This window comes from Dromiciops gliroides, chromosome 2 (genome assembly GCF_019393635.1).
Source record: "Dromiciops gliroides isolate mDroGli1 chromosome 2, mDroGli1.pri, whole genome shotgun sequence".
Lineage (NCBI taxonomy): Eukaryota > Metazoa > Chordata > Mammalia > Microbiotheria > Microbiotheriidae > Dromiciops > Dromiciops gliroides.
Genome location: NC_057862.1, coordinates 68,383,892 through 68,455,980, shown reverse-complemented (window position 1 = coordinate 68,455,980; position 72,089 = coordinate 68,383,892). Strand labels below are relative to the sequence as shown.

The following is a 72,089-nucleotide window of genomic DNA, read 5'->3' as shown; positions in this document are numbered from 1 at the left end:
CTGGAAAGTTTCATAGGGCTGGGTGGGAGGGGGACTTTAGGAGCTGTCAATCAGTGCTGTGTTTAAACCATGACCCCTCCCCTCCCCACATTAACTGAAAGGACATTGTAATTAGTAGCAATTGCTACCTTTATATACCTGGATTAGATGAGTTTTCTAAGGTGATAGTTTGCTAACTTTGCAATACTAACCCTAAATATGGCAAATAAGTTAGTTGTTGGGCACATAGGAACTTCTTGGCATATAGGTAGGTTAGTTAATTGTCAAACATGATGTCACTTCTGTCAGCTAGGGCCTAGCAATAGGCCAATTGTAATGAAACAAGGTAGTATAAATGCAAGGAGTGCTGGATTAGGGTTTTAATCATGGCACTGCTACCTGTTAATCATGTGGCCTCAGGTAAATTACTCTCTGACCTCAGTTTCCTCATATGTAAAATGAGAGGGATTTGGACTAGCTGCTTCTAATGTTACTTTCAGGTAGGAATTCAATGTCAGTTTAAAACTCACTTATTTTTCTGCAGGTCTCTGTTGTGCATGGATACTTCTTTGAGCAAGATCCTGGGAAATATCCCCAAAGATATCAAGAAACTTCGAATAGAAAACTCTCACTTAACTGAACTGCCTTATGGATCCTTTTCCAACAACAGTGCCTTGGAATTCCTTTGGCTTAACTTTAATAACATCACAGTGATTGACCCAGGAGCCCTGGAGCATCTGAGAGATTTGAAAGAGCTGAGGCTGCAGGGGAACAAGTTGTGTACGGTACCATGGTCAGCATTCCAAGCTACTCCAGTTCTAAACATCCTTGATCTCAAACACAACAGACTTGATGCTCTACCCAAGCAAGCACTTCAATATTTGATTAACCTTACCTACTTAGACTTGTCCTTTAATGAACTTGTGGTGGTGTCTGAGGATGTCTTCATCCAGTGGCCCATGTACCAGAAAAGCCAGCAATTCATCAGTAGGGCTGAAGGCATTTCTAATGTGGTGCTGGCTTTGCACAATAATCCATGGATGTGTGACTGCCATCTAAAGGGGCTTGTCCAATTTTTCAAATTCATCAGACCTCCTGTCATACTAATGAACTCCTACCTAATGTGCCGGGGCCCTTTGTCAAAGGCAGGGCAATTTTTCTATGAAGTAGAGCTCAGTAGCTGCATGGAGCCAAAGACCTCAACTCCTAATTCTAACATCACTATCCAAGTGGGGCTAAACACCACTCTGAGTTGCTTGGCACAGGCCAGCCCCTTACCAAACATTATGTGGAATTATCCACTGAAGAAGTTGAGGGAATTTGATGGTAAGCCATAGTACTCCATAATTCTTTTTCTCAGGGGCAAGGGAAGGTTCCGCCTAGCTCTGTAGATGTTTGAAGTAATATGAAGTGTGGTGATTGCCTGATGGATAATTAGGGCTTAGGCTTGAATTTAGGTGCAGGAAGTGATTATCTAAGAAATTTACAGTTATGGAATGGAACAAGGTTTATTAAAGGCAGTGTCAAAGCAGAAGTCTCATTAGCAGTGAGTCCTTTTCACTGTGGGGTTGGGGCAGGAGGATAGTTAAAGTAGTAAAGTAAAAGATAGTTAAAGTAATGTTATGAAACTTATTTCTACCCCCACCTCCTTCTGTAATTAGTTACTACAGAGTGGAAGAATATAGGTGAACCTGTAATGCTGGGCTTAGGGCTTTATCATTATTGCAAAATGAAAACTTCCTTGTTCAAAACATCTGCAGGAAAGAAGCCCAGGCTAAGTGAGATATGACTTTCCATCTTTGGTGAAACAGCCAGGGGATGGGGGAATCTGATTCCTGAGAAACAAAAACTGAAGCAGAAGAGCAAAATGTAAACTCTACATGCAGTACATGTCTACTACATAGAAGGTAAATGGAATTACTAATTCCATTGCACTACAACATTCACATATTTTGAGCAGATTCTCAGCCTAGTAATACAATTATTGATCTTTAAACTCAGAAACTAGTTTCAAATGGTATAGAAAAAGAGTTTACTTTAGAGTGATCACAGATATGTGTTAAGAGCTAAGACTGCATCAGGCTTGCAGAGGACAAAGTTCTGGACATGGAGTCAAGAAGCTTCAAATTCAAATTCTACCATATTAAATACTTTGATCACCACAGACAGATCATTTAATCTTTCTGAGCTAGAAAATGATACCAACAGTAGTGACTACCTTACAAAGTTATTGTGAGGATCAAATGAAATTTTATACACACACATAGTTTTACATATAAATGTGCCTTTTCCTTCTCCTCCTTCTTTTTTCTTTTCTGCCTTATCCTCCTTTTGGATTGTTTTCCTCTTTCTTTCCTCCTTGTCCCTTATTTCTTCCCATATAATCTTTGCAAAGTTTCCAGACTACTATTTTTTGTCATCAATACTATTGAATGGATGTACAAAAAATTTATTAGGACATATATATGTAAATATACATTATATACACTAAAATGTATACATGTAAACACACACTAGATTAATTATATACCATATACATATAAGGTACAAATAAAGTTGTACATAAAAAACACTAGGTTTCATGAAAAGCCAGAGTCTTCATGGCTCCAAAGGATTCTGGCCTCTGTTGTCGATTTGACAGATTTGTGCAGATAATTTTTCATGCCCACACATCCAATGGATCCAGAAACAGTACATCCTTGGCCTGTTGCTATATGGCACCTAGAACATCTGAGTGAAATACGCAAAATTCAGTCAGTCCTTCATGTTTGGTCTACATAATACCAGATATGGTTGGAAACATATTAATGCTTGATTTTTCTCACTTTGTATCCTCATGTTAGGCAGGTAGAGACTTATCTTAGGATTGTGTGTTAATTAATCAAGTAACAAACATTTATTCATTGTTTATAGAATAAAACAAGACAATCCCTTTGGGACAATTTGAGGGTCAAATAAGATAAAGGATATAAAGCACTTTGTAAACCTTCAATACAATATAAATGCTAGTTACTGTTCTTGTTGTTATTAGTCTACATTCACTACTTTCCTTGATCCTTCTATGGTACTCCTACTGAGATCAAGTAATATTGATGGAACAGTAAAGGGTATACTGGTAAATCTTTAAGACCTGAGGCTCTCTGGGAAAAAGGATGAATACATTTTTAAAAAGTCTAATCTTCATTATTAATATTTTCTTAAGTCTAGACAATAAAAACCAATATATGAAGCCTTGCTTTGTATATGATTTTGGAGTTGTAAGTGCTCACACTGAAAATTTAACAGTGGAACTCTGGAAAAGCTGGTTAGACCTAGTTCCAGTGTACTCCCGCAGTTCCTGCTCTCAAGAAGTTACCTTCTATGTGGGGAGACAACACGTACCCATATAAATATGGGAAAAATAACATAAGTAAAAGGCAATTTTGGGGTGGGGATGGTGCTGGCAGCCAGTTGGGGGATCTGGAAAGGTTTCATAGAATAGAAGGTGGTGTTTGAGCTTAATTTAGAAGGAAACTAAGCATTTAAAGAATTAAGCTAAGGGGCAGCTAGGTGGCACAGTGGATAGAGCACCGGCCCTGGAGTCAGGAGTACCTGAGTTCAAATCCGGCCTCAGACACTTAACACTTACTAGCTGTGTGACCTTGGGCAAGTCACTTAACCCCAATTGCCTCACTAAAAAAAAAAAGAATTAAGCTAAAGAATGAGGAAGCTGGAGTATCTACAAAACAGGAATTCATGGTTCACCATAGTCTTCTTTGGGAAAACCTGGTTAAATATGTTTAGATCCTCAGGATTTTGAAATATTTATAGAAATCAGGAACATTTCTTTAGCTAATATAGGTAGTGCCTATGCTTTTCCTAGCCTCTAGATAACTTACATCCAATTGGATGGCATGGCATTAAAATAGCACCATATCTCATAACCCAGTACAATTGCCTATCATTTTAGGGATGGGTTGAGTTCAGAGCTCTCTCAGCATCATTGCACTCATCAATGAAGTTTGCACTCAAAGTTTTGAAATGACTAATCTTGTTTTTTTATACTCAGTGTCTACTTCTCCAATTGGGGAAGACTCTATTCAGTCTGAGTTGGTGATACCTTCAGCCCATCTGACAGACAGTGGCAACTATACTTGTGTGGCTACCAACTCCATGGGCAGCAGCTCTATTCCCATTTCCCTTCATGTTCAGCCTCCTCAGGCTATGCCCACTTCCTCTTCCTCTTTGGCCTCTTTGGAGGAACATTCCTATATTTACATGAGGATTACCCAGCAAACTGTTTATGGGATTGTGCTAGAGTGGTATGCAATGACAGACAACCCTTCAGAGACCTGGTTTACACTCTACTTTGGAATATTTGAAGCTGTCAAGAAAGAAATTGTCTCTATTGGCCCTGGGATCAACACCTACTGGGTGAATGACCTGCTCCCAGCCACAAAATATGAGGCATGCATCAGCCTACAGAGCCAGCCACCCCGCAAGGATCAGTGCATTGTCTTCATAACGGGCAATGACATCAGTGAACTGGAGAAGAGGGAGAAGATAATCCACATCATTGTTGTGGTATGTGCATTGGGCCTGGCAGTACCAGTAGGCATGTATGTCTGTGCCTCAGAGGCCCATTTTGGTTGCCTGGGCCACTGTTTGGGTCACTGTCCTCAGAGGAGGAATGCCTCAAGATGCCCCAACACCATCATTGAGAGCAGAGATGCCATGTTCAACAACCTGACAACTGGCATTGAAGAGAGCTTCTGTCTTGGGGAGATCCAAGATGATCAGAGGTGGAAAAATGGGAAGGAGGGATCATCCAACAAATCCCAACAGAGAGTCAAATAGTGTTCATCTTTTCTAGCTAGACTAACTCCCAAGGCAGGTTGACTTGGAACCTGTCAGTTAAACTGCAGGATTGGGGAAATAAAAGTCATATTCCTATGAGCTTAATGGTGTCCCTTTGGCCTGGGAATATTGCTGAACCAATGGAAGGTGAGCATGGTTCCGCTTCTAACTGTAAGCCCAGTATTCTCAGGAATATTGTTGATACAGCAAGCTTTGGTATCTCATTGATGGAGGTATTACCACCACCACAGACTGTAACCCATCCATGCCTTTTCATCCTAAGTGACTCTTGTCCATTTGTCTTCATACATTCTCTGTTGGGGTCCACTCATTGTGTGTCTTTTAGTATAAAGTGGATACCAATATCTTCTTTCTAAGTACAGCAGGAAGCTTACCTGTATATGATACAAACAGCCTGGGTGCCATTCTCTAATGAGTGAGAATATCCCTCAGAACAATACCTAACTGCCCTCCAGGCATAGCCTATTTAGAGGTCTTTGTGGACGCCTGTGGTCTTCACACCAGCACATCCCTTGTAATGTTTCTATTAGAAAGAAGGTTTCTCAACTTATGTGATAGAAACCAACTACTATTAGTTTCACTAATGGGCTTTGTATTGGGGTGGGGGGAGGTTGGTTCTTTTATGTAGTGCTCTTGTGAAATGCAATCACTTGTTAATGCCATCCTGTAAATAATCCCATTTGTAATGTCATCCTGTATACATATAGGACACTTTTGTAAGCATAGTGACACTTTCACTGCTGAGGGAGTTGTGAATGTTTACAATTATTTGGGAAGGCAATGTTGTGATGAACATTTTAAGATTTTAAATATTTTGGAGCTTATGGCTTCTTTACATGATCACTTTTTATCTTGTTTATCCAAATTTAGTATTAAAAATAAAAATGTTGACTGAAGGAAATTGAAGATGGTGGAAATAATTATGCAAATAAAGCACACCGGTCCTTGACAGGCAATGATGACTGTGGTAAGATAAAGAAACCGGGGCAGCTAGGTGGCACAGTGGATAAAGCACCAGCCCTGGATTCAGGAGAACCTGAGTTCAAATCTGACCTCAGACATTTGACACTTACTAGCTGTGTGACCCTGGGCAAGTCACTTAACCCTAATTGCCTCACCAAAAAAAAAAAAAAAAAAGAAACCTTGTTTTTGCCCCATGTGGTGGTACGTGGCTATAATCTCTGCTACCAGGAAGACAGAACTCATAGTTCTGAGCTGCAGAGGGTTAAACAGATTGGATACCCACACCAAGTTTGGTATCAATATGGTGAGCTCCTGAAAGTGGGAGACCACCAGGTTGCCTAAGGAGGAGCAAACTAGCCCAGGTTGGAATTGGAAAAGATCAAAACTCCAGTGATGGATCAGGACAAATGATGGCCTCTCTGCTTCTAGTCTTGGTGAGATAGTGAGACCTATCGTTTAACAGAAAGAAATCTTAATTTAAAAACATATGTAGGTACTCCTATTTAGTGATAGGATCATAAGCATAACTATAATTTATGAATTTAGGCTTCAAGGTCAATCTGAGTCAGCAGTGTGTCATTTAGAAGCCAAAAAAGATAATTCAATCTTTGCTTGCATCAAGAACAGAATAAGAAGGTGATGATTTTGCTATACCCTCATCAGACCATTTCTAGACTATTATATTCAGTCCTGGGAGCTATGTTTGAGACAGGATATTGATAAACTGGAGAGCATCCAAAGAAAGAACCAGGATGACAAAAGGCTAAATGAGTATTGTTTGAAAGAAATGGGGAGGCTTTGCTTGTGAAAGAGAAGACTTAGTAGTGACATGTTGGCTTTCTTCAAGTTTTTCAAGAGCTGTCATGTAGAAAAAGAATTAGATTTGTTCTGTTTGATCATGGAGGGCAGAACTAGAAGCAAGTTTGGGAGTTGCTGAGAGACAGGTTTTGACTTGATTTTAGGAGAAACTTTCTTCCAACTAGAGCCATCTCATGGTGAATGTGCAGTCTTTGGGGGGCAGTGAGTTCCCCCTTTAATGGAAGTTTTTGAACAAAGGCTGGATGATTGCTTATTGGGGATTCTGTGGAAATGATTCTTATTCAGATATTGGGGGAGGAATCATATGGAATCTGAGGACCTTTGCAACTCTGAATATTTCATGCTTCTATTTAGTTTGTCAATTCTTGTTCTCATTTATGATATCGATCCAAAGTTAGTCTTAAAGGTTAATGTTAAAAGTCTTAAAGTTAATCTATATTTATGTGGATATGGTTATATACATTTCTGTACACATATACACAATAAATATGCATATACACATGAAATATCATTTTACTACAGAATATCTGCCCAAAGATAAAGTCATATACTATTCAAGTGAGTTGAACACATTCACAGATAAGATGACCATTGATGATGTCTATGTAAATGTCTATTCACCTAGATTTAGAGACTTGAGTATCTATAATTGTGCTTGCTTCTTCAAGAATACATTTTTCTTATCAAGGATTCATTAAAGACTATATACAATCAATGGTTTTCATTTGTATATTTGTTGGATTTTTGCTTTTTAAGAAGAAAATATTATAATGAAAAATGCCTTCATTATCTAAGGATGCTCAAAAACATATATATAAGATTTACAAATGTAAAGTACTATGGAGATCATATGGTCTAACCACCTCATTTTACAATTGTGGAAATTGAAGCCCAAAGAGGTACAAGGACTTGCCCATGGTTACACACGTAGTAAAAGACTGAGCTAGGAAGTTAATCCAGATCTTTTGTCTCCAAGTACATTTCTTGTTCTGCTATACCATGCTGCTCCACAATGTACATAGTCACATATGTTTACATCTATGTTCTCCTCTCCTCTCCTCTCCTCTCCTCTCCTCTCCTCTCCTCTCCTCTCCTCTCCTCTCCTCTCCTCTCCTCTCCTCTCCTCTCCTCTCCTCTCCTCTCCTCTCCTCTCTCCCCCAACACTATTGTTTTTAGCTGTCATGGAGATTGAGCAGCTTTGGTGCTGCCCCTCTTCTCTTCATAAAGAGATGGAAGAAAGGTTGGCTGGAGCATGGAGGAGGTCTAGGCCAATCATGTCTTTATTCTTCTCTAGGCTGCACTGCTGAGTCATCTCCATAGAACTTTCTCTACCATGTCTCCTTGCTGGGAACCTTTACAACCCCCACACCTTTACAATTCCCTTTTATGTTTTGCTTTCTCCCATTAGAATGTAAGCTCCTGGAGGGCAAGGACTATCTTTCTTTCTACTATTTTTATTCTCAGGGCTTGATAGTGTGTTTGGCACATAGTCAGACCCTTAATAAATGTTTTTTGATTGATTATTGATGGGCAGGAAAGGGTGGGTCAGACGCTGTTAGATGTCAGACTTTAGGATCTTTTTGGTCAGTGTTTGGGGTACCCAACACTACTTTGTAAGGAAAAAAATATGTACATATACATACATGTATATATATGTGTGTGTGTATATATATATGTATATTTACATGTACAACAAACACACATATATGAAATGACATAGGCCTATTTCCGACCTTAAAATAAAACATTTTCACAAATATAAATCAATAATTCTGGTGGCCAATCAGTCAATAAACTTTTGTTAAGCACCCCTTATGGGTTAAGCTCTGGGTATACAAATACAAATAAAACCAAAAACAAAGACAGCTTCTGCCATCTAGGAGCTTACAATCTAATAGGGGAAGACAAAATAAGTGTAGCTGTTGGGGAATGGGGGCGGGGAACTGTACTGAGCCCTATCTTTAAATAGAGACCCTGGAGTCCATGGCCCTGCCTTCCTGTCAGAGGGTCTAATCAGAGGAGCAGAAGGAATGGAGGAGATATGTGTGTTGGGGGAGGGGTAACTTTTTTTTAATCTAAGATTAACATTCTCATTTTTTATATATTTCAATGTGTTTTTTTCCCTTTGTAACAATTACAACTCCAGGAGCATACATTCTGGCTATAAAGATAGACTCTGTCCCCTTGCTAAATACATGCACAATCAGAGACTCCTGCTTGGTCACTTGGCTGCTGTAACAGGGAACTACTGTCAAAGATGATTGGCAACTGCATCAGGATGCCTTACCTCCTCAGGGCAAAGGGCAAAGCCCTTTCCTCTATTTCAGAGAACTCTCTGTGGGAACTCAACCAATGAAAGCTCTTCCTTGGACTTTCACTGAGGAGGAGAGGGGATCTCTCTCTTCCCCATCTGTCTCCCCTTCTCACTTGAATTCCTGGGTGATTCAGTTATCAGTCATTTTTGACATAGCATCATGGGGACCAACTCTGACCTACCAACCACAACTATATTGGCAGCATGTCCTTTAGCAAGGGAGCAGAGGCTGTACCCATTATCAGGGAGCCAGAGGACATGTTCCATGGCCGTGGACCATTAACATATTTTGTATGTTTTATTGATGCTATTTTAAAACCTGCTTGTCACTTCCCAATGATGCCTCCTCCCCAACAGAATCCTTAATTTTTAGTGTTTTTTTTAGAAGCATGTTTTTTTTTTAAACTCAGTTAACCACAACTCTGGGAAATCTAGCTGTTTTGCCCGTATGGTCACATCCCACAGCAGCTTCCTGAATTACAGATAAAATATCTAGGGACAAATAGCCACCAAAGAATTAGCCACACAAACCAATATCTATAAATTAGCCACATATTTCCTATAAGAACACAAGACTATCTGATTGTTCTTGCCATGCACTTTGAGCCACCTCACCTAACTTGGTTGTTGACTATTATGTGGTATTTGGCCCCTGGTAGACAGGGAGTTTTGTGTTAAGGCTGAACATGATGAATTTAGTGTGAGAGAAATAAATAAATAAATAAATAAATAAAAGAATTTCCACTGTCACCACCTGACTTCACTACAAGAGCCAGTTCCCAACAATTATTATCCCCTCAAACCTTAGCTGTTAGAGACAGTGCCATCTAAGCCTCTGGGCTTAGCTCTCTCAAACATTTGTTTTCTAATGCAAATCATATCATGGCTATTTAAATATAAATGCTTAAATGTCCAGTGTTCTCTTTCTCTCAGGGTTTCAGGATATTGTATTCCCAAGGACAGATTTGCAGAGTGGATTTGTCTGATTGAGAATCTATTACTTTATTCTCTCATGTCTCTGGCTGTTGCTTGTTATTGTTTCAGTAGTTGTTTGTTTCCGGGGTTCAGAATGATAGCTATGGCTTGGTGCTGTGGTAGGAAGGAATCATATTTACATTCTTTTTGACTGAGATTTGTTGAAGTCCCATAAGGCCCAGGCTATAGATGATGATTCACCCACAGAGTTTTGATCTATGATGGACTTGGCTGTGTTCCAAGAACTAGATATTTACAGGAGCAATTGCCATATCTCAGAGTTGGCAGAAACATATCAACTAGTTCAACCTACACCTGAACATGATTTCCGCACTTCCACCTCTCCCACTGCCTTTGCCCAACCAAGAAGTGGTTACCCAACTTCAGAATGAAGACCTATAATGACAGAGAACTCAATTCTTTCTGAGGTAGCTCATTTCACTTTTAGCTGGGGCAGCTAGGTGGTACAGTGGATAGAGCACTGGTCCTGAAATTGGGAAGACATGATTACAAATCTCACCTCAAACATTTACTAGGTTGTGTTACCCTGGATGAGTCACTTACCCCCAATTGCCTTAAATATCTGGGACCATCTTCAGTCATCCTGATGTATATTTTGCCACTGGACCTAGATGGTTCTGGAGGAGGGAGTGAAGTTGGTAACCTTGCACAGCCCTTCCTCATTTAAACCCAATTCACTGTAAGTAACCACATCACCTCCCAATGTCACAGTCCTCTTCAAGAATGAAGGACCAAGGGGCAGCTAGGTGGCACAGTGGATAAAGCACCGGCCCTAGAGTCAGGAGTACCTGAGTTTAAATCCGGCCTCAGACACTTAACACTTACTAGCTGTGTGACCCTGGGCAAGTCACTTAACCCCAATTGCCTTACCAAAAAACAAAACAAAACAAAACAAAAAAAGAATGAAGGACCAACAACAACAATTCCACTTTCAGACAGTTCAAATTGTTAACAAGTTTTTCTTTGCCTAACCCTACCTAACCTTCCTCTCTGAGACTTTCATTCCATTACTCCTAGTTCTGTTCTTTGGGGCCAAGCAGAACATGAAAGGCCTTCAATTAAATGAGGAAAAATCTTATATCATTTCTATGTCTTGTCTTCCCCAGGACAGATATCCCTAATTCTTTCAATTTATTCTTGTATGGCTGTAATGGAATTTATTAATTTGGTCATTGACAATGCTATGCTAAGGTATAGTAAAAATACAGCAATTCAAACAGTTAAAGAAGAGAATCCAGCTTTCCAGACTAGAGTCCAGAATCCAGCTTTCCAGACCAGCGTCCAGAATCCAGTTTTTCCAGACCAGAATCCAGACCAGAGTCCAGAATCCAGTTTTCCAGACCAGAATCCAGTTTCCTCCTGATGACATCTTACCACTTCAAGAAGACAAGAGAACTCAGAGACTTTATATGAACTGTTTTGTTTTGTTAGTTTTTACTATCTCCTTTCTGTTATAATATACACTATCTGTAACATGTACTCTCTGCAGAGGCTCTCCCTTTGCAAGACTAATGTCAAAGCGTCGGTTCATGAGGACAAAAAAATCGCCCCTCTGAACAAAACTTTCCTCTCTTCCTTTTCTATATTGTTGTTCACATATTATTAGTTAGCAATAGTTATTATATTCTTTTTACTGTTCCGTCAAGGAAACATTTTGTTTCTTGAGGAACAAAAGGGGGGAATGTGGTAAAAAGTTTTAACAGTCGGTTAGCGATAATGGAGAGACGCCAGTTTTTTTAAGGACCACCCTTTCGGGGAGGAGACCAGCGGCATGAGCTACGCACTCCAGTCCGCCTGCTGAGCACTCCACTTCCGGGGTGCGAGCTTAAAAGGCAAGGAGAGAACGGAAGTGGGAGCTCTTTCCTGCTCTGCTGGTCCCCTGGCTGTACTGCACAGACAGATGCTGACTGGAGTTTGACTCGGCCCGGCTCGCGGTTAGCAGCATGTGCTTGACTCGGTCTCTCTCTCTCTCCCCAGAGGTGGCCTTGGGCTTTTTGGTGAGTTTTATACGGAATATAGACTAAGCTTAGACTTAAGACGATTTGTTTTGTATTTCTACTTTCCTATCCCTCTAATCAACATCACCTGGTAACTACCACACAATAAAGCTCTAACTAGAAAACCAGAAGCTTCTTCCATTTACTAGTCTGGGAGATAAATTAAGGGAAAGGTTAAAGAGGGGAGATTTATGATCTAATATCCAATTTTAAATCTCACATAGCATATTCTCTAATCATCTCACCAACCTGGGTTACTCTCTTATGGAAACTCTACACTTTGTGTCTTTCAAAAAAAATATGGTGCTCCAACTAATACATTATTGGTGGAGCTGTGAATTGGTCCAACTATTCTAGAGAGCAATCTGGAATTATTTGAAGAGTGATGATAATACTCATACCCCTTTGACCCAGAGGTTCTTCTAAGCTAAGCATATATTTCAAGGAAGTAAATGACAAAAAGAAAGACCCTATCAATATATTTTTTAAAAGCTTATGATAGCACTTTTTATAATAGTAAAGAACTAGAAACAACTGATATCCACTGAATAGAGAGCAGTTAAATAAACTTTGGCACATGACCATAATGGAACATTATTATGCTATAAGAAATGATGAATATGATAAATACAAAGAAGCATTGGAAGATTTACATGAATTGATACAAAGTAAAATAAGGAGAACCAGAAAAAATATACAAACTATAAATAGGAAAAATAACAATAACAATCAAAACTGAATCCTGCAAAATTTTAGCGACCGAGCTTAATACCAAAGAAGTGATATGAGGTCTCTCCTCCAACTTCTTTGAAGAAACGGGTAATGTAGGTATGAAACATAACAACAGACTTTTGAAATATGTTCATTAGTTCTGTTGAATTCCCCATCCCTCCCTCTTTTTGTTCTTTATTATAGCTGGGAGTAGAGGAACGGGGGAGGGGGGAGGGGGAGAGTGGATCATAGGGAAACATAGGCATTGTAAAAACAAAATATATCCCAAAACTTACTTTAACATATGGTGCCCTGAATTGAAAAAAATACTTCAGATGTGGCCTGCTCTGGCAGAATATAGCAAAAAAAAAATCATTATAGATACCATTTCCTTCTTAATGCAACATAGGAAAGCACTAGCTTTTTTGGCTGCCTTGTTGCTTAGTTGACTCATTGAGCTTGTAGTAACTAAAATCCTCAGATCTTTATTACATGCCACACCCACCTGTTATCTATGAAGCTGTTTTCTGGAAATCAAGTGTTACAGGCATAAGTCCAAAGGAATTTACTATATTAATATTTTCACTTCATTTTCAAGGTGCCTGAGCCTGGGAAGCAATGACTCAATGGAAAAAAGTTCCCAGGTCTAAAATCCCACATGGAGAAATAATGCTTAGAAATAATATTTCATCATGAGGAAGAGTTAGAGATTCCCAGTTAGCACTAAAAAATGTAGCTCATTTCCCACTTGCTCTGGAATTATCATGGATTCCTAGGTTGAATGAAGAAGCTAATTTGGTTGATCAGTGTACTGCTAAGTGTAATCAATCTGTTCAAGATATTTGGCAACTGCTAGGATCATCTAAACTCAATCTTTGCACCTTCCTAGAAGATCAGGACAAAAAGAATTTGATTTTGTTTCAAATGAAATATTTAATTAATACTAAAACAATTGGTAAAGAAATAGAAAAATAATATCACATACTTCTCAGGGGATAGCTGTCTGATCTCAGTAATGTAGTGTTGATTAAAGTCACAGAGGTTAGTGAGTAAAAGTTCTGTGATCGAAATTCACTGACAATATATATGATGGACCTATGACCCAACAGCATAATTGGTTCATGTCTTGCCAGAAGACATGAACATTGAAGGACTTGGTCCTCTTGATGATCATCTTCTTTGGGAAGGGTATACGGTTATCCCTTCCACATCATGCCTTTCGCAATTATGGTTTTGATATATTGTGTGTTGGCATAAAAAATTAAATGGGAATTTGGGGGGAGTTTTGAGGAAGCCACAGGTGACACAAGAAGGCCAGCAGACAACACAGAAAAAGTTTAGAAACTCAGAAATGCATAAAATACATGTATGGTGTTGTATAAGATCAATATATTTTATCTTTTAATGCCCTAATAAGTCAGACTTCTTCTCTGCTATGAAGGGAGAGCCCCAATTTTTTACCCAGATTTTCCAGATCACAGGGATATTGAGCTCCTAATTCTGTGATGTGCAAGGGGTAACTGTAGTTGCAGAAAACTTCTTGCTTCTTGTTAGTTCCTATTGAGTGACCCTGGACATCCAAACCTCTTAAATTCACCAGGTTATCTCCAAGGGTGGAAATATACATCTCAGATCATTATTCAATCACTGATGCTCAGGGGAAGAAATGAAAACCAGAAGATGAAATCACAGACTTGAGGTAGAGTCTTGGGCTTATCTAGGCTAGCCATGTGATCTAATTTCCATGTGTGAGCAGCTACCTTTACTGTTGGGGGGTTGGGATAAAGGGGAACAACAAATCCTCTCCCCTCATGAGAAGTTCAAAGGAGAGCTCTTAGAGTCTCAAGCCACATGGACAGGAGAGAGGTAGAAGAGAGCAAGAGCAGGAATTGTCTCTTCTGTTAAAATCTATTGAATGGGCAGCTCTTTGTGGCTTATCTTATTTTGACATAGCCTTCTCCCCTTGCTACCATCAGGAGACCAAATGAGTGTAGTATCATATCAAAGTGCCAAATCCTTTAGGACTGAGAACATATATATGTTCCCAGAAGAAGTTTCCCCTGCATATCCATCTCCATACATGCTCCATAGAGAAATCTGACCTGTTTTACACATTTAACCTTAATTCAATTCAGCCCATCATTCTAGATCCTTATTGGATCTGAGCTTTGTCATCTAACAAAATGGCTATTCCTTCAAGCTCTGTATCATCTGCAAATTTGGCAAATTTGTGCCACCTATGTTTTCATCCAAGTTATTTGTAAAATGTTGACTTGCACAAAGTCAAGGACAGATCACTGGAGTGGTCCACTAAGGACCTCACTTCAAGTTCGCAGTGACTTATATGTGATTATTCCTTGTTCCCAATCAGTCAATCAATTCCAGATCCTTCTAACTGTGCTATCATCTAGGTTATTATCTTGCTACCTTATCTAGAAGGATAGAACTGTTGTTGTCTCAGTCACATCTGACTTTCTGTGACCCCATTTGGAGTTTTCTTGGCAAAGATACTGGACTAGTTTGTCATCTTGTCCTCCAGCTCATTTTATAGATGAGGAAACTAAGGCTAACAGGGTTAAGTGATTCATCCAGGGTCACAGAGCTAGTAAATATCTGAGGCCAGATTTGAACTCAGGAAGATGAGCCTTCCTGTCTCCAGGTCTGGCACTCTATTCACTGTACCACCTGGCTGCCCTATAGCATGAATGATATTGTCAAACACTTTGCTGATATCTAAAATATATAAATATGAAATATTCCTTATTTCCTCCAACCATTCCTTTAATCACAACTTGGCATGACAACAATCACATTCCTTTTGATCACCCTCTGGATGATCTCACCCTCTGGGCTAGTCAATCATTTCACCAGGTGTTCTCGGATCAAAGAACAAGCACTGGACAAAGTGGGGGGAGTCCTGCAATGAATCAAACTTGTCACATGCTTGCTGTTCCCTCATTGTCAGGGCTGAACAGAACAGGCTACAGATCGGTGAGTCAGGAATTAAATCAATTTTTCTTTTCAGAGTGAGGAAAAAGACTTGCAAGCACGGAGGAGCTATAGACACGTGTCCTGGGGCCCCCAGCCCTAGGTGAAGAGGCCTGAGGTAGTGTAGGGAGCTCTCAACACTTATACTAGTGGCTGCCCAGTGAGCTTTTTTGTCTGTTTTGTCTACTGACCACTCCTGTACCTGACATTTAGTAAATGCTTAATGAATTTTTGTTGGCTGATTTTTTTCTCTTTTTTTCTTTTTGAAGACTACAATTCTTATTAAGGCAGTCTAAGAAATGATTGGTTGCTCTGTTGTCATCAAAAAGAGAGCGTGTTGGCAGATGCTTGGACAGTTGAAGTCTCCCATCACTATGACATCATACCTCTATGCCAAAATTGCAGTCTGTTTCCTAAACTCAAATAAGTCCTTCCATCTGTGTGGTTTGTAATATATGGCTACCATTGTACCCACTGCTAGGGAGCAATTAACCACCACTAATAGGCTCTTTTCTCCCCTCTGACCATTACTGGATAACCTCTTTTGTGATGTTACTTGTGCATCTATAGCATAATTCCTTGAAACACAGGAAATTGCTTCTTCAGAGAGAACAGACTGACCACTTCTCAAAAAACCTCATACCTATAACATTGCTCCAGATGTCTGAGGCTGCTTCTTCCCTTCTTCTCTGTATCACCTCTAATAGCCCCATACCTCCAGGGCTTGGTTGTGACAATCAAATAAGATAATCTTTGTAAAGCATTTAGCAGTGTTTGGCATATAGGAGGCATTTTAAAAAATCCTTCCTTCCCTCTTTCCTTTCCTCCCTCCCTCCTTTTCCTCCTTCATTCCCTTCCTCCTTCTCTCCTTCTTGCCTGCCTTCCTGCCTTGTTATTTTTACTATTTTCTTCTTCCCCTACCCCTCCCCCGCACCCCGAACCAGGAGTATTACCTCTATTCCATGTCCCTTCAAGGAACATGATGTTTCCTAAGAACAGGGACCACATCAAAACATTCTTCTGGCCTTTTTACTTTCTCCTTTAGTAGGGAAACCAGCCTATACTTTGTATAAACATAGCTGTTATTTGGTGCTGGCAGAAATACAACATAACCTGCTCTCTGCTAATCACTGCGAAATTCCCCCTTACCTCCATACTGGTTAGAAACAAGATCCTCAATTCCCTGTCATTCTTGGTCAAGGCTTTTGAGCATAGCTAACATAGCAGGCTACCTGGGAAAACTGGGGAGTCACTGAGACTCAGGAGTGAGGCTGGGCTTGGGCTTCCTCCATCTTTCTGCCACTAGGTGGAGCAATAGATAGAGCACTGATTGTAGTCTTGACTTGAGTTCAAATATGGCCTCAGACTCTTAGTTGTTCGATCATGGGTAAGTCATTTAAGCTTAGCTTCCTCAACTCTAAAATGGGGATAATTATAGCCCCGAGGGTTGTTGTGAGGATCTGGCACAGAGTAGGTGCTATATACATGCATATTCTCTTCCCTCTTCCTTTTAGAGGTGATGCAGTGGATAGAGCATTATGCCTGGAACCAGGAAGACCTGAGTTAAAATCCAGCCTCAGATGCTTAATAGCTGTGTGACCCAAGGCAAGTCACTTAATTTCTGCTTTTGGTTTCTGTGAGAATTAAATGAGATAACATTTGTAAAGTGCTTAGCACAGTGCCTGGTACGTCCTAAGCATCATAAAAATGTTTCCTTCCTTTCTTCCTTAAAGCTTGCTTAGCTGCTTTAATTCATAAGAAACAGATTTTTTTTTTTGGGGGGGGGCAAAGTACCAGTACAAATAGAAGCTATTCTCAGATGTTATCTGTGGCAAGTTAATAAGTCATAATAATGATACATTGAATTTCTATAGTGCTGTAAGGCTTACAAAGCACTTTAAATATATATATTTTTTTCATTTTGTCATCATACAACCTTATAGAGTAGGCTCCATTGTTATCCCCATAAAGATGAAGAAACCAAGGTTGAGAGATTGGCCCAGGGTCACAGAGCCAATAAATGTCAGAGGCAGGGTTTGATTTTAGCTCTTTCTGACTCCAGGTCCAAGCTGCCTAAGAAGACATATAGTTTTCAACCACTTTTCCCCTCCTTTTTTCTTTTCTCTTTGCTTATTAAACTTCAGGTGTTTTTTTTTTATTGACTCACTGTCTTTTGGGGTAGAGAGGGTGGGTGAAAGAATGAAAGACCAAGATCAGAAGGTACCTATGGTAAAAAAAAAAAACCAAAAAAACAAACCCATGGCTTTGATTTAATTTAATAATTATAAAAAAAAATGAAATACAATACAACTGGTAGGAATGGTAATGTTCAATGAAAAAAAAGTCCCCAAACATCCATGGTATAGAACAAAACTACCCCACCCTAATATTTGTTGGACTTTCATCCTATTCTTCTGGTTTGTTTCATTTAATCTGCTGATCCTTTCTCTGTTCCCAAATTGTTAGCTATAATTATTAACCTTAAATAATGGCAGTGCCATGCATTTGAAGAAAAACCCAACATGGAGCCCAGATATAAGGTGGCATGGAACACATTGTATAAACACATTCACCCAAAGAAAAGTTATGTGCAAGTCAAATTTTAAAAGATAAAATCATCTGAAATGGCATAGGTGCTGACTACCAATGTAAGCAAGTAATTCCCTTCCATTTCTCTTTTTATGTGTTCCTGGTTTTCTTTAGAATGAATTTGCTTAAAGCAGGTCCCACCTATATAGGCTATGGATACCCTCCTTTTCTATCTCTTAGAGAAGGATTGTCAAAATCTTAAGCTATACACCCAAGCTGAGTTTTATATGTAGTGTTGTGGAAAAAGCCAAGACCTAAGAGACCTGAATTCTTTCTTGTGTTGCATCTGCCACTAACTAGAGTTGTGTGACTGAAGAAATGGCTTCATATCTTTAGGACTCAATTTCCTCATAAATAGAATGAAGCTATTGAACGAGATGATTTTCAAGGCCCATTCTTCCTCTAACATTCTATAATTCTGTGGATATGGCTATCTGAAAGCAAGGGAGAAAGGGTATCTAAGAGGATTATTCCATCACTTGTTTTCTTATTTCTAAAATTTCTTTTGTTTCTCTGGCTGTTCCCTTGTATAACACTGACATAAGTGACTGGCTGAGTAGCAGTGTTGCTTGGGCAAGAGAGTGACCCTATTGAGAAAAAAAATTGACTTCACACAAACATTGTGACTCTGCGGCAAACTCACGAGAGACAGGGGACACTGAATACTTTGTGGGACAACTGTGTTCTTATGAACAAGTCTTAATAATAACAATCATTCTCATTTATATGATACTTTCAAGTTTACAAAGCACTTTCCTCACAGAAGCCCTGTGAGATAGGTAATGCAAAGTACACCCCTCTTTTGCAGATGAGAACATTAAGGTTCAGAGGATAACTACCTTGCTTAGTGTAACACAGGCAGTAATAGACTCAGGGCTCAAACCCAGGTCTTTTAACTCTCAGACCACTGTTTTTGCCCCCTTATATTTGCAGAATGCCTTGTAGCATTCCAAGCCTGTTCCCATTCATTAGTAACTCAACTGAGCCTCACAATTCTGTGAGTTAGGCAGGGCAGAATTTACTGACCTCTTTTAGTAAATTCATTGAAACACAGAGCAGTTAAGTGATTTGCCCAAGGTTACACAACAGAATCAAGAACATCCACCAGAATATTAGCAGAATCAGGACTAGAATCTGGGTCCCCTAAGGCTTAGTTCATCCTGTTTCTACTATACCTTGCTGCCTCTTCTTGGAACTACCACCCCAGGGTAGTTCCATTGACCGAGGAGAGGCTTAGAATACTTATGGGTATGTATGGGGATGCAGTATTTGCAGCTGTGTATGGTTCAGTCTGATGAATTGGAACTTGGGCAACATTTGTAGTTCCCATTTCATCCCCAGGCACTAATGTGCCATTCCCCCAGTGGGCTGCTTCCACCAATGGGAAAAATTGGCTAATGTTTTCTTTGTTGCAAACCCTTCAGGTATAGAGGATAAAAATATAACCTATCAATTTTTCACCTTAAAGACCTAGACAACAGCCTTTCCCCTTTTCCTTTAATTGTATGGTTTAATGAGCATTTTCAGCTCACCTTTGACTTCCCTTTGACTGTGTCTCTTTTCCTAACAGCTCTCAAAATACCTCCTTTGAAGTTGCTTTACTTAAGTCAAGACAGAAGATTATTACTACCCTCTCTCACCCCTTTATCAAGAAACTTCTAGCATTTGGAAGTTAGTTTTGTGATAACAGCCTGGATCAGCATTACATTATAGATGTCTCATCACATCTGGCAGGAGTCCTGTTCATAAACTGAGGTTCCGTTGGGTCAGGCTGCTCAGAAATAATGGCCAAATGAACTGAAGTTTTTCCAGGGATGGGGGTAGGTACAAGAAGATCTGTAAAGCCCCATTCAATGGCAGCTCAAACACCAGTCAGCAAACACTTTGTTACAGTTGGACATTGGGTAAAGTTTCAGGGGAGAGAAGTAAGTGCATATGGTCAGACTATGATCTAGTGATTAGCACCTACATTCTAGGTCACTGCAGAAACGATTCCCACTGCAAAACGGAAAAGGAGATTGGCAGAGAATCCATGCAAATGAGCAGTAAATACTTGCACAAAAAATGAGTGACTAACATCTGAATTGCTTCTGCCCGATTCTAAGTCATCAGGGCCTTGAGAGTGGTTACAGTAGATTTCTTAGAAGTAAGGTTTGTTGTCCGCAGCCTTCTTTTCAAATTTCTGTTTGAGCTCAGAAACAAGGGCTGATTGGACAGGTCTATCCAAGGCCTTTTGCTTCATTGGCTTACGAATATGCTTGGGAGTCAGTGAGCCTGAGACTGTGGGCACTGTCCACTCTGAGGGACTGATCTTGGGGATGGTGATGGGTGGAGGGGGCAAGGCTGGTGCGGTGGGAGGTGGGGAGAACATCAGGCTGTTGTTATTATGATTGTCATTGGGCAGTTCGTCCTTGACTGCAAACTTGTCTCCTGCATGAGACCTCTTGAATTTGATCCACTCTGCCCTGATGGAGCGGGATGGCGGGCTTGGCCTCTTTCGGATCACCCGCCGGATTGGTAAAATCTTGTTGGACTTCTTGTTGCGCCAGAACATGGCCGTGGAGATGAAGACAGTAATGACGACCATGATGGCTATGACTCCAGCCAGCACGCCTATGGCCTTCATGGGGTTGTCTTTGGTTTGCATCAGAAATGCAGCCATGGGCCCTCTACTCAGGGTCTGTCAAGGAGCAGAAACAAAACACAGTATATCAATGGTTACCTCCACCTATGGAAGCTGGGTAGGAAATTGTAGTAGTTTCACTTACCTAAACTCTTGGCCATGCCAGAGAGAGTCAGATGTGATGGATAGACACACATTTATAAACATGCTATAGACTGTTCAAATATTATTTCCATTTTAGAAATACAAAAGTTGAAATTTAGAGAAGTAAAATGATTTTATTACCATCACACAGTCATTAATTAACAGAACCAGGAATTGAACCCAGACCTCCTGGTTCTAAACCTAGGGTTCTTTCCATAGAACTATGCTGCTTATTTGCTTAGAGAGATAGGAACACAGGAGCAGCTAGGTGGCGCAGTGGATTCTTCCTGGATTCAGGAGGACCTGAGTTCAAATCCAGCCTCAGACACTTAACACTTACTAGCCGTGTGACCCTGGGCAAGTCACTTAACCCCAATTGCCTCACCAAAAAAGAGAGAGAGAGAGAGAGAGAGAGAGAGAGAGAGAGAGAGAGAGAGAGAGACAGGAACAGGATCTGTAATTTGAATGATATCAGGAAGTCATAAGTGATGGAACTTCTCTCCCAGGGCAGTCTTAAAGAGCTGATTAGAGCATTAAGAAGTCAGGTGACTGGGGGGCAGCTAGATGGCACAGTGGTTAAAGCACCGGCCCTGGATTCAGGAGTACCTGAGTTCAAATCTGACCTCAGACACTTGATACTTACTAGCTGTGTGACCCTGGGCAAGTCACTTAACCCCAACTGCCTCACCAAAAAAAAAAAAAAGAAGAAGAAGTCAGGTGACTGGTTGAGTCATGTGGCCAACATGGATCAGAAATGCGACTTGAATCCAAGTTATCCAGGCTTTGGTGTTGGCTCTGCATCCACTATGTCATGTTGCCCTTTTCTCTTCATGTGATGTATTGTTATATACCTTTTTATGCAGGTGTTTTACTCCCCACTTATGCTATTTGATCCTATAAGACAGAGACTATCCCTTACACACAGCTGCATCCCAGAGTCTAACACTATGCCTTTGCACAGTAAAAGCTCAATAAATGATGGCTGTTGAGGAGAAGGAGGCACCTTGACCTTTGCCAGAGCCATTAGGTTAGCTTGTGTTGCAAAAAAAAAAAAAATACACCAACTTCAGCACCCCACAGCAAGGAAATCAGAACTTGATTTAGGATGATATGTTCAGCTTTGCCTTAGGCTACAGGCATGGTCAGATACATTAATAATGAACTCAGCCCTTAATGAAAAGAACTTTTCCCTTAATGAAAAGAAACTCTCAGTTTCTTTGGCTTACTTTTGAATTAACTTGGAAATGCATGAAAAATGAATCTAGTTGTTGCTGGATAGACCGAGTACTGGAAACCAATCTTTTTTTTTTAAGGGCAGCTAATAATTGCTGACATTTAAATGGAACTTTACAGCTGAGAGCAAGTCCTCTATACATGGATCATCTCCAGCACAGTGCAATGGATAGAACTGGCATCAAAGCCGAGAAAACTGGGGTTCAAGGTCTGCCTCTGACACTATGTGAGCCCAAGCAAGTCATTGAATGTCAATGCCGTAGGTGACTTGCTAAGACTAGAGGTGGCAGAGAAGGTAGCCAGCCTGAAATGAAAGGTGGCGTTTCCTTACTTGGGAGTTCCTTATATTATTGAAACCACAGATTCAATTTCTATCCCTATATTGTACTTTATTATGACCTCCATGGGCCATGACAAATGGAATGGGGTATAACATTGAAGTAACCTTGTTTTCTCTTTTACAGACAGAACCAAGCTCTAGGGAGAGAGGCACTGGGTTGGGGGAATAGGAGCTTGAATTCCACAGGGAACAAACTAGAAATAGCACTTGTATGGAGTATATTTTTGTTTGTGGGGCAATGAGGGTTAAGTGACTTGCCCAGGGTAACACAGCTAATAAGTGTCAAGTGTCTGAGTCCACATTTGAACTCAGGGCCTCCTGAATCCAGGGCAGGTGCTTTATCCACCATACCACCTAGCTGCCCCCTAAATGGAGTATGTTAATGACAAAGGAACACATGATTCACTCTTTAACCGAACATATGGAGGAGGACCCTAGAGAGGGAGGCCTGGGCAATTGTTTAGATTTGGGAGTAAGGACACAGGCAGGCTCATGTTCCCTGGATCTCAGAATTGGAGGCCTGTACCTCTCCAAGAATCCTGTCCACTACACATCTGGGAGTGAGATGGTTATGAGTTTCCCTTTTCCTCCCCAAGCGTCCTTCTTGCTCTTTTTGGCCTGCCTTGCTCACCTCATCCAGGATGTCAATCTTTAGCACAGCTGTGGTGCTGAAGGATGGGGAACCCCGGTCCTTGGCCTGGACCAGCACAGACCAGGTGCAGTCTCTGTTCTTGGTGATGTTGTGTATGATGTCCAGTGAGTGAACAAAGGCCTTCAGCCGGATCTCACCCGTGCTCTCATTGATGTCAAACACATTGGCAGGTTCTGCCTGCATGATGGAATAGTCTACAACATTGTTTGGCTCTTCTGCATCATGGTCTGTTGCCTGCACATGAAGAAAGAGGAATGAGACTTTGGGAACTCAAATATTCCCTAAGCAATGATCCTGTAAGGGGGCCAGATGAAACACAAATGATGGACTTCCTTGGTCTGTGGAAGGTAGCAGAGAACAGAAGAGGCATTCAACAGGCCTGGATTTACATGCAGGTAGAGTAGTTAATGGCTTACATTGTGCAATTTAAGGAATTCTAGGGAAACCATCTCTCTTTCTTTCTTTCTTTCTTTTTTTTTTGGTGAGGCAATTGGGGTTAAGTGACTTGCCCAGGGTCACACAACTAGTAAATGTCAAGTGTCTGAGGCCAGATTTGAACTCAGGTCCTCCTGAATCCAGGGCCAGTGCTCTATCCACTGCACCACCTAGCTGCTCCATTTTTCTTTCTTTCTTTCTTTCTTTCTTTCTTTCTTTCTTTCTTTCTTTCTTTCTTTCTTTCTTTCTTTCTTTCTTTCTTTCTTTCTTTCTTTTTTTTAGGGGGGGAACCATCTCTCCATGAAACAAAGGCATCTCCTTCACTGTTTATGAAGTTTTTCATTTTAAAAAAGTGGTATATAGTTCTATCCATAAGAAATTCATTTGAGGGGCAGCTAGGTGTCACAGTGGATAGAGTACCAGCCCTGGATTCAGGAGTACCTGAGTTCAAATCTGGCCTCAGACCCTTGACACTTACTAGCTGTGTGAACCTGGGTAAGTCACTTAACCCCAATTGCCTCACCAAAAAAAAAAAAAAAAAAAAAAAAGAAAGAAAAGAAAAGAAAAGAAATTCATTTGAGTTAGCACGAGGTTAACCCCAGGAAGATAAAGGGAGATCATGATCCAGTGTAAATAAGTATAGTCAGGTTGATTTCTCCCTAATTGTTGACTGAGAACAGATGCACTGTGGGAATGAAAATATTTTATATCATGGAGTGCTTTAGGGAGAAGGGAGGCTTGGATGAATGGCTACAGTGAAGGGTTTTGGGTAGGGTGTGGTTATTGAGCACCTGGTAATGGGGGTGAGAGAACTAGGAAGCAGCAAGGAAGCAAGGAAACAGAAAGAAAAATGAGAGAAGTCCAAAGACCCCTTCACTTCACCCATTTCTCATTTCTTTCAAGGTCAGGCGCTGGTGTTTAAAAAGTAGCTATTTACTTCATTGGGGAAGGTAGTTTGGGTTATAGTTCCTATGGAGGATGCAGTCTTTGAGTGATTTCATGTCTTAGATGATAGTGTATGCACGTGTTAGTGCGTGCATGGGTGTGTGTGCGTGTTTGTAATAGAATCTAGCAATGGTTTTTGGTTTCATGACAGTAATCATGTTCTGCTCAAGTGCTATATATTAATTTTTGTAAACAAAGTGAATTAAAATGACTTGCTTGATGAATTTGGAGAGAATCTCATGCCTTGAGTCATGATACTAAAAGGCAAAGAAATCAACTGGAGAGGCTGTGTCTACTTGTCAGCGCCAAGTAGGGGTTGTTGCCAGAGAGGCGAGCTCTTTTAGTTTCAAGTTTGGCATGTTAGAAATCACAGAATTTCCTTTTCATTATAAAGGTGTTTGGATGCAATTGAAGATATTAAGAAGGCCCTCCAAATATGATGGATCTGAGAGCCTAGGTTTGTTTTTTCCCAATAGATTCTGTGTCCTGGTTGTTGGTGTGTGTACTCTCATTCTATAAAATCAGCTCAGGACCAGAGAAGTTTCACCAAAGCTTTTGGACGTAGAGAAAGAAGCCAAGTGAATTTAGATGATTGGATTTGCCACAATGCGGCATAGTACAAATAGCACTGAACTGAGTGTCCAGCAGCCCAGCTTCTGGTTTGCCTCCTCCGTTAACTTGTTGTATGACCTTAAGGAAGCCACATTTCAGTTTCCTCAGGTGTAGATTCTGGAAAGCAATCTGGCATTTGGGGCCCGAAGTCACTAACCTGCGCAGAAACTTGACCCAGCTATACTACGCCTAAGTCTATGTGCCAGAGAGATCAAAAGAAAGAGGAAAAGGACCCATATGAACAAAAAGATTTCTAGCAGCTCTTTTTGTAGCAACCCTGAATTGTAAACAAAGCAGGTGGTTGCCTGGAGGTGAATGGCTATAATTGTGGTATATGACTATAATGGATTATTGTGTCACAAGAAATGAAAAAATGTACAGTGTTAGAGGGAACTGGGTATTCTTCTATTAACCAGTAATACAGCACGAAGTGACAAAAACTAGGAGAATAATTTATACAATAACAACATTAAGGAGAAAAACAACTTTGAACTGATCAATACAACCATGAATCATGAGTTCAGAGGATTAAGGATGAATCATGCCACCAACTTCCTGTCAGAGAAGTGATGGACTTAACGTTCAGGATATGACATACATTTTTGCATGTGACCCATGTGGGGATTTGTTTTGCTAGACTATGCATATTTATTGTGAGAGTTTTCCTTTTTTTAAAAAAAATTGTTCAGTTGAAGGGAGGTATAGTGAAAAGGAAACCTTTTTATAAACATTTTTCAAAAGGCAAATGAAAGAAAAAAAGGTGTGAGGATTGGCCAATTGATCTTCTAGGTACTTTTTCATTCTTAATATTCTGATTTTGTGGTTTCCTTATTTCCCCTGGAGTCAGTGGTTTGCAAGGCATGGAGTCTGTTCATACCATTTAGGGAATGGGACCCTCCCCTAAAAAGTCAGCCTAGCGACCCACCTCAATTTTTACTGGGGTTCCTAGGACCATTGTCTTCTCCTGAATGTTTTCGTCAAACTCTGGGGAGTGGTCATTGACATCGAGCACTGTGACAAACACTTCGGCAAGGCTGTATTTGCCCTCTGTGTCTTCTGCCTTCACATAGAAGTTGTACTTTGAGGTGGCCTCAGCATCCAGGGCAGCCCAGGGCTGAGTATAGATGATTCCTGAAGATGGGTGGATCAGGAATCTGGGAGGGTCAGAAGACACACATAGATTCATGTAGATGAGAAGCCAACAAGGCAAGAAATTATGATATGGACCAGTCCAATCTTCTCTGACAGTCAACTCATATTCTTCTCAAGTTTCCCCAGGGGAACAGAGAGGCTGAAACATTAATGGTTTTCCCTCTCTTGGAATACAATTCCCCCATGTTAGCAAGACGTTCAATCCCCCAGACTTGAATTCTCCAGTTGGTAATTCATCAACTGGTAAGACTCGTAAACAATCTCTTGTTTATGGGAAAGCTAGTAAAGTCTGTCCATGCATTGGTCAATCAATAAGCACTTATTAAACCTTTACTATGTTCCAGGCACCAAATGCTAGGGATACAAAGGAAGGCAAAACAAGAAGTTTGCTTAAATGAGCTCCCATTCTAATGGAGGAAAAAGTATGCAAATAACTATGTGTATATACAATATATACAGTGTAAGCTGGTTCTCTAGCTCTCCCCAAAGGGAGAGGAGGCTAGTTAAAAAAATTATGAACTAGGGGCACCTAGGTGGCACAGTGGATAAAGCACCAGCCCTGGATTCAGGAGGACCTGAGTTCAAATCCGGCCTCAGACACTTGACACTTATTAGCTGTGTGATCCTGGACAAGTCACTTAACCCTCATTGCCCCACAAAAAACAAACAAAAAAATTATGAACTAGCAGGTCAGGAAGGTACAGGTTGTAATTGACACCAAACCATATCACACTTACTTCCTTAATAACTCATTGTGTCACTTGAAAAAAGTATATATGTATATATATATATATGTATATGTATATGTATATGTATGTGTGTGTGTGTGTGTGTGTGTGTGTGTGAGAGAGAGAGAGAGAGAGAGAGAGAGAGAGAGAGAGAGAGAGAGAGAAAGAGAGAGAATTTTGAGAGGCATCTTGGGAGAGTAGATAGAGAACAGTCTTAGAATCAGAAAACCCATGTTCATGTTTTGCTTCTGATTCTGGGCTATGTGACCCTGGGTAAATCACTTGACTTCTCAGTTTCCCAGGCAAGTCCCTAAGACTTTATGTTGCAATTCCTGGTTCAGAGGATGTGCCCAATACGTGTTCATTGACTGACTTATTGAGTATTGCAGAGCAGGTGCCTATCTGCATTGGCAGAGGATATTTTCTCATTGGAAGTGTTCCAGATCCATGAAATCCCAGGTTGGAGGGAAAAAACCCAATAAGCCTCCATTAAAAGAAGTTGCAATAGTCCTATTGGACGGTACCTTGCCCAGGCCATATTTGTAACCCTACAATCAGTCCTGAGATCCAAATTTTCAGTGGAACATCATTGATAAATTGGAGTATACCCAGAGGAGGAGAATCAGTACTGATGGAGGGAAAACATGACATGATAATTGTACAAGAACGTGGGGGACATTTAGCCTGGAAAAGAGAAGACTTACAGAGATGTGATAAGTGTCCTGAATTGGCATGTACAAAAGGGAGCTGCTCCAGAGAGGAGAATGAGGACAATGGAAGGAAGTTACAGGGAGGTAGATTTTGGCTCAGGATGAGTAAGTACTAACAATTCAGAGCAGTGGTAGAGGCTCCCTTACAAAGTGGTGAGTTCTCTGTCTCTGAAAGTGTTCAAGACAAGATTGAAAGATCACAGCTGTGTGGTTTTAAGTTACAACTTCTTTGTGCTCCCTTCCCTGTAAAATCAGGGAGCTAGCAGCTGAAGCCTTTCAGATTTAAAATTCTATGGCTGTGGTGTGAAAAGGACCTTTGCATTTGGGAAGAGGTTGGATCAGTGACTCTGCAAGGCCAAAGGATTTAGAACTGGAAGTCATTTTAGGGATCATATAGTCTATGCTTCATTTTACAGAAGAAACTGAGACCCTGAAAGGGTAAGTGACTTACTTGTGAAAGGTCACAACCTTTGTTGTTTTTCAGTCATTTCAGTCATGTCTGACTCTTTGTGACCCAACCTGGGGTTTTCTTGACAGATACTGGAGTGGTTTGTGATTTTCTTCTCCAGATCATTTTGCTGAAGAGGAAACTGAGGCAAACAGGGTGAAGTGACTTGCCCAAGGTCACACACCTAGTAAATACTTGAGGCTAGATTTGAACTTGGTTTTCTTGACTCCATTGCCCAGTGCTCTATCCACTAGCTGCCCCTTGTTATGTTCTACCCTTAGAGAAACCAAACAGTTAATATCATCATAGTAGCTAACATTTATTTATAGCACTTTAATATTTTGCAGAGTGCTTTTTAGCATTCAAAGTTAGGTGTAACTATTATCCCCATTTTATGGATTGGAAAACTGAGGCTGAGTACAGTTAAATAACTTGTCCAGGGTCACACAGCTAGTAAGTGTCTGAGGCTGGATTTGAACTCAGATCTTCCTGACTCTGGGTCCAACACTCTACTACATCACCTGGCTGCCTCAAATACCTATTATTTATTATACCACAACCTTTCATGCCCATTCCATGTTTTGGTTTGCGAAGGACTCATGGCATAGGGCTCAGTGGAAGGAATCTTTCTCTTCTCATCAAATGAAAGCAGCCACCAATGTAAAATAAATGTACTAAATAGCAGCAAAGCAAGAGAAAGACATGATATGAATGAGGAGGCTAGAATAATAAACCCAGGCAAAGGGTCCCATCATTTTATTTTATTTTAATTTATTTATTTTAGTGAGGCAATTGGGGTTAAGTGACTTGCCCAGGGTCACACAGCTAGTAAGTGTTAAGTGTCTGAGGCTGGATTTGAACTCAGGTACTCCTGACTCCAGGGCTGGTGCTCTATCTACTGCACCACCTAGCTTCCCCAGGTCCCATCATTTTAAATGGCATTGTGGGCTGGTTAGCTATTGACTGCTGGGCATGTGGAATCAAGTGCCTGAGATGATTATTTCTACAGGTTCTCTTTTCAAAATGGATAAAGCACAGCCTAGAGTCAGGAAGACCTGACCTCAAACCCAACCTCAGACACTTACTAGCTATGTAATCTTGGGCAAGGGATTTAACCCATGCCTACCTCAGTTTTCCCAATTGTAAAATGGGGATAATAATAGCACCTACCTCCCAGGATTGTTGGGAGGATCAAATGAGATACTATTTGTGAAGTGCTTAGCACAGTGACTGGAATACTTGTTTAAAATGCTTATTTCCTTCCTTCCCCAAGCTCCAGAATGTAGGAAATTCTAATCAGGCACCACCAGACTCCTCCTGGAAGCCCAAGAGTTTACTTATATTTATAGATGAAGCACTTTTGGAAGGGTAGAAGCCAGAATAAATTGTACAGGCAGCAGATGTTTAATTATGTGGTTTGTTAAGCTTTTGGTCTCTAACAATTCTCCCTGCTTTTGATTGCTGTGTGAGAGGAGCAAGCAGCTCCTGGTCCGTCTTCATAAAAAGAAGGCAGTTTCTGCATTCCTAGTTATCCAGAAATCTTATCAAGACTCCTTCTGTCTCAGATTTTTATCTGTAAAATGGGAATAATGTCATTTGTACTACTTATCAGGGTTATTGCGAGGAGAACATGTTCTAAATTGTAAACGCTAAATTTTAATATAAATTTTTGTTTGTTTATGGGACAATGAGGGTTAAGTGACTTGCCCAGGGTCACACAGCTAGTCAATGACAAGTGTCTGAAGCCAGTTTTGAACTGAGGTCCTTTATCCACTGCGCCACCAGCTGCCCCCCTTAAATTTTAATATAAATGTAAGTGGTCATTGATCTTTTACCTACATACCTCTCCACTCTCCCCTACCCTGTGTTCCTTTTCTATCCAGCTCCTCACAGCCCATGCCAAGGGCACTGACCCTTCCTATACCAGTCTCCCCACCTCCTCCCACTATGCTGATGACATGTGACACTGTGATAAATCTTCTTGATTCGGTGTCCAGGTCTGCAGTTATACTTACAGTTCTGCTCCTGCTCCATAAATGGAGTATTTGACTTCACCCCATAGTCCTGAGTCTGGATCCATTGCCTAGAAAAGTGAGTCAGAGAGAGCTCAGACACTTGGAAATGTCAAATTTGAGAGATAGACGGAAGCTCACCGGTCACCTAGTCCAACCTTTACCCAGAATTAATTCCCATCATAACGTCCTGACAAGTAGTTATCAGATATGTCCATAGGCATCAAGATCTTTTGTGCCTCATCCGGGTACACCATCCCCTGCACCCGCATAGAAAGGTTAGTATCTTAGCTTCCCTATACTTGGCAGTTGGACATCCTCTCCACCGCCTCACAAGGGGATTTTGGAGTCTACTTAACTGGGGAAACTGTCCTGAGACCAGTGGTTTTCCTCCCAACAGAGGAACCAGTGGGTTTAGGATCTGAGCAGAATAGAAAGTAGACTGGGAGAAGGGAAGACATGGCTCCCCAATGGGTCTTTGTGAATTTGGATTAAAGTCCAGGATCTCTTGATCCCATAAAAAGGATGATTTAAAAATGTTCCTTTGCCCTCATCCCCATGTATCCTACCATGACATTTAAAAAGACAAACTTCATTGTTGGGAAACTTAAGGAAAAAACCCAGGCAGAAGACAACCACCATTGTTCTTGACTCTCTCCCTCTTGAGTTGTCACCTATTGGTTGGAGCCCTTCCTAGAGTTCTGAGGTAGATCCCTCATGCTTGATGTTTTCCTTTAAGCTGAAGGGCAGTGCCTGTGCTAGCTGAGGGCAGAAAAGATACTGACAAATAAACAAGGATAGGACTAGGACACTGGAAGAAGGGGGAGTATATGGCTCCGCATGTGGGGACTGATGGTGGCTTTGGAGGTGTTGCCTCTTCACATTTCCTAACTCAAGCATCCTTTGCTTTCCTTTTCCTGTGGCACCTGGGGATCCTGGCAGAAAATAAGTATGAGAAAGCCTCTTCCAGTTATCCCTCATCACAATGCCCTCTAAAGCCCCAATCCAGTTTCTCAGATGGAGAAGCCAAGCTCCCAAGAAACACCAAATCCCAGACCCCACTTTTATCACCTCCCCATCCTGGACAATAAACTCATCTCCCTCATGGATTCATCACAAACACCTCACCTTTCAGTAATAGTCCTACCACCCCCCCACATACCATCATGCTCTAGTTCCTCAGGCTTATTCCCAACTCACTGTGACGGCCACCACATTAGACCCCCCTGGAGAATTCTCCGGGATCCGGGCAATGTAGTAGTCAGAGGAAAACTTGGGAACATTGTCATTGGTATCCAGAAGGTGGATCATGATGTCTGCTGTGGAGCTGAATTTCTCTGGAGTGTTCACTTCCACAGCCAGAAGCTGGCAAGGGAAGAAGAAGGAGGTTGGGGGCATTAGGGCAATGTTGCCAAATGACAAACACAGCCTGGGAATGAAGATTGAGGCAGCTGTAGAACAAACTTGGCCTTGCTGCTCCCACCTCATACAGGGGTTGGTAACTTAAGGCATGTATGCCAAAGATGGCATGGCAGATGACTATAAGTAGCATGGTCAGGTAGCTCTAGGCAAATCATGAAATTGGAGAGGCTTGTTTATTTTGTCTTTCTACCTCTGTTAATAACACCCATTTCTTTCCCTAGGTACCCTGACCCTCCCCAAGTGATTCTCTAGTACCCCATCCTAGCAGTCTCTGCTGGATCAACAAGCAATTTAATCTCTGCTCTGGTGTTAATTGATCATCTGCTGCTTCTCTTCTCCTACTATCTCTTTGCTTCCCTGGGAACCTGAAATCTGAGGGAGTATTCCACTTTAGAATCATGGGATTTAGTTCTGGAAAGGAGCCTTCTGGTCCAACTTCCTAAACTAAGTTCAAGCACAGTGAAGTGACTTTCATGTAGTTTTCACAGTTACTAAGCAATGGAGCCTAGATTTGAACTCAGGTCCTCTGATTCCTTTACACAGCAGGGAGATTCCTCAAAACATACCAGTATTTCCTGGGGAATAGAGGAATAATCTTATAAGTGGTTACCACAGCCCTGCTCTCCCTTCTTTGAAGGAAATTGCCACATGCCATCCCCTCAGAAAGGAATGGAAAAATGGAGCAATAACATTCCAGCTGTGACAAATTACCAGCCCTCGATTGTACAGAAAGGATGGATGAAGAGACTTAGGACAGGTTGGGATCATGGGGCACTTGCCCAGCCCTTGGGAAGGGATGGGGCATCAGGACTTAGTGGGTGGGATCTGCTGGGAAAGAGAAAGGAAGGGCCCATTCTCCCCACCCCCAGCCTGGCTCCTCCCCTCTTGACTGATAGAGTTCCCTCCGGCCCCAACGGCCAGAACCTGGAAACTTGCATGGTACCTTAAAGGATAAGAACTTGAACTTCTCAAAGTCAATGGCAGCTGAATTTTCCACGATGATGGTGACCTGAGCTTCATTCAAGACGGTCTGGGGAACTACCCGGAAGATACCCCCAGCTCCCACAAGCCTCAGGTTGAACTTGGCATTTGCTCCCTGGGAAAGAAAGGTAGAAAAGAGAGGTACCAGGATCAAGGGAATAGAGAGTAGGGGTGGAGGGTTGGGGAGAGATGAAAAGATACAACAAAAACCATGGACTCATTCGCTTCTCAAATTGTTGTTTTTTAAAACTACATTTCACACACTTCATTGAATATCAGCTCTGGAAGGGACCTTACTGACAATCTAGATGAACTCCATTATTTAAGGATGGGGAAACTGAGGCTTAGCACCCAGTTAGCAAGAATAATTAATTCATATAGAAAGAAATTGAATGGCCCAGTTTCTCTCTTCTGTATCCCAACTCAAACCTCTCCTCCCCTAACATAGGTAGTGGCTGCCTAGGATTTCTCCTGCAGTCACACGTTTCTCCCAGAAGACAGAGGGTGTTCTGACCTACCTGATCAGAATCATTAACTGTGATCTTGAGACCCCGAAGGATCTCTCCCTCAGATGGATGCTCATACATCGTCAGCTCAAATGTATTCTGGAGTCCATTCTCGCCATAGAATGTTGGGGGATGGTTGTTGAGGTCAACTACTCTGATGGTCACAGTAGTTGAAGCCTGAGCTGCTGAGGACCGACCTCTGGGACCGACCTCTGACACCTATAGGAGGGAACATTGGGGGTTCAGGGCTGCAGAGCTAGGTCTAGCTCACTCCAGACCTTCAACACGCACACGCATACACATAAACAAATAAAAGTACATTTGCTGCATCTTCACATTCCATCCAGTTATCTAGCTCTCCACCCTGCCATCTGCTGCTTCTTTCTCCCTGTACCAGGACTTTCCATGCCAGGCCTGGTCTTCTGCACCTTGACCTCTGCAGTTTGGACCTCCAGAATCTATGGTCCCAGTACCTGGAGAAGTTAAACCCCTCATCTTTCGAGCACTCTCTCTCCTGGACCAAACCCATTTGATGGATGACTAAGTGTTAGGTAAACTAGCCCTGTGAGCCCACTATGGCCAATGGCCCGGCCCCAGACACCAGATCATGTTTCATCTTCACACGTCCAACCATCTAGCCATCTACTTACCAGCCCTTGATGTCCTTGCTCTAATTAAATCAACAGTATGGTATCATTACTTCTGGAAAGGATGTGGCATTTGACTGCCCTGTATATCAACTGACCATCCCTGTCACTTACCAGACCCAAACTTCCTCTCCTGGCTTCCATTCCCATATATATGTTGGCTTCCCCATTAGACAGTAAGCTCCTTGAGGACAAATATGGTCACTCCTCTTAATTGTATCCTCAGGGCTTAGCAAAGGGTCTGACACACATTAAGAACTTAATACATACAACGCACATATTTGGAATGAATTATTCCAGATCCCTGAATATACAGACACCCACAAACATCAGGATATAGTTTGTGGTAGTGGAGATGGGTCCAAATTTGTAGTCAGAGGACTTAAATGAGAATCCTGACTCTGCCATTTACTAGCTGTTTGAGCTTGGGAAAGTTGCTTATATTTATGATGCTATAAGTCACACGGGGGGCAGCTGGGTGGCACAGTGGATAAAGTACTGGTCTTGGATTCAGGAGGATGTGAGTTCAAATCTGACCTCAGACACTTGACACTTACTAGCTGTGTGACTTTGGGCAAGTCACTTAACCCCAACTGCCTCACCAAAAAATATGATTAAGTCACACAAATACTTCTCTCCCAACAACCCTCCTCCCACCCCCAAATACACAAAAATATACACAGAGCTCCCTGACTGATCTTATATATAGGCAGAGTAAATAGTAGTATATGTGGTATGATTTTTAATAAAACCTTAAAAGCTCCTCTCCCCCTTAAAAAAAAAAAAACTCTTGCCCACAAAACCTAACTAATATCTGAAATTCTAGCTATAATAGGAATTAGAATATTTCATGTATAGTTTCTCCCCACCCCCCAGCCCACCCCAGGCAAAACACAGGTCTCCCTTGGGAAGCATAACAGCTTGTGCCTTATCAATCATTTATTTACACTGAAGTGAACAAGATTCTTTCTTGATAGCCAGTATTCATATCAAAGGGTGTGGGGCATAAAGAGGAAGATTTTAGGGAGTTTCTGGGAAACAGGGATAGGAAGCTAGAGGCACAGAGATGTTAGTCCATGTGCCTTGGGTTGCTTTCCTACAGTAGGTTGGCAAATTCCCCCAAAGCAAGGCTTTTGAGTGGGGCCAGACTTTCTGGGATTCATGGGAACCTTGTAATATTATAATAGGTAGGTAACAGGCAAGGGCAGGACTCCCTGTTGCTGTTCCCCACCCATTCCTGGAAAAGGTGTGCCCCTCCCTGAATCCCTGAACAAAGGTTGGTACTTGGCAAAATTATGACCCTTGTTAAGCTAGCCTTCAGGACCCCCAAGAGACCCTTCCTTGTGCCCTTTCCTCCTTCCTGGTTTTTCCCCAAGTGTTCAGTTCCATTTGCTTGCCTAGCCCTTCCTATCTAAGGGGAAAGTCATCTATTAGTGGTATAATGGAAAGAACCTTTTCTCTGCTAATTTCTAGCGGGGGTAAGGGATAACCAGTAAATGGGGACAAGGTTGAGTAGCTTGTGAACTGTAGGCAAGCGACTTCCTTCTCATTCGGCCTCAATTCCCTTATCTATAAAAGCACTATAAAAATACTTGTGCTGTCTCTTTCCAGTTTTGTGAAGAATTCTTTCACAAAGACTATGTAAATAGGAGCCATTATGATTATTAAACTTATTTGCTTAGGGGAGTGAGGTACTTAATGTTACCTGCAAAACCAACTGCACCCAAAGGAAAGAATCTCTAACTGTGGAATTTCATATATTTGTGATAAGTGGGGAAAATGTTCTATGCCCCTGAGATTCCATAAGTGATGAGCCATTTTGTCTTCCTACAGGGTCAACCCTTCTGTAAATTCCTTAGAGTCATCAGAACCCGTGTTCCGGCCCATAAACAGAAATTCAATCCAAGTGATCAGTAGGTTCCTGGTGAGCTTCTCCCAGTTCTTACCTGTACTCTCAGCTCATACATCTCTTTCTTGAGTTGGCTGGGGGACACTGTGACAGAGATGCCTCCTGTGGTTTCATTGATTCTGAAGGCTTCATCACTCCCTGTTTCAAAACAAGATGAACTGTAGTTCCAGCCACAAGGGGGAGCAGATACTAGACCAAGAATAAACCCAAGTACTCTCCTCAGGATGGGACTCCAGGGTCCCACATCTATAGACTGGTCTCCTATAAGGTTAAGGTTTTTTAATATGGCAATGCCTGTACTTTTGTGCGTGGCTCAGATGTATAATATTTACTATAGGGGGTCTGTAGCAGCTTGTGGGCCAAAGGAAACAAAATATAGATAGAAACCCTGAGACATCGGGGTGAAGGCAGAAACTATGGTGTCTGAAGTATTTGGACTATCATCATCTTCCTCCTTGTGAGGAAAAAGTGTGTGTATGAAAAGAGTCGCTGTGATTGTGTGTGTTGTATGCATGGATGAGAATGTTGACTGTGATACCAAGTAGTCAGCTGGCTGCCTTGGAGTAACTCTTCCTTCCTTCCCATCATATCCATTACTTATGAGATATGGACTTCAAGTATACCAAACTTTCTGTGGTACCCACTAATGACATCTTGCAACAGGAGAACTTTGGGAATTCAAAGTTAGAATCCATCAACTGCTTTTTTAAAAACAACAACAAAACTCTTGGAGTTTTAAGCTCAGTGGCTTAATTCTCAATGTCCTGCTGGTGTTTACAGCCTTGATCATTGACTTCTTTCTTGAGCTATTGCTTATCATTGGTAGTTTTCATGTTCCTGACTCTTGGCCTGGTCCTGGGTAAAGACCCAGACGAGTTGTGGATAGTATATGATTGGGGGTGGGGAGGAGAGCATAGAACAGTATAGTTTATGTGTTTGTGTGAGTGCAGAGAGGAGAATTTGGGGGGTACAAGTTGATGTCTTTTTGTGTGTCTACGGGAAGGCTCATGTGCTTGTGTTGTGTATGAGAGTATGAGTGTTACATTGTTGGTGTAAGAGGAATCTTTGGATGTGTAAATGGGTGTATGTGCATACTTATGGACACAGAATAGAATGGAAGCTATTTGAGGACAGGGACCATTTTATTTATTTATTTTTATAGCCCTAGGATCCATCATATAATGGATACTTAATAAATGTTTGTTGGTTTGTATTGGCTTAAAGGCCAGTGGGTGTGGTTTGTGTGAGATTATGAGATTATTATAAGGGGCAGCTAGATGGCGCAGTGGATAGAGCACCAGCCCTGGAGTCAGGAGGACCTGAGTTCAAATCCAACCTCAGATACTTGACACTTACTAGCTGTGTGACCCTGGGCAAGTCACTTAACCCCAATTGCCTCACAAAAACAAACAAAAAAGGGAAAAAAAAGAGATTATTATACAATAACAGTGTAAGAGGAATTTGGGGATGTGAGTGTCTGTGTGTATGAATGTGAAAAGAGAGTAGAATGTAAGGTCTTTGAATGCAGCCAACTATTTCTTTGTCTTTGTTTCCCCAGCTCTTAGCACTGTGCCTATCACATAGTAAGTACTTAATAAATAAATGCTTGTTGCTTGAGTATGAAGTAGCTTTTTGTTATCTTTATACAGAATTGAGAATAAAAATATTTGATAATAAAGGCCATGAGCAGTTTGATGCTCCATAGAATAGTGTAGCTTTTGTCCTTAACATCTTGGATACCAGTTCTATAATTAGATGGCTGGGGCCCAAAGAGATTATGAATCAAAGGTAGGGAGACCAGGCTGCTAGGGATCCTTTCTTCAAACATCTCCCAGAGCTCACCATTCACAAGGCTATAGAGTACCATGTTAGGGTTACCCCGATCACCATCTACAGCAACCACCGTCAGGATCTCTGAACCCTGGAAGAAAACAGAGAGCAGCTACATGAAGACAAGAGGAGAGATTCCTGAACTTCACAATACAGGGCAGCCCTGAACAGGCATTCCCAGAGCATCCCAGATCAGGAGAAGGAACAGCCTCATCCCTTGTTCTTTGTCACAGCCCAAATTCAGGGAATATGAATTCTTATCTTGCTCACCACTTACCATGAAAGCCATTTCTGTCATTGCAGCACTGGAAGCATCTTTGACTTCTCCTACTCATCCATTGTCATCGAACTGTAGAATCTCAGATGGGAATTCATTTCCCTTCTGACCTTAACCTGAAGCATGAATTCCTCTATGAAATTACTAAAAAGTCCATCCTCTTATTGAATATCTCCTGGACCAGAACACTTCTGAGGTTGACCATTCCAGTTTGGGGCAGCTCTAATTGTTAGAGAAGTGGTTTTTTGTTTTTGTTTTTTTAAAATATATTGAAGCAAAAACAGCTTCTTTGTAACTTTCACTCTTTGAGCTGCTTCTGCATTCTGGGTCCAAATAAAATCAGTCTAATCATCTAAAACTCATCTAATCCTTTCACATAGCAAACATTTAAATATTTTAAGACAAATTTCATATTTCTCCTTAGTTTTCTTCTCTAGGTTAAACAAATTTCTTTCTCTTTCTTTTCTTTCCTTTCCCTTTCCTTTCCTTCCCTTCCCTTCTTTTCTCTTTCTTTTCCTTCCTTCCCCTTCCCTCCTCCTATCCATTTTTCTGTTTAAGAACTATTCACCATTCATTTTTATACAGCACAGAACAGGATCTTGGGAGAATGAGGAATAAAGATAGATCCATTTTGTTGGGATAATCATAGAATTATAGAATTAGAAAGTACCTTAGAGACAATCTAATTTAGCACTCTCATTTTATAAAATAAGATACTGAGGCTCAGAGAGAGTGACTTAACCAAGGTCACATAGCTAGGTAGTAGCACTCAGAACTTCAGACTCCCAATCCTGTGCTCTATCTAACCAACTCTCAAGGAAGTTATAAGAATAGGATGCAGTGTGGTCACAACACAGTAGAGGATAAAGTTATTCAAAAAGAATGATGAATGTCTTAACTGCTTGCATGAGTGGCCAAAGAGGCTTAAAGGGGAACTAAAGACAAGCCTGAATTCTTGCCAAATTTTCCAGAGTCAAGTATCCCCTCCAAAAGATAGTTTCACTCACTGGATTGGAATCCTCATAGACATAGCCATAATATGGCGTGCCAACAAAGACAGGGTCTGTGTCCTGGGCATCATCCACATTGATGGTAATGGTAGTGGTGGCTGAGAGTACCACATAATCTCCTCGGAGCTTCCCTCCACCATCCTGAAAGAAGAGACAAGAATCAGAATTGTCCCAGACCCAAGTCAGCTTAATGTTTTTTGGGGCAGACAAGATTTACCTCATGACACACTGAGCAAAAAAAAAAAAAAAAAGCTTCAAGGTATATAGTTAAGCATTTAATTGTGTGCTATAGCTTATAAGGGCTAAGAGATCAGGAGAGTGGGGCAGGTATCAGTGAGAGCTGGAGCAGTCAGAGAGGTTGTGGAGGTGGAATAAGCTGGGTCTTAAGGAATGGGTAGGCTTTACTTAGGCAAGGAGGATGTGGAAAGAAAAAAATAGGCACTAGTGAAGGAGTATGGATAAATTAGGGTATAGTACTTCAGTAATCAATAGTCTTCAATGTGTGCATTTTTCCATCAGTGTAGGAGTAACCACATTGATAATTTTACTGATCTCATTCATACTTTCTCATAATTTTCTCATGATTTTGTCCGTATTTTCAATAGCAATGGTTAACATTAATATAACACTTTAAGATTACACACACACACACACACACACACACACACACACACACACACATAGACTACATGCCTAGTAGGGAGAGCATAATTATTACTTGATACTAGCAGGGCAGAGGCACCAGGAGGACCATTGCCAGAAGATGCCAGTGGCTCCCAGCATAGGAAATGTGCCCAAAGGCACACAGGTGTTAACTGGAAGAAATGGTATTTGATCTGACTCCTCAATGTCTAAATCCATTGTCCTTCCTGCTGATGTGCCAGCTCTTCTCACCAATGGCACATGTATTTGTGAGAGTGTGCCCCAGGTTTATGGGGAAACATTCCATTGCAAGTTTTCTTGCTCTGCTATTTCATTAAATGCCTTTGGAAATTAACTGGCCCAGAGAGGTTATGACTTGCTTATGGTCATGCAGGTAATATGTGGCAGAGATAGGATTTGACTCAGGTTCACTGACTCCATTTTAGCACATCTATCCCACTGTTCTGGGTTTGTCTTAGATCTCCCCATCTTTGGTTTCAGGAGAGGAACAGGAAGGATCAGAATATCATAGCCCCAGAGCTGGAAAGCATTTCAGAGTTCGCTTTGTTCATTACCCTCCTTTTACACACCAGGAAACTGGTACCCAAAGAGGATAAGTGACTTTTCAAGGCCATGACTGTAGTTAGCGTCAGGCTCTAGAGCCAATCTGCATTGCACTAAGTCTCTGTGTGTTTCCTTTATTCTGCATAAGGAAGCAAAATTCAAACTAAGAGAACTATAGTAGCCCCTTCGATCCATGATGTCCACCCTTCAAAGACCTGATCATTCTTTTTCTCTCTTCCCATCCCAGGAAGAACCTGCTTCCTTTAAAAAGCAGACATACTCAGCACTGACAAAGGTTGCTCTGCCCTCCAGATTCCCGGATCTGCCACTCCAGATTTCCAAAGAAAGACCCTGTCTGTATTACCTTGGCTATGACAGTGATGAAATGAGTCCTTGACTTCTCATAGTCCAGAGAGGCCCCAGCTCTGATGCGTAGCACTCCACTGTGGCGGTCCATTGCAAACTTGCTGTGGAAATTCTGTAAGAAGGAGTGGACAGAGGGGAATAATGCAGTCTCTGAGGCTTGATTCATGTTCCTGGGTGAGCACAAGGTCCCCACCATAGAGCTCTCTCACCCCCCTTTCAGGTGATCCGATAGGGCTAAAAGAAAAGTCACTCAAACCCCAAAAGCCCCCATTGTGTTTCCTCTTGGAAAGACATAGCATCATTGACCTCAGTGTGGATTGTGGAAGCAGGAATATGCTTGGGAAATTGCATGGGGCAGGAAAAGGATGATGGATTCAGAAATAGAGGTTCCAGATCAAATACCATATCTGTATGACCTTGGGCAAGTCATTTAACTTTTCAAGGTCTCGGGCTCCTCACCTCTAAAATAAGAGGGTACAGTAGACTCAATAGCTTTTAAAGTCCCTTCTAGCTTTAGGTGTGTCATCCTATGATCTTGCTATGTAATGGGAGATTAATAAATACTTATTGATTGATTGATCCTAATTTATAACTTCATATTCCCTCTTTATCGAGTCAGAGTATGTTAGAGCCGAAAAGGACCTTTCAAGAGATACACAATACACACTCTTAAGTACAATAGAGAACACTCGGGTCAGCTAGATGGAGCAGTGGATAGAGCACCGGCCTTGGAGTCAGGAGTACCTGAATTCAAATCCGGCCTCAGACACTTAACACTTACTAGCTGTGTGACCCTGGGTAAGTCACTTAACCCCAATTGCTTCACCAAAAAAAAAAAATAGAGAACACTACATCTCCCCCCCCGCCCTCAGCTCATTTCTCCATAGGGTATCAGGAACCACTAACTTTTAGTTCCACCTCCTACATGCAGCATTCCCTGATCACCCCAGCCCAAAGTTCTTTTCTCCCTCTGAACTCTTCCAGCCCTTATCATCCAAGTACTAATATGATACTTAACATCAACAGCCTCTTTCTTGCTTGTTAACTTTTCTTGTGTATTTGCTTTAACTCTCCAGCTTGATTTTTCACTGCCTGGGGGCAGGGACCAATTATTATTCTTGACCGATTCAGGACTTTGCACATAACTTCATGGACTCATTGACTCTTGTAGCTAGAAGTGATTGAAAGGTCACTTGGTCTAGCTCCCCACCTCCAGGCAACTGCATTATCATTGTGTGTTACAGAAGGATTGCTGGAGCTGGTGTCTGAGAACCTGGGCTTGCATTCTGACTCTGCCATTTTATTGTAAGTTCTTCGAAGGCAGGGAACGTTTTTACCTTTCTTTGTACCCTCAGCACTTAGCAAAGTGCTTGGTGGATAGCAGGCACTTCCTAAATGCTTATTGATGTGCCTTGACTTGTTACTTATAAATTATATTACCTTGGGCAAGTCACTTCACTCAATTTTCATTAATCGATGCATTTTTTTACCAATGTATTTATCAATGCAATTGATTAAGCATCTACTATGTGTCCAGCTGGCACTGTGTTGTTAGGCACTGAGAAAAGAAAGACAAAAATGACACCATCCCTATCCTTGAGGACCTTCCATTCTTTTTTGGGGGGGGGCAATGAGGGTTAAGTGACTTGTCCAGGGTCACACAGCTAGTAAGTGTTATGTGTCTGAGGCTAGATTTGAATTCAGGTCCTCCTGAATCCAGGGCCAGTGCTCTATTCACTGTGCCACCTAGCTGCCCGTTTATATTCTTTCATCTCTAAAACATGGAAGTTCAAACTAGATTATTTAGCACAGTAGTATCAAACTCAAATAGAACCAGGGGCCATTAGATCGATATAAAGATCTCTGAGGATACACACTGAATTAGAAAAACACATATTAATGCCTATGTTTTATTGTATTTTTATTTCTTTTGTTAAATATTTCCAAATTCCATTTTAATCTGGTTCCTGGTAACTCAGGAGTGTTGTGGGCCATATGCAGCCTGGGCAGTGTCTGACACCTCTGATCTAGATGATTGGTTCCAGTTCTGAATCTATAACCTAGTCTTGATTTACAGATAAGACAATGTAAGTGAAGAGAGGTTGAGTAACTTGTGGAAGGTCACACTGCTAGTTAATTAAACCATTATTAACCATATTTAAATCACTAATTTCTGGGACTGTAGCCATCTAGGGCTACAATAACCCACTTCTGGATGTTCTTCTTTTTCTGAGTCCCAAACAGAGCCCAGGGGAATAAGTGAAGCATGATAAAGAGCTATAAATAGTGACCATTCCACCAGCTATTTTTGCTGGTTTTAACAATTCAGCAAACAACACCTATTGCACCCTGTCAGCAGAGGTGACTAAATGAAAGACCACACTTTCTTTTTTTGACTCTTGGTGCTAGGCAAACATTTCCCCTGGAGCAAAAATCTTGTTGAGGAAAGGCAGGTACTAAAATCAGTGGGATGGTGATGCAAGCTGACTATTTTGCCCAAGGACAAGTCTTTCCTATCCTTCAGTAGTCTTCCCTTTTTTGATTTCTTGAAGAATAGAGAGTTGATAGTCATATTCTTTGGCTCACAGATTTAAAGCTGGAAGTCACCTTTAAAGTGATCTAGTCCTACCTCCTAAATTTATGGTTGTGGAAACTGAGGCCAAGTGCATGCCCAAGGTCACCCAGGTGGTAAATGACTAAGCCAGAATTTGAAGCTGGCTCCTCTCACTCCAAATCCAACAGGATAATTCTATGTGCTTGTCTCTCTAGTCTTGTCTCTCCAAGTAAACTCTAAATTCTTGGAAAGTAGGAACCATATAAACAGAGTAAGATGTCATGGATTCCCAAACCTCAGGGGATTAGTCAAAGGTTATACATTTTCAGATAAAAAGGCTTTTAGAAATGATCTAGACCAGTGATGTCAAACTCAAATAGAAACTGGAATGCATATTGACTTAGAAAAACACAAATTAACATCATCTATGTTGCATTCTATTTTTATTTATTTTGTTAAATATTTCCCAATTGCATTTTAGTTTGGTTCAGGTCACACTCAGGAGTTTTGTCAGCATGCCCTCAGGTTGTGAGTTTGACACCTCTGATCTAGACCAATCCTCTCATTTTACAGGTGGGGAAACTGAGGTCACGGATGTGGTAAGTAGCTGAGATGAGATTCAAACCCAGGTCCTCAGAATTCAGATCTGACACTCTTTTCTAATGTCTTCTGTCATTCCTGCGGGCTTTAGTTTTTAGGTGGCTACTCTGTCAGGTTTCTACTCTTAAAGGCCATACCTTTGAAACATTTTAAATCATTTTATTTCTACTCTAACCAAAACAGGGCACAGAGTGTATTTGCTCCATGTCATGCTGATAAAATCACGGCCCTTTTGAAATACTATTTTTCTAAAATATGTCACACACACCCTTGTGAACACAACATGATTTACTGCTTTCTTGATGAGTCAGACCATTATAATGAGACTGTAATAATGTCTTAAATACAGAGATGAACTTGGGGCCCACTGAAGTATGTAGAGCTATTTGTTCCTACATGAAATGGCTGAGACTGTGGGGAATCTTGAATTTTCATGTCTGGTTTTTTTTTTGGGGTGAGGCAATTGGGGTTAAGTGACTTGTCCAAGGTCACACAGCTAGTAAGTGTCAAGGGTATGAGGCTGGATTTGAACTCAGGTCCTCCTACATCCAGGGCTGGTGCTCTATCCACTGTGCCACCCAGCTGCCCCCATGTCTGTTTTAAAAATAATTTTTCTGCCTTTTTTCATAGGTAATTTTGAGAATTAGAAGGCAGCTCAGTGATCATCCGGTTGAATAGTTTTCAATCATGGACCTCAGTAACAGTCTATGCATAGATGAGGAATAACAGGAATAGCTAGCATTTATAGAATACTTGAAGGTTTACAACATTCATTACAAACATCCTCTTATTTGATCCTTACAACAACACTAGGAGGTAGGTGCTATTATTATCCCCATTCTACAGATGAGGAAAGAAAGTCTTTACTCAGAGTCATGCATCTAGTAATTGTCTCAGACTGGGTTTGAAATCAGGTCTTCTTGACTGGAGGTACAACGCCCTAGCACAGTTCTTAAAAAGTCACCAAGACTTCTGGAATACCCCCCCACACACAATTAATACATATATAAATCTATATACATATATTTGAATCTATACATAGGCACATATGCCTTCTTTTAACCAAATAATATGTCTCCCACAAACATTTGGGGCATGGGTTGTGGCCATGCTCTCAGATGACAAACTACTGGACCATTTCTGGGGTCAAGGCCACCCACAAAGTTTCGGAGAAAGTTGAAGAGGGACAGGAGAGTATTTCTACCAAGCTTCAGCTGCCAAGAAAATATAAGAAGAGCAGAGGGGTTAGTGGCCTGGGTGGGGGAGGGGGATAGTGCTCAGACTGTAAATTTAAGAAGGAAGAGGAAAGGGGCAGCTAGGTGGCGCAGTGGATAAAGCACCTGCCCTGGATTTAGAAGGACCTGAGTTCAAATGTGCACTCAGACACTTGACACTAGCTGAGCAACCCTGGGCAAGTCACTTAACCTTCATTGCTTCGCCAAAAAAACCCCCAAAAAAACACAAAAAAAGGAAAAAGAAAAAAAAAAGAAGAGAAAGGACAGAGAAAGACAACAGAGAATAATGGCCCTGGACTAGGCATATCAGGGCTAAAAAAGGGCCTTATAGATCACCATGTCCAGCCCCTTTGTTTTGAGAAAACTGAGGCTCAGAGAGGTCAAATGAGACTATCAAAGAGTCAGTCAGTAAGTGTCCTTTTTTTTTTGGGGGGGGGGGCAGGGCAATGAGGGTTAAGTGACTTGCCCAGGGTCACACAGCTAGTAAATGTCAAGTGTCTGAGGTGGATTTGAACTCAGATCCTCCTGAATTCAGGGCCTGTGCTTTGTCCACTGCACCACTTAGCTGCCCCCCTAGTAAGTGTCTTAGATAGGAGTCCAGCCCAGGTCTTCCTAACTCCCAAGTCCAGTACTCTACCCTCTCACATTGCTTCTGTCCAATCTCTTCACTACACAGATGAGGAAAAAGAGTCAGTCCTATCCTCAGGATAGAATTTGAGATGTATAGCTAGAACACCTTTAGTAAGTGTTGATAGCAACATTTGAACTCAGGTCTCCTTGACTCTAAGCCCAGTGCTCTATCCACTGCACCAGCGAAGCAGCTGGGGCTTGTCACCTGCTGTGGAGATCCTTCTGCTTGTACCCATGGGTACAGAGTAGAGCAGAGGGGACCTGCACGCCCGTACTTGCCAGGGTTAGAGCAGTGAGTGAGGAAAAGCCCCGTGGAAGGCCAGGGTTTCCACAATGATCTAGTTAAGAACTCCAGGATGTGTCCAGCTGAGGGCACTCAGGACTATCCCAGTGGCCAAGAAGGAGAAAAGCCTGGGCCCCTAGCCCAGTGTGTTACTCCATGCTCTTTTCTTCTGTCTGTGTTCCTTATCACCAAATTTCCAGGCCAAATCATCGGCCACTTTCACCCCTTGGCTTGTGGACTCCTCTAATTCTCTTTCTGCTTTGTCTTGGTGGACATGCCTACCTTCAATTTCCTCAGGAAAGCTTTCTGAGGCTGACTTGAAGCTTGGGGCTGCCAGTTAGGGAGGGGGATAGCTATAACCCCCTCACTCTACATGCATTGTTGTTGTTCAGTCATTTCAGTCACGCCCGACTCTTTGTGACCCCATTTGGGGTTTTCTTGGCAAGGACACTGGAGTGGTTTACCATGTCCTTCTCCAGCTCATTTTATAGATGAGGAACTGAGGCAAACAGGGTTAAGTGACTTGCCCAGGATCACAAAGTTGATACGTGTCTGAGGTCAGATTTGAACTCAGAAAGATGAGCCTTCCTGTCTCTAGGGTCATACATCTAAGTAAGTTCTGAGGCTGGTTTTGAATTCCGGTCTTCTTGACTCTAGGCCTGGCACTCTATCCGCTACTTTTTAAATGTGTGGATGCTGTGATGATGAATAATGTACAAATTAATTTAAAAGTGTTTATTTGGGGGCAGCTAGATGGCGCAGTGGATAGAGCACCAGCCCTGGAGTCAGGAGGACCTGAGTTCAAATCCAGCCTCAGACACTTAACACTTACTAGCTGTGTGACCCTGGGCAAGTCACTTAACCCCAATTGCCTCACTAAAAAAACCAAAAAACCAAAAAAACAAAAAAAAAAGTGTTTATTTGAAAGTATTACTTTTTGCACAAGTAATACTATCATTTGCAGAATCCACAATATTTCCTAAAAGTAAAAACCCATCCTTATACTTGAAAGGCTGGGAATGATTGACCCAGTCCAATCTCCTTATTTTACAGAGTAGAAAACTGGGTCCTAGAGATGTCACACACACACACACACACACACACACACACACACACACACACACACATGCTTTTTTTTTTTTTGGCGAGGCAATGAGGGTTAAGTGACTTGCCCGGGGTCACATAGCTAGTAAGTGTCAAGTGTCTGAGTCCACATTTGAACTCAGGTCCTCCTGAATCCAGGGTCGGTGCTTTATCCACTGCACCACCTAGCTGCCCCATGTGACACATTTTTATATTATACTTCCTTTCCCCCTTCCCCCTTGACCTTTTAGCCTTTACCTCTCGCTGCTGTTAGGTGCCTAAAGACATTCTTTTTATTTGCTATGTGGGTTGGGAAACTAGATTACCCAGGTTGTTAGAATTGTGTAAAGGTAAATAGGTTCTGAGTGAGGGATTGAAGGGCTTTCCTGAGTCAAACTTCATTGTAAAAACGGTGATGTCCCTTTTAGTTGTCTAGAGTCTTTGTTGTTGTTGTTGTTGCTTTTTATTTCCAGATTCTTTGTTATGGTTCCCCCGCAATGTCTAAAATAGTGCTAAGGTTTTTGGATGGGACTAAGGACATTGGTCTATGCCTTTAAACTGTTTTTCCTTGGTCCACAAAGCCTTTATCCTGGCTTTTCTCTCATATTAAGGATTACCTTTAATCTGCATTGAACCACTCAGCTCTGACCTACTTCTGTCCCTGCCCTCATCCCTCTCCCCGGGGCCCTGATTGCCAAATGGTGCTGCTGACGGTTGAGCAGAGATTACTGAAAGTGTAACAGAGCTGGGCAGGATAGACTCCCTCCTCCCTCTTTAACCTGCCATGAGCACTTGGGAATAGGTGACTTCATCTTTCTTTTTTCATTTCCCCCCAATTCTCTCAGTTATAGCAATTTGGTCCCAAATAATTTCTGTTTTAGTGCTTCCTCTTGTTGCCTGACAGAGAAAAGCCTACCCAAACCCATCTCAAAAGGCTGTCTAAGGCAGAGAGGGGTTTTAGAGGTAGAATTGGATATGCCTGAAGGCAGAAGGATACCCTGAAGGCAGAAACAGTTGAGGCAGGAGATTGGACAAAAAAAAATGGTAGTATAAGGTGTAACTGGACGGCGTTTGCATTCCTCTAGGGAGAAGGGACAGTTGGGAAGGCAGCACTAGCAAGGAAGGTACCAAGGCTACAGGACCAGGGGGTGGTGGCTTGCAGGTAGATGGATAGCTTATCTATCAGAGGGGTATTGGTGAATGGAGATTGAAATCATGTTGGTTTAGCACAATACAGCATAATGCAGAAGGAAAAAGTGACCTGCCCTCAGGGTGTTCATAGTCTACCTTAAGGAAACATGGTTAATTCAAAAGAAGGAGCTAGTGAAAGAGGAACACTTACTAGAAAGGGCATCATAGAATAGAAGAGTGTTGGCACTCTAGAGGCAGCTAAGCGGTGCAGTGTATATAGATAAACCAGACCTGAAGTCAAGAAGACCTGAGTTCAAATCTAGACTTAGATACTTACTAGCTGTGTGGTTCTGGACAAATCACTTAACCTCTGTCTCAGTTTCATCATCTGTAAAATGGCAATAATAATAGTACCCAACACCCAGGGCTGTTGTGAGGATTAAATGAGATAATATTTATAAAGTGCTTAGCACAATGTCTGGTATTCATTAATGTTTCCTTCCTTCCTTTGTTCCTTCCTTCCTTTGTTCCTTCCTTCCTTCCTTCCTCCCTTCATCCCTCCCTCCCTCCTTCCTTCGGCCCCAGAGTCCTCATCTATAAAAGGAAGGGGTTAGAATAAATCTTTGCTAAATTCCCTTCCAATTTTTAATTAATGCTCTATGATTGAGGGGGAAGGGAACACATTTACTGAGTACCTATTATATGCCAGACAGTGTAAGAACTTTACAAATATTATCTCATTTGATCAATGCTAATCTGTGTGGCCCTGAGTCCTCCTGTGGTGTGGAGTGCCACCGCAGTCTAGTGGGAAAAATCCTCAATTTGGAGTTAGAAGACTTGAATTTGAGTACCGACAGTGCCTCTAACTTTGTGTGACCTCGGGAACATTACTTGAAATATGTTTAATAATTTAAGTCCCAGGGCAGCTAGGTGGCACAGTGCATAGAGCACTGGCCCTGGATTCAAGAGGACCTGAATTCAAATCCGGTCTCAGACACTTGACACTTACTAGCTGTGTGACCCTGGGCAAGTCACTTAACCCTCATTGCCTTGACCAATAATAATAATAATAATAATAATAATAATAATAATTTAAGTCCCATCATCTGATAATTTTAATTAAAAGGAGGGGATTGTACTTGATAATTTCCAAGATCCCTTCCATCTCTGCCTACTTCACAAGGCTGTTGTGAGAATCAGATGAGACAGCTTTGTAGACTGAAATCCACTTTACAAAAGTAAAATATTACTATAATTCAAGAGGAGTTCAGAAAACGGACTTCCATAACTTTCTTCAAATTTGTGAAGGGTTGTCATGCTGAAGAGGGTTTGGACTTGTTCTATTTAATCCCAGAGGACAGAACGGGAAAGTTCAAAGTTACAGGCTAGCAGATGTATATTGAATGAAAGGGGGAAAAAAAGACCTTTTGACAAATCACATCTGTCTAATAGTGGAATCACTTCTTGGGGAGATGGCTATTGTTCCATTACTGAATTTCTAAAAGTAGAGATTGGGTGACTATTTGCCATAGAGATGGTCAGTTACATTCATTCATGGGCTGAGAACCGAGAAGCCCTCTGAGGTCCTGACTATAGGATTCTAAGATTCTATCTGTATTAGGAAGAGCCTTGGGCTGGGAGTCAGGTGACCAAGGGTCTAGTCCAGATCTTGAAAGCTAGGCAGAGAAATCCAGACAATCTCTCTTAAGGCCCCTCCATATTTCTGGGCTTCAGTGTCCTTATCAAAAATGAAGGGGTTGGTGGTACCTGAGAACTCTAACACTCTTTGATATTATCATCAGCATAGGTTGAAGTCACAGAAAAATTTATCAAGAAAGTGGGATTTAGGGGGCAGCTAGGTGGCACAGTGGATAAAGCATCAGCCCTGGATTCAGGAGTACCTGAGTTCAAATCTGGCTCCAGACACTTGACACTTACTAGCTGTGTGACCCTAGGCAAGTCATTTAACCCCCATTGCCCTGCAAAAAGAAAGAAAGAAAGAAAGAAAGAAAGAAAGAAAGAAAGAAAGAAAGAAAGAAAGAAAGAAAGAAAGAAAGAAAGAAAGGAAGGAAGGAAGGAAGGAAGGAAGGAAGGAAGGAAGGAAGGAAGGAAGGAAGGAAGGAAGGAAGGAAGAAAAAAGGAAAGAAAGAAAGAAAGAAAGAAAGAAAGAAAGAAAGAAAGAAAGAAAGAAAGAAAGAAAGAAAGAGAGAGAGAGAGAGAGAGAGAGGGAGGGAGGGAGGGAGGGAGGGAGGGAGGAAGGGAGGGAGGAAGGAAGGAAGGAAGGAAGGAAGGAAGGAAGGAAGAAAGAAAGAAAGAAAGAAAGAAAGAAAGAAAGAAAGAAAGAAAGAAAGAAAGAAAGAAAGAAGTGGGATTTAGGCTGGGCCTTGAAAGATGGGCTAGAATTTGGGTAGGTGACAGTTCAAGAGTGGGTTGAAGATACATAGGAATCATCATGAGCTGTTTGAAGCCAGAGAGATCAGTGGTCTGGTTTGAACAGAATTTGCTTAATGATGTCATGAGACATAAGGTGGAGGGAATAAAAGGGGGGATAGTTGTGGAGCACCTGCAAAGCTAAGCAGGTGGCCATAACCCTGCCCTGCATTAGCTAATCAGAACCTTGGCTTGGTTTGACAGCAGCACCCAGCCAGAGTCAGTTTGGACTTTCCCTTTAATTTACCCTTCCTGAGTCACATCGCTTTAGGGCTTCCTCTAGTTTTTTGCTAATCTGTTAATGGATGTTGAGTTAGTATACTAAACTCTCCCAAGTGAGCTATTTGCATTCCCTTGGGGCCTTGGGCAAATCCAGAGGAATGAAATTAATGGTTCCATTCTCAGGGTTTTACCCGGACTGGTCAATGAGACAGATCATTTGGAGGCAGAATTGGGAATGGGAGGGTTTTCAGTGCACCTTGAATCACTTTGTGTGGGTATGTAGTCCTGGATGTCACCACAGCCTAAAATCAGAATGGGAGTGGGATGCTATTTGGAGGAAGGGGAAGTGGGGAGTAATTGAGGTTGAAAGAGATTAAAGTGAAAAACAGCCCATAATTTCACAAAGTGTGACCGGAGTTGATTTCTGCCAGGGAAGCAGCCAAAAAGGTGTTCTCACAACATTTTTTTTTTTGTCCTAATTAAACTCATGGACTAAAGGTATGGGGTAGAGGGAAAAACAAGAAACAGCTCTGTCTTTAATAAGGAAGGAGGGTGGTTCTGGATATATCAGGACTATGTCCAGACTAACTCGGACCCAGATTCCTCAACTCATCTTTTCCCTTCACAGGATTACTTCTGGATGCAGGATGATTTGTTCCTTCAGATTTGACTTCAAGAGTAGGTTTCATGGGCAGCTAGGTGGCGCAGTGGATAAAGCACCGGCCCTGAATTCAGGAGTACCTGAGTTCAAATCCGGCCTCAGACACTTAACACTTACTAGCTGTGTGACCCTGGGCAAGTCACTTAACCCCAATTGCCTCACTAAAAAAAAAAAAAAGAGTAGGTTTCATAAGGACTCTTTCAGGGAGATTAGGGATACAGAAAAAGAGGTGAGGTTAGGGCTTTAGGGGAATATGGTAACTGCCTAGAACAGATCTAATTTGGGTAAGGGGAACTCCTGAACAAGCTGGCTTCTTGTGTAACTTCCTGGAACATGCTAGGGACACACCCTCACCCCTATGCCTTGGCTCATACCATTCCCAATGTCCTAAATCTCCCTGCCCTTCTTCTCCGTAGGCTATCTGGGTAAAGTCCCATCCATTCCGAAAAAACCTTCCCATGATTTCTCTCTTTTCAAATTTCTGACAGCCTACCCCACCGGCAGGGAACTCTAAGATTTTAAGTTACAGATGAGTTGTCTGAGGTGAAATCACAGATCACAGATCCATACTTCAGTAAAAAAAAAACTACAGCATTTATTAGTATCTATAGGGATGGGAACTAGAATGGTGATGTCACTGACAGAGGTGAGAAAACTCCTACAAATACAGGTTGGAACCTTCTCTGGACTTGGAGTTACCTAGAGCCTTGAGAAGTTAAGTGACTTGCCCAGGGTCACTCAGCCAGTATGTGTCAGAGGCAGGCTTGAGCCAAAATCAAGCCCAGAGCTTCAAGGTTGGTTTTGTTGGTATATTCTACACAGCCTCTAAATATGAGGTCAAGTCTAAAACATTTTGGTTGTTAGATTCCTATAGTCTTAGACTTTCACATTATGATGTCCTTTTGCATGGAGGCCCAGCAAAGTTGTAAGTTCCTAAAGGTTGTACAGCTAGTCTGTATTAGAGATGGGACCAAAACCCAGGTCGCTTGATGATTGATTTGGTGCTTTTTGGATTATCTTATGAGACAGCTAGGGGTACAGTGGAGAGAGTACTGGGACTGGAATCAAGAACTGAGTTCAAATCTAGACTCAAATAATTACTAGCTGTGTGACCCTGGGCAAGTCACTTTTCCTGTTTGACTCAATTTCCTCACTTTACCTCTGTCTGACTCAGTTTCTTATAAAATGGGGACGACAATAATATTTGTTTTTTTTTTGTTTGTTTGTGTTTTTTTTTGAGGGGCAATTGGGGTTAAGTGACTTGCCCAGGGTCACACAGCTAGTAAGTGTTAAGTGTCTGAGGCCGGATTTGAACTCAGGTACTCCTGAATCCAGGGCCAGTGCTCTGTCCACTGTGCCATCTAGCTGCCCCAATAATATTTACCTTACAGAGTTGTGAGGATTGAATGACAATATTTGTAAAGCAACTTAGCACAGTTCCCGGTACACAGTAGATGCTTAATAAATGCATGTTCCCTTCCCTTGAATGGCTTGTAATGTGGAGTTCCATTCTTGTTTCCAGGGACACATACCTTCCTCTTGTACATCTAAGTGAGGCCCTGGAGTCTTTGGTAATATTAGAAATAAGAAGCATTTACCTGGGGAGAATTAGAGATTGAGACAAAAAAAATGGACTCAGCCCAATGCTCTGACCCATTCTCAGGGTCTTACCTGCAGGAAATAGGTGACACTTCCTCCAGATCCAGTGTCCTTGTCCACAGCTTGAATCTTGAAGATGCTGCTTCCTGCAGGTGTGTCCTATGGGAAGGGTCACAGAATCACATTAGGGCCTTAGCACCAGCACCTGTTTTACTCTTGGATATTGAGGAAGCAACGTAGACTCCTTTCCTCCCTTCCCCCCTCCATAGGGTCCAGAGGAAAGAGAGGGCAGGGACCCTGATGAGAGAGTGCTCAGGCAGAGAAGGAGGCCCAAGGTGTGTGGAAGGATTCATCTATAATGGATGACTGCACTGCAGGGAAATGAGGCAAGATGAATGGAGGGAAGAAAGGAGGTGAGAAGTGACAAGAGAGATGGCCACAGAGGAATGAGTGAGGGGCGGGAAGTGAGAACAAAAGAATATGAGAGAGAGATGGAAAGAAGCTCTCGAGGGAAATGAGGGTGGGAATCTTTCAACGTCCATACTTTGCTTGCTCCAATGTCATCCCCCAACCCATTCAAACCCAAAGGCCCCTCTCTCTTTAGAGCCAAAGCCCAGGGTACTACATCCATGTCCCTTTACTCAACTGATTGATTCTCTCTTTGGGTGAAATATTACTCACCTCAGGGACAAGGATGATATAGGGTGTGTTGATGAAGTGTGGGGCCTCATCATTGGCATCAGTTACCAGAATCAGAACTTTCTCTGCCACCTGGGGATGGCAGAGAGAACATAGAATGAGGATCCGTACTTTGTCAGACTGACATCATAGGAATAACCACTAATGGGTGGTCTTGGGTTTTTATTTAGGCCTAGAGCCAAACCGGGGGCTAGGGTGGGGGGTGTCTCACTTACTGTATAAGTGATCATGTAAGAGGGAGGCCTAGCTCAAATCTATTTACTCGAGGAAAGCTACATAGTCAGAAATTCTAGAGAGGGTGAAATGTGGATATGCTTGAGGGACTGGGGTGCAAAGTGCTGATTTTATGCCTTTCCAGGTCGTGAATGTTTTGTGTATGGTATATACAGTGCAATGCTTTCTGGAATCTTTTCACAGCAATAAAATTCGGTCTTCTTGAAGGCACTTATGCTTTGCCTGTTTTCTGATGCTCCAAACCATTCTGTTGAAGATGGGATCTTGTTAACAGTTTTAACTAATTACCTGCTCCATATGAGACCAATTTCCAAAGTCCTACCTCTGCCTTTAATTACATAACCATTAGTGCCATGCAGGAATCCTTTGCTCAGTCCTTATGACTATGCTTATTTGCAAACCTGGAAGAATAATACCGAAAGCCACTCTCCCAATCTGTCAGGCTCTCTAGAGCCTATATTATATTGGGCCACCTACATTCTAAATGTTAAACAAAGATCTCCATAAAGTAGATGCCTGTTGGCTGGAAAATGTTAAACAAACCAGGGTACATTAATGTAGTTGTCTACTACTGCACCAAAAGAAAGAGGAAAATGAAGATTTCAGAGAATCATGGGAAGACATATGGATGGATGCAAAGTGAATTAAATAGAACCAAGAAATGTCAATCTCTGTCTCTCTATCTCTGTCTGTGTCTGTCTGTCTCTGTCTCTCTTGCATTCCATTCACTATACCACCCAGGGTTAAGTTACTTTTTTAGGGTCACACAGCTAGTAAGTGTCTGAGGCCATATTTGAACTTGTGAAGATGAGTTTTCCTGACTCCAGGCCTGGCAGTCTATACACTGCACCACCTAGCTGCTACACACACACACACACACACACACACACACACACACACACACACACACAGAAAGAGAGAAAACAGAAAATGTAAGGTAAAAAGAACAAAAAAATGAAACCAAACACTAATTATAGTGACTAACTTGGCTCTTGAAAAGAAATGGAAAAATATGCCTTCCTCCTTTACAGAGATGGGGGGAAATGGGTATGGAACAAGTTATATACTGTCAGACCTTGTTGGTATGTTGGTTAATTTTGCTGATTTTTTTCCTTTCTTTTTTATTCTTTGTTACAAGGGATGGCTGTGGGTAGGGGGAAGGGGAGGGATATATTTATAAATGAAGTTAGTCAATAAACATTATTAAGCATCTGTTATGTGTCAAGCAATGTGTTAAGCATTGGAAATAGAAAGGAAAAAGATAGTGCTTGCTCCCAAGGAGTTCACAGTCTAATGGGAGAGACACCATGTAAACAGCTATGTACAGACATACCAAAGACAAAATAAATTAGAGACAATCAACAGAGGGAAGGCACTAGAACTAATGGAGAAATGGAAAGGTTTCCTGTAAAAGGTTGGATTTTAACTGGGACTTGAAGGTGATATAAAAATAAAAAATATCAATAAAAGCTAAAAAAATAATTTAAATAACTCTCTGATCTACATCTTTAATATCATAGGGTTGACTACATAGGGTAATAGATGGGTACATGCATTGAACCAGGTGTGGAGGGGGCAACAACTAAAGGAACCACCTGGACAATGCAAACTCTCTACATGAATTATTTTCCATAAAGAATCACTATTCATGACAGTTACATTAATAATACAGATGACTGTCACATGATCTTGGTTATGCTACATTTCATCAATCAGGTGATTGTTCATGTTAAAATGCTGGCTAGAAGGTATTTCTGGTGACCAGGAATTGATTCTGATATGGAAAATACTGAAAGAGCATAGCCCATAGCAGGCTACTTGGCACAATGTGCCACAGACACCTACTTTTCTATGGGAAGTGTCTAATCTGCCTTGGTCAAAATTCCATTTGGATTTCATAGACCTCTTCCATGGGGAGAACTTCTTGACTGTGGCAACTTTCTCAAAATGGACCAAAAGTGCTGCTAAGTCAGCTGAAATGTCTGCTCCTCTGTCTCAGCTCTGTGTGAGTTATGGGCAGCCCACAGATTGCCAGGCATGCTTGTTTCTGATAGCTTGGCTCTTTAAGACCCCTGGTACTCACTCGATTCAGGCCGTCAGAGATGCTGATTATGGCTTCAATCTCATCTTCTCTCTGCAAAAGGAAAGAAAATATATAAGAAAAAAGAAAGAAAAGAGGTTAACTAGTGGCTCAGGTATTGCAGTCATTCCTGAAGCCAAGCACTCTTGAACCCAAGACTTCCACTTGACACTTGACATGTGCTAAAGTGATTTCAAATGTGTGCACCTTAAATAGGTTAGGGTTGAAGGGTAGAATGATAAGTTCAGCTTACAGAACTTGGGCTCCTCTTCTGAAGGTGCTGTCTTGAGTAGGTGGATATCATTTTTTGTGTAACTTCAGAGACATCTTAGAAGGATAAATAAGTCACCCTAGCACCCAGCATTGCAAAGAAACTAATAACAACATAGTGCAGAGAACAGAGAACTGACTTAAAGCCAGGAATACCTGGCTGGGTTTAAGTTCTGCCTTTGGCACAAATAGGTTGTGTGATCCTGGGCAAGTCACATGACCCTTCAGTGCTCTAGGCAACTGATTTCCATTGGTAAAGGGGGTTTTCTTATTTGGGAGTTCCCAATACCATGAAACCATTGCCTATTCTGTGAATAACACATATAGCTATAGTAAGAGATATTCCTTGAACAGGGTTACTTAAAGATAGTTGCTTACATTCTTTCCCTCTTGCCCTCTCTCCCCTTCCTATGTTTCTGGAAGCCAATGCTACAGAAATTTAGGTCTGTGATTTACAACCTGGAATGACTGTATTGAGGGCTTTCTGACAGTGTTGCTGAGTCACCTGTGTTCTGTGATATCCAGAGGAATCTTTATAATAAAACTAGCTGCTCTTTGGTATCCCTCTTTTCCCCTGCCTAACCTGAAAAAGTCTCTGTAAATGGTGAGATCTTTCCCCCACCAGACATTATAACTGTTGAACACTGAGTTCACTCTCTGTCAGGGAAACCATGTGGAATATGTCTTAGAAGCTTAGAATAATCACAGAAGTAAAGACCTAGAGTTGTAAAGGATCTCAGAGACCATCCAGTCCTATACCCCTAATCTCGCCATTGAGGAAATTGAGCCCTAGAGATGGCAAAAGGGAAAGAACAGAAGTAATCAACCTTATGGAACCCTGATCATGCCATATCTCTTAATCCACTGGTTTAGAAAATGATAGTTTTTATACAGTGGTTTGCTTAAGGTGGGATCCATATGCATGGGCTTCAATACTCCTTTAAGTTCATGTTTCAACTGGGAAACAAAACTTTTATGTGTTCTTTTTTTTTAATAAAATTTTTTTTTTGCTGGGCAATTGGGGTTAAGTGACTTGCCCAAGGTCACACAGCTAGTAAGTGTCAAGTGTCTGAGGTCAGATTTGAACTCAGGTCCTCCTGAATCCAGGGCTGGTGCTTTATCCACTGTGCCACCTAGCTGCTCTGCTATGTGTTCTTTATATAGATGGATACCATGGGCTTCACCATACCTCTCTGTCCAACTCCTCGATCAATGTGATATTTCCAAAGTTTGGATCAATGGAAAAGAAATTTCTTGAATTGGACTCAAAGCTAATGCCATAGGTGACAAAGTCTCCTTCTGGATCAGTTCCATTCAGTGTGTACACATGAGAGCCTGAAAAGTTGAAAGGGAGAATAGTTTTGTAATTCAGTCTTATATATATATTTTTTTGTTTTACTGAGTTTGTAATTATTTAATTAATAATGATAAAAATGATGGTGGTGGTGGTGGTGGTGATGATGATAAGAGGCAGGATGGCATAATGAAGAGAGATACAGCCTTGGAGTTGGGATTATCTGCATTCAGATTCTGCCTCTGACACATACTGGTTGACTTGGCAACCTTGACTAGGCAAGTCAAGTAACCTTTCAAGGCCCCTGGGAAGTCCTAGAAGACTCTATTTTGAAAAACAGGTGCTACCCTGCATTGGAAGAAGGAATTTCTTCTCTATGCATTCCCTGTACCAATGAAATCATGGGTCCTATTAAAAATTTTCTTCAAGCTATATTAACAACTAATAATAACAATAATGATTTTTAAAACAAACATTTAAGGGCTTACAAATTAAGTACTTTAATAAGTTAGAGAGCAAAAATGTGTCTATGTTAAATGAATTATTTGTGAAATGAATCAAGATGTATAAATATATTACATATATTTATATTTGGGTTCAGACTTATGATTTAATTTGAAGAAAGAATTCCTTTTGAAGAATATCCCTCTACCAATACAAATCATCCTCTACTTTGCAACTTAAAGTCTTGGGGATTTTCCTATGGACACTGAGAGAAAAAATTAACTAGTTCAGAGTCATGTTGCCAGCATGTGTCAGAGGCCAGCCTTGAACCCTAGTTATTCCTGACTCCTGAGGCCAGATGCCCTATTAGGCCTGAATGGCACATAGTAGGTCCTTCATAAATTATTGTTGACTGGACTTGACTCAAAAAACATTTAATCTTGATGTTGGAAAAGACCTTGGAGGTCATTTAGCGCATCTCCTTTCCTATCTTCTGCCATATAGACGCAAGCTACTCTTTTGGAGCTAGATAAGTCCATCCTCTCAGGAAATAAATGATTTGTTTCAGCTCCCTGGAATTCAGACATAAATGTAGGAAGGTCTGAATGTTGAAAAAGTAAGGCATAAAGTCACCTACTGCACTTCAACAAGGCTAAAGCCACTAAGTTTGGACTATCTGAACACACTGCAAATATTTCAGACAAACATTGCCCCTTCCGCCAGTATTTAAATGAGTTGCTAATGATAGAATCACTGAGCACTTTATTCTGTTTCCTGGTGCAGAGATGTTGCATGAATTGCCTACCCTTTCCTTCCAAAAAACAACTACCTAGAGCCACTGAGCCTGATTCCAAATGGCTAGACCATGGGAAACTGTCCAGGAGATGGTATTCTTGATACTTCCCTTGATTGACATAATTAATGAGGCAGATCAATGAGTTCCTTCTCTCACTGTGGCTCTATTCCTTGGTACTCATCTGAGACCCTTTCAACATAATATGGACATTCAGGGATGAAAAGCAGAACCCAAACAGAGGAAAGCAAGAAACAAAAAGATTGTCCCCAACTACAGTACTAGCTGTAGGAATATTAGGCATTAGGGATGTGGCAAAGGGATTTGCTCAAAAAATTATCTGAAGACACTTCTAGGTATAGAAGAAAAAAGAACAGAGACAAAGTCTCTTCCCTTAAGCAATTTACAGTCAAATAGGAAATTTACTACTGATAATGTGAAAGTCTAAAAGAATAATAAGGTACATAATATACGGTAGTTTGGAGAAAGAAGACATGACTTCCAGGTTAGGGGATCATGGAAGGGACTCATGGAAGAGTTAGCATTTGAGCTAGATTTTGGTAGATGAATAGGAATTTGATGGGTGGACTTATGGATATGGGAAAGGGCATATCAGGCAGAGGAAACAATGAGGGCAGGAATGGGATGGGGAAAATGTCAGGCATGCTGGACATAGCAGAAAGAACCTTCTGAATTTTTTAAAAGCTCTTTCCCTTATCCCTCACCCTAAATATCTGATGCTTGAAATTTCTTCCAAAAGGACTTGTGGAATGAACACTGGGTATGGAGCCAGAAACCTTTGGTTTGGATCCTGACTGCACCCCTAACAAGCTAGACTTTTGGACATGGGTAAACTGATATTCTTGGGAAACAAGTGACTCTAGCTCCGTGACCTAGCTCTAGGTCCATGAGCATAATATTTCACCCCTGAGCCTCAGGTTCCTCCTCAGTAAGCTAGATATAATAATGCTTTCACTATATAGCTCCCAGGGATTGGTAAGGAAAGAGCTTTGTAAACTGCTATATAAATGTGAACTATTTCATCCTACACTAGAGATCAACTTTTAATTGCAAATATCCCAGGGAGAAGAGCTCAGTAACGTTCATATAATGGTATAAATGACTAATATTAGGTGTTCTGCAAGCAAGATTTGGCAGGTGGTATGGGGAGTTAGCATGAAAGTGCTAAAAGGAAAGTTAGAAGGCAGAGTGTGACTTGAGGTACAGGAAGGGTAGAGGACACAGAAGAAACTTCCACTTTACAATGTTTGTGAGGTCCTGCCGGGCCCAATCTCTTCTAAAAAACCAAATTTCCCTGTGAAAGGAAAAGAGATGAAGGAATTGCTTCTTCAGTAGCGAGCAGGTTTATGCTTGCCTTTTACTCTATAGAATCAGATACTGTGCCAGTTCACTTAAAAAATGAAGGATTGAACATGGGTGCCAGGGATGCTAGATGATCTATGGTGATCAACCTCTCTGTGAGCTAGATTCACAGAATGCTAGCATGAAAAGGCACCAGAGAGATCACAATGCCCAGTGCGCTCATTTTATAGATGACAAAACTGAGGTGAAGAGGAGAGAAGGCGATTTAACCCAAGATCACCCATCTAGTAAATGACTCAACTGGGACTGAAATCAACTTCAGTGTCTCTTTGCACTATGTCATGTTGTCTTGACTCTATTTTGTTGTGGTCCAGTCAGCCAACCCAGAAATGTCAATGTCCTTTTAGTGTGTTTATAAATATCCATATCCATATATATATATATATATGTGTGCGTGTGTGTGTGTACATATATATGTATATGTATAAACGTACATATATACATATACTCATGTACATATATTTTTATATATGAATGTGTGTATATATGTAACTACATATATATGTGTATCTTTAATCTGTAATTTATGGTCTAATAGGACTGGAACAAACCACTCATTTCCTAAGAGGATGGACTTACCTAGCTCCAAAAGAGTAGCTTGCACCTATATGGCAGAAGATAGGGAAGGAGATGGGCTAAATGACCTCCAAGGGCCTTTACAACCTCAGGATTAGATGTTTTTTGAGTCAAGTCTAGTCAACAATAATTTATAAAGGACCTACTATGCGCCATTCAGGCCATCTGGCCTCAGGAGTCAGGATAGGGTTCAAGGCTGGCCTCTGACACATGCTGGCAACATGACTCTGAACTAGTTATTTTTTCCCCTCAGTGCCCACAGGATAATCCCCAAGACTATAAATTTCAAAGTAGAGGATGATCTGTATTGGTAGAGGGATTTTCTTCAATAGGAATTCTTTCTACCAATTAAATCACGAGTCTGAACCAAATATAAATATATGCATATGTACTTTCAGATAATCTTGATTCATTTCACAAAGAATTCATTTAATATAGACACATCTTGCTATCTAGCTTATTAAAGTACTTAATTTGTAAGCCCTTAAATGTTGGTTTTTAAAAATCACTAATATTGGGGCAGCTAGATGGCGCAGTGGATAGAGCACCGGACCTGGAGTCAGGAGTACCTGAGTTCAAATACGACCTCAGACACTTAACACTTACTAACTGTGTGACCCTGGGCAAGTCACTTAACCCCAATTGCCTCACCAAAAAAAGAAAAAAGAAAAATCACTAATATTAATATTTAAAAATTTTAAAAATAGGACCCATGATTTCCTTGGTACGGGGAAATCTTAGAGAAGAAATTCCCTCTTCCAATGTAGAGTAGCACTGTTCTCCAATATAGAGTCTTCTAGGGGCCCTAAGAGATTACTTGGCTTGCGCAGAGTCCCACAACCAGAATGTGACAGAAACAGGCTTTGCATAGCTAGTATGAGTCTGAGGCTGGTGTTGAACTCAGTTCTTCCTGACTCCAGCCCCTCCACTGCATTTCTTTTCTACCAGCAGTATAGTTAAAATCTTAGATTGTTTAATTAACACTTCCCCTAATCCCTCAGATCCACTTTTTTTCCTATCTTTAAGGGCCATTAACAGACATTGCTTATCTCATCTTTAAACAGTGAAAGAGTGACTGTACAGTCAGCATTGAATATAAACTCATTTTATAGCTGATCAAAGTAAGAGGCTGAAGTACTTGCCCTAGGTCACAGAGAGAGCCCTATTCTGACTCCCAACCCTGGTTTCTCCCCTAAACCATGGATGTTCCAGAGTCAACTTGTCAGGGCTAAACAGTGCCAATTGTTAAATTTTCAGTGTGAACATTTGTACCTTGGAAATTGTCAAATCAGGGCTTGACTTACCATTTTGTTGATTGACTACATTTAAGATAACGAAGTAGAAAATGTTAATAAACCAGATTAAACCAAAAAGTATATTTTGGGTACACCTCTCACCCCTTCAAGAGCTGGTTGTTAAACATTTACCAGCACAACCCTGCCATGAACTCACACTCTCAGGAAACCTTGGGGACCTGGGCACAGTACTTTTGATTTTTTCCCATGTTCTTAGCATGGATTTACAAGGATAGCTTGTGCACTTGTCTCCCTTAGCACATAATCAGCAACACCTTCCTAACATTTTCCAATATGGAGAGAAAGGTCAATTAAAACTCTTCCTTAAGTAATTAAAGGAAACAAATATATTTGTGTCTCCTCTCAAGCTCTTGAAGGCTTCTCTCACAGCTAAAAGGTAGGAACGTTCCTTACTCAAAGTCCCAGAGGTTTTGAGGCATAGCGTTGCTCTTGCCATCGCTTTCATTCCATTTCATTAAAAGAAGCAAAGAGCAAATATTCTCAATATTCTCCACCTCTCAGATATACTCACTTCTCAAGAAGCCATAAGCCAGTTTGACAGGGTGGAAACCCATGTCAGGATCATAGACTTGGAGCTGGAAGCAACCTTAAAAAGCATATAAGGGCACAGTGGATAAAGCACTGCCTTGGATTCAGAAGGACCTGAGTTCAAATCTGGCCTCAGACACTTGACACTTTACTAGCTGTGTGACCCTGGGCAAGGCACTTGACCCTCATGGCCCTGCACAAACAAACAAACAAACAAACAAAAATATACACAAATTGTAAAAAAAAAAAAAGTCATTAAAAAAGGGCATCTAATCCAACTCCTTTATTTCACAAATGGGGAAATTGTGGTCCAGGCTAGGTCACACAGCTAGTTATTATCTGAAGTCAGGTCTTCCTGACTCTATATCTAGCATTCTATCCATTTTTGTTGGATCATATCATCTATCTGCTTAAAGTTTTTCATAGGCTCTATTGCCTGTAGAAAACAAATCCAGACTTCTCATTCTGACCTTCAAGGCCTTTTACTACTTGCCTCCATCCTCCCAGCTTTGACTTATCTCATGCCACTGCCCTTTCCATGCCCTATGTTCCCATCAAAATGGACCATTGCCTATTCCCATTTCAGCTGACACTTTTCTCCTTTTTGCAGATGATTTTCTTGGCTTGCAATACACTTCTTTCTCATTTTCACCTGTTGGAATCCTTCTCTTTCTTCAAGCCCTCAGTCAAGGGTTATTTCCTCCATGAACTCTTTCATAACCTGTCCCTCACCTCTTCCCACTCCAACTAGAGGTAGAATCCAAATCTCTTTCCACCCCAGTAACAGGTTTATAAGAAGTGTAAATAATCCCTTTCTGTAAGAGAGGCAGGCATTTCTCAGCCTTGTTATTAGCAATGATTTCATCATACCTACGGTAATCCTGTTACTTGCTAGTGCAAATCACTTGGAAGTCAGTATTATTTGTCAGACTCTTTGAACATTCAGGGGAGAGTTTTATTCATCTCTACTGATGGAAAAACAATGATTTGGTTAATTCTAAATCATTTCCATTTATTTTGGGAATATTTATAACTTTCCTATAGAAAAAGGTGTACCTTTTTCAGGGACTAGAACTGTGATTTCATTGGTATAAGGAACTCCCTAAAGAGGTGGCTCCCTCTCATAATTCAGGTTAGAAGCTTCTTTAGAGTTGCCTGGAGAAGTGGAAGGTGGAATGACTTGCCCAGTATGACTGGCAGTCAATGTATCAGAGCCAAGGCTGGTTCCTTTACTGTGAAACCATGTGTTTCTAGGATAATTGCTCTATAATAACATTTACAGAGAACTTTCAACAGATTAACCATAAGAGGTTAATATCCGAAGAGCAATTTTTTTCTTAGGAAAGAAAGGCTGGACCTAGGCCAACCTTAAATTTAAGTAGGGAAGGCAGTCATCTGTGTGAGATGATTTAATAGAACAGGGAAGACCTCTGTTTGAAATTATTTCTCCTGTCTGGGGGCTGGATTACCTTAAATCCCACCACTATCAATAAATAAATAATTAAACAAACAAACAAACAAACAGATAGATAGATAAATGAATGAATGAATGAACAAATAAATAACTAAATAAAGAAATGGATAGATAATAAATGAATGAATGAATAAATAGGTAGATAGATAAGTAAACAAACAAAAATTAATTAAATAAACAAGCAAACAAACGAATGAATGAATGAATGAATGGATGGATGGATAGACAGACAGACAGACAGACAGACAGACAGACAGACAGATAGATAGATAGATAGATAGATAGATAGATAGATAGATAGATAGATAGATAGATAGATAGAAAGATAGATAAACATTCTTCCACTGTGCTTCAAATACACTTTCCCTACTCCTCGATGTATCCAAGTCCTATCCATCCTTCAAGTTTTAGTTTGAATACCACCTTGATGGAGACACCAAGCATTCTCTGACTCCCTTGGCCCACAGTGATCCCTCCCTGCCTCTGAACTCTATAGCACTTCATGTCTATAACCATTTATTTGTCATTTAGCATAGATAGACCATTCTGTGGTAATATTGTTGCTTTATGCTTTTAACCAACTTCCCATGTGTTTTAGTCCAGTGTCCCCAATCAAATTTCAAGCTCCTAGAAGGCAAGCACTTTGTCTTGTACTTTCCATTTGTGGAATAATGGAAAAACAATTGGAGTTGGGAGAATTAGGTTGGAATCCTGATTCTGCCATTTAAGAGCTGTGTGACCTTGGGCAAGTAATTTTACTTCCTTGACACTCAATTTCCTCCTTTATAAAAGCGGATAATAATACTTGTACCATATACATCTCTGGGTTCATAGGATTAGACTGGAAGAAACCATCCAGTCCAATCTCTCATTTTACTGATGGAACCAAAATTCAGATAGTTAGAGACTTGCCTAATGTCAACCCAGGCAGTAACATAGCTAGGATTTGAGCTCAGGTGATCTCAGTTCCCAATTTAGCATTGTTTTCTAATGCTGTGAGAAGGGTTTTGTAAATGTTAAAGCAATATAAAAATGTTCACTACCATTGCTACTACCTCCTTCCACACCCTTGGAGTCTCCCCCACCCACAGAGACCTATAAGGCTTAGACATAGCAGCTGTTCAATTAATATTTGTTGACTTCAGTTTTCAACAGATCACTCATTAAACATTGATTACCTGTCTACTTTGTGCCAGTTATCTAACATGGCACTGGGAATATGAAGAAAAAGCTGACATAGTGCCTACTTTCAAGGAGCTTCCATTCTAAGGTGCACATATAAGTAAATATAGAATAGTCACTGATTTTGGCAAAGGTGTTCTGTGGGTGAGGGGGAAGGGATGGGGACATTGGATTGAAACAGTTGGCTGCCCATCCCCCATACTGAGAATGGGAAGAGCAAGATGTCAGGGAGGCTAACCCATATAATACAGTTTTCCAGAGACTCTCAGTGAATAGAGAAGTTTGCTTTAAGGTCACAAAGTAACACTTTACTTCCTAGGAAAATTACCAAAGGGATACTTGACATTAGAACACATGCAGGGAACCAGGATTGGAAAAAAAAACAACACAGTATCTCAATGATTTTCATCATGATGGTGATGGTGGCAATGGGCCCTCACTAGTCCTTTTTTCTTTCCTCCAACATGAAAAGCCCAGTCCCTATAATTTCTGCTCCCCTCTCCAACAATTCATAATAGAAGGGAAGATGTTAAGTGGCAAGCTTCTTTCCTTCATAGCTGGGTGGTTAGTCCCTTCCCTATCAAACACTCTTTCCTGTAATTCTGAATTCTTACCATCCTTCAATAATAATGCATTTCTCTAGTGCTTTAAGGTTTACAAAGCTCTTTCCTCATGATAATCATGTAAGGTAGGTATTGCAATGTTATTATCCCTATTGAACAGATAAGGAAAATGATGCTCTAAAAATTAAGTGTCTTGTCCATGGATTGTCAGATGTAACTGAATGAGGTAGGATTCAATCTTGGACCTTCTGACTCCCAGGATTGTACACTTTCCACTCTGCCACACAGCTTCCTGCTGTTCAGCTAGGGAGACACTTCCTTTGCAAGACCTTCTTGATCCTTTCAATTGTTAATGCTCAAACCCTTCTCAAATCACTTTATTTTTTACATATCTGTGTACATGCTACAACCCCCATGTGGACTTTCAGCTCCTTGAGGACAGAATCAGGTTTTTGTTTGTTTTTATTTTTGCTTTTTGCCTTTCTTTGTATCCCTACCACCTAGAACAGTGCCTTATATGCACTTTATAAGCATTTGTTGAATTGAATTCCATTAACTAGCCCATCTTTCTCTGGAGACTCTTCATAGTCCCTCAGTGTCTCAAGGTATTGGAGGCAATCAGCAATTGCTAAAATGGGAGACAGCTAACTAGGCCAAAAGACCACTGGCTTTTATACTATATGTCTTTTTCTCTTCTTTCCTTCCTTCCTTCCTTCCTTCCTTCCTTCCTTCCTTCCTTCCTTCCTTCCTTCCTTCCTTCCTTCCTTCCTTCCTTCCTTCCTTCCTTCCTTTCTTTCTTTGTTTCTTTCTTTCTTTTGGACAATGAAGGTTAAGTGACTTGCCCAAGGTCACACAGCTAGTACGTGTCAAGTGTCAGAGGCTGGATTTGAACTCAGATCTTCCTGAATCCAGGGCCAGTGCTTTATTTACTGAGCCACCTAGGTGCCCCTATACTATATGTCTTTATCTGTTTCCTGAATACACATGTGATTTCTGGTATATGTGAGATGAGAGTGAGTATTGAGGAAGAAAATGGTGAAATGCAGACAGAACAAGCTCTTTCCTAAACATACCTCCTCCTCAGGCTAATTATGAGCCACTGGGCCTTTTGGATCTTGAGAGTACAAGGGAGAAAACCATAAAGGACAACTATTGCACTGTAACCATCATGCCATACTGACCCACAGGGGTGTCCTCCGAAAGGCTGAAAAGGGCCATGTTTCCATTCGTGCTGCTGGCTCCATTGTCGAAGAAATAAGGAGCAAAATTCGCCTGGGCTGGAAAACAACAAAACACAGAGGAGTTCTTCGCCACCTGGCCCCAGGGGGATTGGCTTTCTCCAACCCGGTTCTGTTCTGTGACCAATTCCTGGGGGAGTCCCTTTAGCTCATAATGTGCGCAGTGCCACTAATGAACTTGTAACCCTTTCAGAAAGGGGTCTCTAACACCACACGCCTAGAGGGACGCCTTGCTTCCCATCAAACCTGACAACTCCAACCCCAGAGTGTTGCAGTAACTAGGGACTCAGAGAGTCTGTCACCATTGAATGTTAGAACTGAAAGGAACCTTAGAGATGCTCGAGTCTGGGAATTCTTAACCTTTTGTTTGTGTCATCGTCCCCTTTGAGGCACTCTGATAAAGCATCTAAAAATATATTTTTAAATAGATAAAATAAAATACCCAGATTGCAAAGGAAACCAATTATAGTGAAATATATTTATAAAAATATTTTTAAAACTCCAAATTCATAGACCCTAGATTAAGACCCCCCCCCCCATTCTAGGTCAACATCTTCATGATACAGATGAGAGAACCAGGTGAAATGATGTCAGAAGTCACACAAAAACTTTCACTCTTTTCACTAGCCCACACTACCACTGAAAGAGACTTCAAAATGCCAAAAGCTCTGTTTCCAGCAAAGTTATTATGACCAGTTCTCACAAATACACAGACACAGACACTCTAAGGGCATGGACATCCACAGAAACACAGGCACAGGAATTCTTTGAATACATGTGGCAAAGAAAGGCAGGGAAAAGAGCCTCTTTTTATAAGTAACTGTTTGGAAGTCGCATCTACCAAAGGAGCAAGGAACCAGAAGGAAAATGGCCACTTACTTGCTGCCAGAAAACATTTTTTAAAAAAAAGTCAAAACAAAACAAAACAAAAGACAGCCATTAGTCATCAAGTTAAGCACAGTCAATGACCCATCTGAACTGAAATCACCCAAATCTGCTCTCTGTGAAAATAAAGCAATGGCATCCTTACTCATGTTGATGCCACCAAATTTCCTGACACCCCCAGTATGCAATGAGGAAGGATTCCTCCTCCCAGGAGTTCTTTCTGAGAGATTCCAAATGGACAGTACTCACCCAAGCAAACCTGCACCAGTCCCAGGACCAAGGATGCAGGGTAGTGCTGGCCATGTTTCATTGCTCTGGAGTCTGGGCTCCTTAGCACTGGTTAGGCAAGGATGGGCCTCTGGAGGGGATGGAAGCGTGTCCTTCAGTACCCTACCATGGCCAATTGTGAGAGTGAGAGAAGGAAGGAGGGGTAAGGCAGCAGAGGGCGAGAGGAACAGATGTTAAGTTGTTAAGAGGATGACACGTCTTATTTTCTGAGGAATTTAAAGAAGCTCCTTCCCACAACCTAATTAAGACCAATTACTATGCAAGGAGCCCAGGGACTCGTTTCTGAGTGGAGAGAGCTTGGAAGGAATCCACCCCACTCTCCCGGGGCTAGGTGTGTTTGTGGAGGCTCAGCCTGTCTGATGAATCTGCCAGTCTTCACACCTACTGAGTTGAGATCAACAGTCAGAAAAGCAAGGTAACAAAGAACGTTGCTTTTTAAAAACTCATCCTCTTCTTTACCTTTGGAACACTTTGTTATTTTCATGTGGCTTCAGAGGCTGGAGTTCCCTATAGTCCAGCAGGGAAGAATTTGTCGATGATTTGCTGAATAAGAAACAGAAGCATTGGGAACTACTAGTTTGAAGAGTAGCCATTCAAAAGAAGAAAACCCGCCAGTACTGTGTGGACTTTGAGGGTTTAGAGTGGAGCTCTCCTGGGTGCTGAAGACCCTGATTCAACTCAACAAGCTATGCTGATATGAAGTACCTTTTAAGGAGCAGAACAGGGAGTGAGGAGAGCAATGCTTTGTATTAGAGCTAAAGAAGGATCCTAGAAAAGAATTCACTTGTCTTTTCCCTTTTAAGTTTTCTCCCCTCAACAGTTCTGTGGTCATACGGGAGCAAAACCAACAACATTGGTGGGTGGGTTGACTGACTTTGTTGTTCTTGTTCTTCAGTTGTTTCAGTTGTGTCTGACTATTTGTGGCTCCCATTGGGGTTTTCTTCACAAAGATACTGGAGCAGTTTTCCATTTCCTTCTCCAGATCATTTTACAGATGAGGAACTAAGGCAAATAGGGCTAAGTGACTTTCCCAGGGTCACACAGCTAGTTAGAGTCTGAGGTCAGATTTGAACTCAGAAAGATGAGTGTTTCTGACTTCTGGCCTGGCACTCTATCCCCTGCACCACCTAGCTGCCCATTGTGCCACCTAGATATCCCTAAAGATTGTTTGGGGATAGCCAAAGGAAGCTTTGGCTTGGATTAAGTTAGGGGACGAACCTAATCAAGCAACTTTGTTCAACCCCAATCCATCATCCAAACAATTGCCCAAATAATCTTCATATAATGCAAGTTTGAAAATATTACTTCCTCTTCGAAATAACCTTTGGTAGGGGCAGCTAGGTAGCACAGTGGATAGAGCACCGGCCCTGGAGTCAGGAGTACCTGAGTTCAAAAATCCAGCCTCAGACACTTAACACTTACTAGCTGTGTGACCCTGGGCAAGTCACTTAACCCCAATTGCCTCACTAAAAAAAAAAAAAAAACAACCTTTGGTAACACCCTAGTGTCTATAGAATAAAATATAAATTCTTCATCTTGTCACTTAAAGCCCTTTACAATCTGGTTTAAACCTACATTTCCAGGCTCTTTGGATATTACTCTCTTCCACACTCAGATTAAGAAGTACATTTCTCTCTTCACGTTCTCATGCTGGTTCAGAGCAGATGCAAGTTAATTTATTCTGGGATCAATGGCTGAAAATGAGATAGAAAGACAGACAAATATATAGTTGATGGATGGATGGATGGTAGATAGATAGATGGATGCATGGATGGTTAGAAGATAGAGGATAGGCAAATAGACAGGTAGGTGGAGATGAAACAGTGATGAAGTGCTATGTGCCACCACTATGTGGATCAGTCCAGAGAATGAGCTAAGCTGGGAGTAAAGGGAGCATGTCTGGGGCCCCTTTTGAAATGTCAGTCCAGGTCAGGTATTCACCAATCAGGGGAGCAGGCCCCAGGGCAGAAGAATGTTGGCATGATCAAGGCTGCTGCTGAGGAGGTTGAGCACTCCAGAGCATGAGGTAAGTTGGGAGTTAGACAGATTTCAGCTCAGCATAAGAAAGATTAGAGCCATCTCAAAAGGGAATGGTATACTTGACAAAGTAGTGAGTTTCCTGTCATTGGATGTTTATAGGGTCATAAGGTTTAGAGCTGAAGGGACTCTAGAAGTCATTTAGTCCAATCTTAGCATTTTACAGATGAGGCCATGAACTGCAGAATCATGAAGTGACTTACCCAAGGTTACAAGAGCAGTAAGTCTCTGGTTCTACTCTACACTTTCCCTACTGTACCATGAATGTTTAAGTTGAGGAAGATAATCAAGTATGCTGAAGAGCAGTTTGGTTGAGAAATTGGACTGGATTAACCCTTCCAACTCTTTGATTATATGCTGCTAGGACCTTTTTTGCCTTAGGTGGCGTCAACTGGGGATGCAGGGGCAAACCAGACCTCTTTATTTCCTTAGAGATGATGCAGCCCAAGCAAGCACTGGGCATTAACTGCTGGAGTTTTACCTGACTCCATCCGATTTTAGTTTGAATGGAATATGCAGTAACAAATCCAAAGACAACAAAATTACCCAGGCTTTTGTAGGACCATGACCTTTTCTTTTCTTTTCTTTTCTTTTCTTTTCTTTTCTTTTCTTTTCTTTCCTTTCCTTTCCTTTCCTTTCCTTTCCTTTCCTTTCCTTTCCTTTCCTTTCCTTTCCTTTCCTTTTCTTTTCTTTTCTTTTCTTTTCTTTTCTTTTCTTTCTTTCCTTCCTTCCTTCCTTCTTTCTTTCTTTCTTTCTTTCTTTCTTTCTTTCTTTCTTTCTTTCTTTCTTTCTTTCTTTCTTTTTTACTATTTTCTTATGTAAAGTGTGTATCTGTATTTAAAGGGGAAGGGAGAAGAAACTATTAACCCTCTTGGGCTAGCTAGGCCTGGAATCAGAAGGACCTGAGTTAAAATCTGGCCTCAGACTCTTACTAGCTGTGTGATCCTGGGCAAGTCACAACTCTATTTGCTTCAGTTTCCTTATCTATAAAATGAGTTGGAGAAGGAAATGGAAAACTATTCTAGCATCTTTGCCAAGAAAACCCAAATGGGCTCATGAAGAGTCAGACATGACTGAACAACCACAAAGTCCTCTTGGACCTGAGCCACATGAATGCTAAAGAGGGCCGGGGATAGACAATAGATGGAAAAACTAAGATGTCCGCTAAAGAGCTGAGCCAGGAATTGCATTTGATATACACTTGCTTCTGGAAGGAGACAGGTCAAAAGTGAGATGGAGAAATTCCTTGAATCAGAGTCACTGGAACTTCCAGGAAATTGGAAGATGGCAACAGAGGAGCCCTGAAGCCCAGGGGAGAAATCTTTGGAGACCAGATTGGGGAAAGGGTCTTAGAGTCAGGATGAATTGAGTTCAAATCCTGCCTTAGAGATTTATTTGGCTGTGTGATCCTGGGCATGTCACTTAATCTCTCTCAAACCCAAGTCTGTTTTAGAATAATAGCACTGAATTCACACAGTTGTTTTTAGGATCAAATGATATACTATATGTAAAATGCTTCCACAAACCTTAACATTTCATATAATGATAGCGATTTTTAGAGAAATATTGTTTTTCATTCAGGAAGCTAGTGAGGGCAGAACTTCAAATAGACCCAGAGCCATCCATATTCAAGGTGAAAAAGGTAGCATTTTAGTCTTTGCTGGATGGCCTAAAGTCCAAGGGAGGACTTATTAGGGGACCTCAGAGAGGAAAGAGTCTGCTGTAAGCCTGGTGCCTATATACTACATGTTATATAGCCTGAGCTATGAATGCTCACAGCTACTGGTCTAGGGAAGGGGATCTGAATCCAGTTTAGCAGGTATAATTCAGATAGGCAGCACTTACATCTGATTTCAGTTTCACCATCTCTTTCCTCCCATACCTGCACATGTTGTGTGTGGTCTCACTACCAGCTCACACAGTATGTCCCAGACTGACACAAACACCACCAAACACCTGGACACACCACAATGATG

The 72,089-nt window shown here is 41.3% G+C and overlaps 2 protein-coding genes across 2 annotated transcripts in view; one reads left to right on the top strand and one right to left on the bottom strand.

The window, feature by feature from the left end:
- Positions 1-4,815, top strand: part of LRIT2 (leucine rich repeat, Ig-like and transmembrane domains 2) — a 5,411-nt gene extending 596 nt beyond the window's left edge. Inside the window, exons 2-3 of the mRNA XM_043980345.1 lie at positions 524-1,305; positions 4,028-4,815. Of these exons, the coding sequence (XP_043836280.1) occupies positions 524-1,305; positions 4,028-4,815 (1,570 nt within the window). The remainder of the gene's footprint in view (positions 1-523; positions 1,306-4,027) is intronic.
- Positions 4,816-17,322: 12,507 nt separating this feature from the next.
- CDHR1 (cadherin related family member 1) lies at positions 17,323-68,213 on the bottom strand. The gene is made up of 17 exons (XM_043980965.1): positions 68,038-68,213; positions 66,847-66,942; positions 57,302-57,447; positions 55,846-55,896; positions 53,511-53,600; positions 52,902-52,988; positions 40,400-40,513; positions 38,827-38,970; positions 37,555-37,633; positions 35,750-35,850; positions 33,169-33,375; positions 32,613-32,765; positions 31,448-31,612; positions 30,251-30,318; positions 26,123-26,351; positions 23,185-23,439; positions 17,323-20,893 (listed from the first exon to the last, which is right to left on the bottom strand). Exons 1-17 carry the CDS (start codon positions 68,096-68,098, stop codon positions 20,354-20,356), a joined length of 2,586 nt encoding a protein of 861 aa, XP_043836900.1. The 5' UTR covers positions 68,099-68,213; the 3' UTR covers positions 17,323-20,353.
- Positions 68,214-72,089: the final 3,876 nt, after the last annotated feature.

Coding starts and splice junctions, on each gene's coding strand:
- CDHR1 (XM_043980965.1), bottom strand. CDS start 68,098: ATGAAACATGGCCAGCACTACCCTGCATCCTTGGTCCTGGGACTGGTG. Junction 66,943..68,037: donor ACTGGTGCAGGTTTGCTTGG/GTGAGTACTGTC, acceptor GTTGTTTTCCAG/CCCAGGCGAATTTTGCTCCT. Junction 57,448..66,846: donor TTCGGAGGACACCCCTGTGG/GTCAGTATGGCA, acceptor TCAACTTTTCAG/GCTCTCATGTGTACACACTG.